At 35.1% G+C, this 72,089-nt stretch overlaps 4 protein-coding genes across 4 annotated transcripts in view; 2 read left to right on the top strand and 2 right to left on the bottom strand.

Moving 5' to 3' along the window:
- Nucleotides 1–20,881: 20,881 nt before the first annotated feature.
- LOC111053769 (mRNA-decapping enzyme 1B) lies at nucleotides 20,882–22,352 on the bottom strand. Its single transcript, XM_039440457.1, has one exon. It carries the CDS (start codon nucleotides 22,216–22,218, stop codon nucleotides 21,106–21,108), a length of 1,113 nt encoding a protein of 370 aa, XP_039296391.1. The 5' UTR covers nucleotides 22,219–22,352; the 3' UTR covers nucleotides 20,882–21,105.
- Nucleotides 22,353–24,332: 1,980 nt separating this feature from the next.
- LOC120354139 (mucin-22-like) lies at nucleotides 24,333–40,367 on the top strand. Its single transcript, XM_039440458.1, has 4 exons — nucleotides 24,333–24,473; nucleotides 29,260–29,471; nucleotides 31,809–32,036; nucleotides 36,088–40,367. The coding sequence occupies exons 1-4, from the start codon at nucleotides 24,427–24,429 to the stop codon at nucleotides 40,362–40,364; spliced, it is 4,764 nt and encodes a 1,587-aa protein (XP_039296392.1). The 5' UTR covers nucleotides 24,333–24,426; the 3' UTR covers nucleotides 40,365–40,367.
- Nucleotides 40,368–41,482: 1,115 nt separating this feature from the next.
- Nucleotides 41,483–50,259, top strand: LOC111053772 (serine-rich adhesin for platelets). The gene is made up of 2 exons (XM_022340699.2): nucleotides 41,483–47,292; nucleotides 49,620–50,259. Exons 1-2 carry the CDS (start codon nucleotides 41,659–41,661, stop codon nucleotides 49,725–49,727), a joined length of 5,742 nt encoding a protein of 1,913 aa, XP_022196391.2. The 5' UTR covers nucleotides 41,483–41,658; the 3' UTR covers nucleotides 49,728–50,259.
- Nucleotides 50,260–64,156: 13,897 nt separating this feature from the next.
- LOC120354254 (5-hydroxytryptamine receptor-like) overlaps nucleotides 64,157–72,089 on the bottom strand; it is a 15,926-nt gene continuing 7,993 nt past the window's right edge. The window contains exons 2-5 of the mRNA XM_039441128.1: nucleotides 69,640–69,793; nucleotides 68,502–68,721; nucleotides 67,243–67,556; nucleotides 64,157–64,426 (exon numbers count right to left, since the gene is read on the bottom strand). Of these exons, the coding sequence (XP_039297062.1) occupies nucleotides 64,157–64,426; nucleotides 67,243–67,556; nucleotides 68,502–68,721; nucleotides 69,640–69,793 (958 nt within the window). The remainder of the gene's footprint in view (nucleotides 64,427–67,242; nucleotides 67,557–68,501; nucleotides 68,722–69,639; nucleotides 69,794–72,089) is intronic.

Raw genomic sequence — 72,089 nt, forward strand, 5'->3', positions numbered from 1 at the left:
CCGAGCTTCGCTCGTTATTTCTATTTATTGATAAACAGAACACAATTCTCTAAAATGATTGTGATTATATTTCACAGCTGGCTATAAGTCAGCTTATGAATTTCGGGGATGCGATATTTTGATTTTCCAACAGAATTACTCGCTCACTTTTTACTATCCACAGACGACGAAAGTCTCAGCTGTTTCAGCCAAGGATGAATTATCCTTTTAATGTCGTTCAGCGAGTTTTCCCAAGGATGAGACCTAGTTCAATCGAATTTTCATATCATAAACATTAGGTTACTGTTTATGATATAACCTACTGTTTATGATATAAAAATTCGATTGAACTAGGTCTCATCCTTGGGAAAACTCGCTGAACGACATTAAAAGGATAATTCATCCTTGGCTGAAACAGCTGAGACTTTCGTCGTCTGTGGATGGTGAAAAGTGAGCGAGTAATTCAGTGGAAAATCAAAATATCGCATCCCCGAAATTCATAAGCTGTGCTACTATGTGCCAAATTTCGTGGAAATCGTTAGAGCCGTTTTCGAGATCAGTTGAACATTAATAACCAGATATAAAAAATATGAACAGATATACAGAAATTGCTCGCTTAATATGATAAAATAAAATAAAATTCAATTGTTGAAACCGTTTTACATCCAACCTTTCTAGTAGAATCATTTTCAAATCGTTGGGTGATATACTGTACAATGAGAAAACAGCTACAAATTCATACCTGTGTGATGCCTATCCCTGATCACGCATTAATTAGATCTTTGAGAGAGAGAGAGAGAGAGAGAAAGAGTGAGTGGGAGAATGACAGAATCAAAGAGAACTGAATAAAAAATTATAAACCACCTGTGTTTGTTGAAGGAAGATTGTACCGATATCAGTCTAGCTATTATAGAAGATGCACATATATGCTACAATAGTTTCCAATCTATATGGGAGTTTCCTCCCTTGCTCACAGGCTTTCTCTTTTCTTTCTCTTTCTCTCTCTCTCTCTCTCTCTCTCTTTTGGTAGAGAGTTAGTGGAGAGGATATTTTTAATATTCTTTCCGAAGAATGAACATTGATATGTCCAAAGCTCCGCCAATTTATGTAGATGCATAACGATATAATTATCTATAGTTATTATATTACAAATTGCTTTTTCATATCATATACAGTTCAATAATTATTTTCTTAGTCTATATTATGTAAATCCATCTATAATTTTGCTGTATTGTAAGCTATTGTATATAAGTGTATAAGCCAGTATATATTGTAATCTACATAAATAAAGTACTCAATCAATCTCTAAGGGTTAATTGGTTGTGTGGCAGAGAGGACCAGGAGTCCTAGCTTCGCCCTAATAAAGGCAAATAGTGTGATGTACGTTAAACTGTCGGCATATGGGAAACATTGAAGTTATTTACATCTCTTGTCTCTCACACTCTCTCTCTCTCTCTAAAATAAATCAATGAATCATTGATGCTGACTCTTCGAAGTGAATTATTTCTCAGCCAGCTTCACATCTTCTCACTCGGTCTCTCTCTCTCTCTCTTTTGGTAGAGAGTTAGTGGGGAGGATATTTTTAATATTCTTTCCGAAGAATGGACATTGATATGTCCAAAGCTCCGCCAATTTATGTAGATGCATTACAATATAATTATTATCTATAGTTATTATATTACAAATTGCTTTTTCATATCATATACAGTTCAATAATTATTTTCTTAGTATATATTATGTGAATTCATCTATAATGTTGCTGTATTGTAAGCTATTGTATATAAGTGTATAAGCCAGTATATATTGTAATCTACTTGAATAAAGTACTCAATCAATCTTCTTCTTCTTCTTCTTCTTCTTCTTCTTCTTCTTCTTCTTCTCCTTCTTCATCTTCAACACCTTCCTTTACATTTCATCCTCCTCCTCCTCCACCTCCTCTTCCTCCTCCTACTTCTTCACCGGAACTTCACTTATCTTTCAATTTTCTTTCTTTTCTCTTTCTTTTCTCTCCTTGTCCGTTTTGGATGTTTTGGTAGAGAGTTAGTGGGGAGGATATTTTTAATATTCTTTCCGAAGAATGGACATTGATATGTCCAAAGCTCCGCCAATTTATGTAGATGCATTACAATATTATCTATAGTTATTCCAAATTATATACAGTTCAATAATTATTTTATTTGTCTATATTATGCAAATTCATCTATAATTTTGCTGTATTGTAAGCTATTGTATATAAGTGTATAAGCCAGTATATATTGTAATCTACATTAATAAAGTACTCAATCAATCTCTCTCTCTCTCAATTCTTTAATTATTGCTATCCTCGGTAATGTGAAAATAAAGCGGAGCTGGAGGAGGAGGAAGACGAATGGGAGGAGAAGGAGAGACAAGAAAGAGAAGATTGAAGTTGTAGTGAGAAAAGGAGGTGGAGGAAGAGTAGGAGAAGGAGATGTTATTGAGATGAAGGAGGATAAAGGTGTTGCAGATGGAAAGAGAAAAGAAGAAAAAGAGAAAGATTTGTAGTGAAGAAGGAGAATGAGGAAAAGTGGAGAAGAGAGAGGAGGAGGAAGAGTGAGAAAATAAGAGGAGGAGAAGGAGATGAAGCAGAAGGTGTTCGAGATGGAGAAAGAGAAGAAGAAAGAAGAGAAAGATTTAGAGGTGGATGAGGTGGAGGAGGAGTGAGAAGGAAAAGAATAGAGTTGAAAGAATAGGAGTAGTTGTAGGAGGAGAAGGAGAGAAAAGCAAGAGAAAAGAAAGAGAATTGAAAGATAAGTGAAGTTCCGGTGAAGAAGTAGGAGGAGGAAGAGGAGGAGGAGGAGGAGGAGGAGGAGGAAATGTAAAGGAAGGTTTTGAAGATGAAGAAGGAGAAGAAGAAGAAGATTGATTGATTGATTGAGTACTTTATTAATGTAGATTACAATATATACTGGCTTATACACTTATATACAATAGCTTACAATACAGCAAAATTATATATGAATTTACAAAATATAGACTAAGAAAATAATTATTGAACTTTATATGATATGAAAAAGCAATTTGTAATATAATAACTATAGATAATAATCATATTGTTATGCATCTACATAAATTGGCGGAGCTTTGGACATATCAATGTCCATTCTTCGGAAAGAATGTTAAAAATATCCTCCCCACTAACTCTCTACCAAAACATCCAAAACGGACAAGGAGAGAAAAGCAAGAGAAAAGAAAGAGAATTGAAAGATAAGTGAAGTTCCGGTGAAGAAGTAGGAGGAGGAAGAGGAGGAGGAGGAGGAGAGGAGGAGGAGGAGGTGGAGGAGGAGGAGGAGGAGGAGGAGGAGGAGGAGGAGGAGGAGGAGGAGGAAATGTAAAGGAAGGTGTTGAAGATGAAGAAGGAGAAGAAGAAGAAGAAGAGAAGAAGAAGAAGAGAAAGATTTGGAGGTGAATGAGGTGGAGGATGAGGAGGAGGAGGAGGAGGAAGAGTAGAAATAGGAGGAGAAGCACGAGAAGAGAGAGAGATAGGATGAGAAAGACGAATATGAGGAGGAGGTGGAGGAGGAGAAACAGTGTCACCTGTGATTACATTACAAACTCACAGAGCAGCCGAAAAAAAAAAGAATTTGAATAGAAGAGAGACAAGAACAAACAAAGAGAGAGAAGAAAGAGAGGAACAATAGGGAGCAGAACAATACGACTCCTAATCATAGGTGCCGCACATATGTGCTCTATGTATGCTCTATGGTGGGGGAGGGGTTATGCTCTCTCTGTCTCTCTCTTTGAGTTAATGTAGCAGTAGGCCTAAGTATGTGAGGGAATGCATATGTGTCACCAGTCCTATGTAAAGTGTACCTTACAACGCTTCAAGATTACTACAAATTTGGTGAGTTTCTTCACTAAATATTACAGAAAACCTCATATTTATCTATAGTTTTCACAGGAAATTTCCCATATTTTGAGGTGTTTGCTCAATTTTTTCATTTTTACCTCAATAACGCAATTTTTTGTGAGTTTTTGAACGCTTTCATGGTTGAGATTTCAACAAATTTTGTGTGATTTTCCACTAAATATCACAGAAAACCTCATATTTATCTAAAGTTTTCACAGGAAATTTCCCATATTTTGAGGTGTTTGCTCAATTTTTTCATTTTTACCTCTATAACGCAATTTTTTGTGAGTTTTTAAACGCTATAATGGCTGGTATTTCAAAAAATTTGTTGAGTTTTTCCACTAAATATCACAGAAAACCTCATATTTATCTATAGATTTCACAGGAAATTTCCCATACTTTGAGATATTTGTTCAAGTTTTTTGATTTTACACTTCAAACCCCTCTATAACTTAATTTTTTGTGAGTTTTTGAAAGCTGTAATGGCTGAGTTTTCAACAAATTTTGTGAGTTTATCCACTAAATATTACAGAAAACCTCATATTTAACGAAAGTTTTCACAGGAAATTCCCGAATTTTGAGATATTTGTTCATATTCAACTGTAATTTAATTTACCTCAATTTAATTTAGATACCTGTCAAACCCCCACAGAGCAATTTTTGTAAGTTTTCCACTAGATATTACAGAAAACATTGCGGTTATGAAACGTTTTCACAGGAGATTTCCAAATTTTAAGATATTTGTTATATTTTTTATTTTCACACATTAAACCGCCGTAACGAGTCTTTTGAGAGTTTTTGAAAGATGTACTGTAATAGCTGAGATTTCAACAAAATTTGTGAGGCTTATCACTAAATATTACAGAAAACCTCATATTTATCGAAAGCTTTAACAGGAAATTCCCAAATTTTGAGGTATTTGTTCATATTCACCTGTAATTTAATTTACCTCAATTTAATTTAGATACCTGTCAAAACCCCACAGAGCAATTTTTGTAAGTTTTCCACTAAATATTACAGAGAACAGCGCCGTAATGAATAGTTTTCACAGGAGATTTCCAAATTTTAAGATATTTGTTATATTTTTTTATTTTCACACATCAAACCGCCGTAACGAATCTTTTGAGAGTTTTTGAAAGCTTTACTGTAATAGCTGAGATTTCAACAAAATTTGTGAGTCTTTTCACTAAATATTACAGAAAATCTCATATTTATCGAAAGCTTTAACAGGAAATTCCCAAATTTTGAGATATTTGTTTAAATTCACCTGTAATATAATTTACCTTAATTCAATTTAGATACCTGTCAAAACCTTACAGCGCAATTTTTATGAGTTTTCCCACTAAATGCTACAGATAACGTCGCAGTTATGAATAGTTTAAACAGGAAATTTACAAATTTTGAGATATTTGTTCAAGTTTTTTGATTTTACACTTCAAACCCCTCTATAACTTAATTTTTTGTAAGTTTTTGAACGGTTTAATAGCTGAGACTCCAACAAATTTGGTGAGATTTTTCACTAAATATCACAGAGATCATTGCGGTTATGAATAGTTTTCACAGGAGATTCCCGAGTTTTGAGATAATTTTATTATTTTTACACATCAAACCCCCGGAAGGCAATTTTTTGTGAGTTTTTGAACGGGTAATAGCTGAGATTCCAACAAGTTTTGTGAGATTTTCCACTAAATATCACAGAAAACATTGCAGTTATGAATAGTTAAAACAGGAGACCCCCAAAATTTGAGATATTTGCTCAAATTTTTCATTTTTACCGCAATTTTTTGTGAGTTTATGAACGCTATACCTGATGGCTGAGATTCCAACAAATTTTGTGAGATTTTCCACTAAATATCACAAAAAAAAAATCGTGGTTATTAATAGTTTTAACAGGAAATCCCCAAATTTTGAAATATTTGTTCAAATTCACCTGTAATTTAATTTACCTCAATCCGATTTAGATACCTGTCGAAATCTCACAGTGCAATTTCTGTGAGTTTTCCACTAAATATTAGAGAAAAATTTCAGTTATGAATGGTTTTCACGGGAAATTTCCAAATTCTGAGATATTTGTTCAAAATTTTTTCATTTTTACACATTGAACCCCCCCCCAACGCAATTTTTTGAGAGTTTTTGAACGTTTTAATAGTTGAGATTTCGTGATTTTGTCCACTGATAGAAGACATCGCAGTTATGATTAGCTCCTACATGAAATTTCAAAATTTTGTGAATTTTTTTCAAATTTGTAGGTACCTACTTGACTAAAGAACCTGAACGTATTTTTGTGACGAATATCACAGAAAATATTTGCGAACAATTTCACTGAAGTTAATATTCAAGGATAATTTAAAAATTTGAAGAAATTCAAACTGTATCATACGGTTTGTGTACCGCACCTAACCTTGTAAAGGCTAATTTTTCATTTAAAAGATTTATTATTTCTTTATTAATATCCAAGAATATTCAATACTGCAATACTCGAATACGGTACCTGTAGAAGTCATATCTTTCTATCTTTTTCCAATCAAAAGTTATCATTGAGTCATCCATCGTCACTAGCAAGTAACCCGTGCTTTGCAAGGGTACAATTAAAATCTCGACAAACTGGATACTTGACCTACTGGAATCTTGGAGAATTTGAAATAAGCCTACAACCATCCTCGGTAAATTGAGAATCTATATTCAAAATATCAAGTTAATGAGTTGAGTAGTTGAGACGTGATGATGCGTCATTCGTGAATTTCCTATCCCCTACGTGTATAAGCCAGTTCTTTCCTCTTATATTATAAATTATTTCAATTTTTTTGAAACTTGAATTATAGAATTATTAGGCTAGTGAAAAATTGGCAACAGATTGTTGAAAACTCAGTTGTCAATAATGGTTGTGATGGCAAAAAATTGCCACATTTTATTGACAACTCTGATTGTGGAAGTATAATCCAATGATTCCATAGTTATTAAATTCTTCAGAATCAAGTAGGCCCATTTATTCAAGCCCCGTTTACACCAAAGTTGTCAACTGAGTTTACAACAAATTGCGGCAATTTGTTGCCAATTTCTCTAAAAGCATGGCAATTTGTTGCCAATTTCTCTAAAAGCACGGCAATATTTTGTCGTCAACTTTTGGAAATCCTTGTTTACAACAACAATTCTGTTTCCCACTCACTGAGAAAATTGCTAACAAAAAGTTTCCCCTTTACAAGTCAACGCCGACTACGTTCTCTGGGCAAAAAGTTGACGACTTTTGTTGATCTACATTTTTTATAAAAGTAGCCTGTTTTTTTTTTAAATTGATAACTTTTCTGAAGAAAACTATTCCTAGTGGAGTGACTTTCAGTCCTAATAGGCCTTAAATGTCGTTCTAAAATAGGCTATAGATAAACAATCAATAAACATAACACAACATATGACAACAAAGATCATCTTTTGAATATTTTTGTTATTGCAAACTCCCAGCAAACATAAAATACTAAGTTAAACATAAATATTACTGTCTATTATCAGTGTGTTGCTGGGAGTGTTGTAAGGCTCAACTGACACTTAGGCGACTCAGGTGGAGAAGAGACTGGACTCTAGTGGAGAGCATGTGTTTTGAAATGGTGACGTCGCGGAGACTAGAATCGACTGTTCTGAGTGTCACCATTTGGAAACACATGCTCTCCACTAGAGTCCAGTCTCTTCTCCACCTCAGTCACCTAAGTGTGAGTTGAGCCTTAAAATATAGAAACTCAATAAATAAATCACCAAATACCCATTATTTGATCACAACACAAAGGCCTGGTTGCTCAAAAGTTGGTTAAATTTTAACCGTGATTCATTCCACGAGAACCAATCAGAGAAGGCCTTTTTGATAAGACGGCTCCTGTGATTGGTTCTCGTGGAATTGATTAATCACGGTTAAAATTTAACTGGCTTTTGTGCAACCGGGATTAACAGAGTTGATATAATCGCCCATCTATGACCATTTTTTGTATTGTATTATGTCCAATATATCCTCACTATATCAGAAGGCCTATCATATTCAAGGATCTTATTCAATTGTATTCTATCAGTATCACCCTCAAACCGATTTCTTGAAACGAAATTCATTTTCGGATCCAGCACCTCTATTCAAATTTGAATTCTCCCGCCAGCTTGCACTTCCAAGATGGCTGCCTCCCTATGCAATCTAATTTGAACTCTCCCGCCATCGCATCCTTCAAGGTGGCCGCCTCCCCACCATTCAAATTTTAAGTTTCCCGCCAGCTTGCCCCACCAAGATGGCTGCCTCCCCACCATTCAAATTTGAATTCTCCCGCCATCACGTCCTTCCAAGATGGCTGCCTCCCCTCCATTCAAATTTGAATTCTCCCGCCACTGCGCCATTCCAAGATGGCCGCCCGCCAGCTGCTCGCCTGTGATTGGCCCAGCGGCGACCTATCAGTGACTTGCGCGTGGTGCCGGCTTATTTCTCAATTTTCAAATAGCTAATCAACAATTGTTTGAACAGTTGTTGATCACTTTTCAAATAGCAGCCGCCAGAGACGCATCTTCTACATTTTTCACTAGATAAGTAGCTCTGTTATGATTTTTTACAAACGTTTTAAAACTTTACTTGGTAATTTTAAGCTTGAGTTGATTATTTTTTACTTAGGCTACTTTGAGATTTTAAACATTTCATCATTTTTATTGATTTTAAGCTTGTAGTTTCTACTTTGTAATTTTCAAGCTTTACTATTCTCATTTTTCAAGTTTTGGTATTTTTTACTTCCAAATTATTCTCACTTAGTAGTTCTCAGCTTTCTATCAATTTTGCTTGATAATTTTCACCTTTAATCATTATTTTTACTTGATGGTTTTCAACTTTCAATCATTTTTGTTTGGAATTTTCTCTGTTCTGCTTTTGATCATATTTGCTTGGCAATTTTCAGCAAATACTTTTTTCTTGGTAGTTTTCAACTTTTAATCATTCTTGCTTACTAATTTTCAGCTTTTAAACATTTTAACTTGATCTTTATCCACTTTGAAAAAATCTCTGGGGCTTCTCAATTTTTAATAATTTGTTCTTGGTAATTTTCACAATTTTTTTAATAGGCTACTTAGTGGTATGTTACTCAGAATTTTAAATAAATTCTTTTTAAATTTTTCTGTACATTAGTATATATATTATATCACATTATATATATATTTCAAATCTACCTTTGCAATTTATTTAATCAATTTCAAAAAAAATAATTAACAACTATGGTATTATTAACTTTTGATAATGTTTTTTGATTTCCCTTTACTATTGTAACTTATATTTTTTCCTAATTATTGAACTTTGGTCAATACAGGTTTTTAATCTCTACATAGTAGAACCAATATTTAAACTTCTATTATTTGACTTGAAATAATTTCTATCATATCTGCCTGAAGTTTGAAATCAACTAATTTTAATTCAAATTTTTGTTTTATATATTATGGGTATTTAAAAGTATTGAATTTTATAATCAATAATTTTTTCACTGCTGAATGCTGAATAGGCTATATTTATTACTTTGTGATTATTAATTTTGTAATATTTATTGTATCATCCAATATCGCTAATCATAACTAAGATATTTTTGTGTTCTATTCCACAAGTTAAAAATATTGTTCAAATTCATTTCTAAGTATTAATTTATCCTATTTCAGTAATGTTTAATCTGTCATGAATCTTTTTCTTTTTTACTGCACTCTATTCATTCATTTCCTTTCTAATAATCTTTATTATTTTTTATTGCATAGTTTTATCAAAGTATTAAATTTTTCTAATTCAATTATATTTTCATGAAGTTTTGTTTTGTTCATTCCTAACACTAGAATAATTGTGTTTTATTATAAACCATATTATATTTTTCTTAAAAGTATTTAGGCTACTCACATTTCATTATTTTTATAATTTGTAATTTCATTAAATCAAAGTTATTCTATTATTTATTTATTTATCTATCTATTAGATAGAGCGAACAATACAATAGTCGGAAAAGAAAAAACAGGCTATTGCCCAAAACTTCTTCAATTTCCTGATTTTGTCACAAATCGTCCAAATGTTATGTAGGTTATGTTCACTTCAATTTCAACACCAAATCTTCAATCTGAAACTATGAATCAGAATAAAACAAAGAATTTCAAATTTAGATAGATTGATAATGAAACTTCCGTTAAAACAAAAACCAAACTTCAAATATTCACAAAATATAGAATAAAATCACTTAAATTTTGAGCTCGAAAATATCACTTTCACCATAGCTACATTTATTTATTTTGTTAATAACTCTGGTGTAAACACAGCTTAAGACCTGTCTCACTAATATATCCTAATATTATGAAATTTGTATTACTAGTCCTTTTAAAACTTAATTTTCACATCAATATAAGCTTCAAAATTATTATTATTAGCTGTAGTTAAGTCGTTAGTTAATAAGTTATTCAACAGTAAGTGATGAAGAAGAAGAAGAAGAAGAAGAAGAAGAAGAAGAAGAAGAAGAAGAAGAAAACGAACACATGGGAGACGAAGGAGAAGAAGAAGAAGAAAAAGAAAGCAAGCTTTATCCCTTGAGCCTTTCGGTCAAGTGTTGAATATTTTTCGCACAAAACGCATTTGTTCGTCAGGCTCAAGTCATGAAGTGAGCAAAAAATCGACTGGAAAATTCGCACCTATCACCTATTCAACAACAACAACAAGAACGCCATCAGACCGTAGCGGAGCACGGGCTACCTAGCTGCTAGTCTATAATAATATAATATTAAGGGAAGAACTGGCTTATACACACGTAGGGGATAGGAAATTCACGAATGACGCATCATCACGTCTCAACTACTGGTCTGTATGTGTGTGTGTGTATGAGTGTATGTGCGTCTGTGTACACGATATCTCATCTCCCAATTAACGGAATGACTTGAAATTTGGAACTTAAAGTCCTTTCACTATAAGGATCCGATACGAACAATTTCGATCTAATGCAATTCAAGATGGCGGCTAAAATGGCGAAAATGTTTTCAAAAACAGGGTTTTTCGTGATTTTCTCGGAAACGGCTCCAACGATTTTGCTCAAATTCATACCTAAAATAGTCATCGATAAGCTCTATCAACTGCCACAAGTCCCATATCTGTAAAAATTTCAGGAGCTCCGCCCCATCAATGCAAAATTCGTTGATTTCAGCTGATCTATATCAGCTAGTGTTTTTATTGGTGTAGGAACCCTACCTGTGCTGACGTCACACGAATGCACTACGGCTTTGTTTACGGAGGTAGTGGCGGGGCCCCCTGGCTAGACGGATATGGCGAGCGAATCGAGCCTGACGGCTAGTAATATAATAAAGGGAAGAGTCGGTTTATACACGTCCAAAATATTAAGTAGGTACCGTATCAAGTTCTTCTTTTAGGCAAGACTTTAATAAATTCTAATGTCTTACTAATATCTTAACAAGATATATTCAATTGAGAGCACTTAATTAATGTATAGTGGTGGTCCACGTTATAATGGTAGTGGGGAAAGATAGAAGAACAATGTTGCCGATCCTCTGTCTTGTCAATGTCTTCTATAGACGGTAGCTGATACAGGTTTATTGATGTGTAATATTAACTGTTCATTCTCGTTTAAAATAATCTATTATATTTTATTAAGCATGAAATTATATTTTTCTATAACTTCATAATGAGTTTTCATAAAATATTTTGTTAATTGATAATTCTACATTGTTAAAAAGACGATCTGGCAACAGAGCAAAGCGAGAAAGAGATAGCACTATCCGCTTTGTTGAATGATAGACAAGGATAGCAATACCATTGCTAATCAAACACTGCCATTATAACCTCACTATAGCAATAATTTATTAGTGTTCGTCATACCGACAATATGATACAGTATCAACACAATATGATACAGTATCATCTCAACTTGATACACAACACCATAATTTGATACAAAAAAGGATAGAGCTATGTGCTTTGTGGAATGATAGACAAGGATAGCAATACCATTGCTTATCAAACACTGCCATTATAACGTGGACTTCACTATATGTAGCCTACTAAAGAACCGTACATTAATAATGAAACTTACTTAATTAACTGATTTTAATAACAGAGAGAAAAGATTACATAATTTTGTGCTATATTTGTGCTTTATTACTATGTAATAAATTAAGTCCGGGTCCATTTGCAAAAGCTGTGATATTTATTTATTTATTTATCACATTGTGTATAAATACTTGAAATGAGGAAAGGCGGCACAACAGGCTCATGCCCAAAACTGTCCCATTTCCAATTTATACTATACTGTCCAAATCAAAATGTTGGTTATGTCACTTTCACTTTTCAAAAAAAAAATTTATGCTCTTCAATACTCAGTGCTGGTTGCACAACAGCCGGTTAAATTTTAACCGTGCCACGAGAACCAATCACAGAAGCCGTCTTTTCAAAAACGTCTTCTCTGATTGGTTCTCGTGGAGTCAATCACGGTTAAAATTTAACTGGCTGTTGTGCAACCGGACCTCAGACTTCAAACGAGCAAATTTTGAATCAAATAGATACTATTAGAGTCTAGAATCAAAAAATCTAGAACAGTAACTTAATAATTATTCAAAAAGTCTAAATTTTGATTGAAACTAAAAATTTTTGAGCTAAAAACCTCACACTTTACAGAAAACCACAGCATTTATAATTGTTATTAAACTAAAATCCCAATTAAATGCTGTAAGTCACCCCGAAGACTTCCGCTTCTGCAAATATTGACAACAGGGTAAACAGCTATAGTGAGGTCCACGTTATAATGGCAGTATTTGATCAACTTTGGTTTTGCTATCCTTGTCTATCATTCGACAAAGCCGGTTGTACTATCCTTTTCTAGGTCCACAACGATGTCAATTATGTTTTTGACAGAGTAGAAATATAATTAATTAATGCAGAGAATCGGCATCGCTATTCTTCTATCTTTATCCACTGCCATTATAACGTGGACCACACTATAGATGCAAATTCGATTCATGTAGCAATGTTCAATATTAGCATTTACTAACCTTATCTAAATTTGGAAGAGGAATAGCACAAGGTAACCTTATTTTTTTCTCTCCCTATCATTTTTGATGATGTACTTATTGTTTGAATCAATAAAGAATAAATTTGCATCTGTGATATAATTATAATTATGCAACTAACAATAAAATTTATTGGACCTTATCTAATTGCTATTTAAATGGTCGCATGTATTCATGTGTTTAAAAAATCTGGTGTGACACACTCACACAACTTTCCTTGCCGTTATGAAAATTGATCACCTGACGCTAGTGTTCCCGCGCATCTCAAGTCTTACTATTCAAAGATTTGAGCCAGCTGGTGACAGGGTAATAACGCTAGATACACACGAGGTCTGCTATCTCTTCATAGTGAATCATTCAATAGAATCAACAGTTGCCAACAGTTTGCAATAATTGGATACCGGTAATCAAATTTTCTCGAATTTCGAGCTTATTTTTAATTTTAGGTGAAAATGTTACTGAGCATTAATTGTAGAGATTCTCATGCTCAATCTTTTCCACTCGAAATTCTTTGTTTAAATTGTATCTGAAGCCTGATAATTGAGAATCTAAAATGAAACTTTGCATAGATGGGGCGGAGCTCCTGAATTTTTTACAGATATGGGACTTGTGGCAGTTGATAGAGCTTATCGATGACTACTCTAGGTATAACTTTAATCAAAATTGTTGGAGCCGTTTTCGAGAAAACCGCGAAAACTCTGTTTTTGACAACATTTTCGCCATTTTAGCCGCCATCTTGAATCGCATTTGATCGAAATTGTTCGTGTCGGATCCTTATAGTGTAAGGACCTTACGTTCCAAATTTCAAGTCATTCCGTTGATTGGGAGATGAGATATTGTGTACACAGACGCACATACACTCATACACATACAGACCAATACCCAAAAACCACTTTTTTGGGCTCAGGGGACCTTGAAACGTATAGAAATTTGAAATTGGGGTACCTTAATTTTTTTCGGAAAGCAATACTTTCCTTACCTATGGTAATAGGGCAAGCAAAGTAAAAAATATATCATGAAGTATTAAAGTTTCTATTCCAGCAAAATTTGAATTAACTTTCAGTTAACCAGATGGTGTACCGTAACAACCGAATCCAGTATCTTGATATTTAAATAAATGTGTGGTCGTAACAACTGAAAACTGTAGAAATCAATCTGAAAAACTACAAAGCCCGGTTGCACAAAAGCCTGTTGAATTTTAATCATAATTAAATCCACAAGAGCCAATCACAGAAAGTTGTTCTGAAAAGGAGGCTTCCCTGACTGGTTCTCTCAGAATTAATCACATTTAAAATTTAACAGACTTAAGTGCAACCGGCACCCAGTCTTTTCATTAAATAATAAATTATATGGTACCTCACCTCGGTTTTGAGTGGTCTCATATTTGTTATAAAAGGAAATAATTGAATGCCTATATCAAATTATTTTATGCAATACATGAATAAATTGGGCCTTATATAACAAATAGTAACTCTGTTTGAATGGTCCCATTCATTCAAGTATTTCACAAAATATTATAAATCAGCTATAAATCTATATTTATGCAACATGTAGATTTAATAATGTAGTGTGGTCCACTTTATAATGGCAGTGGAGAAAGATAGGAGAACAACGTTGCCGATCCTCTGTCTTGTCAATGCCTTCTATAGACGGTAGCTGATACAGATTTATTGATGTAATATTAACTGTTCATTCTCGTTTAAAATAATCATTTATATTTTATTAAGTAGGAAATTATATTTTTCAATAATTTCATAATTGAGATGAAATATTTTGTTAATTCATTATTAATTCTACATTGTAAAAAAGACGATCCGGCAACAGAGCAAAGCGAGAAAGAGATAGCGCTATCGGCTTTGGTGAATGATAGACAAGGATAGCAACACCATTACTAATCAAACACTGCCATTATAACGTGGACCTCATACTTCAGTCGGGACAGACAGTTTAATGTGCCCATCAGAGCACGTTATAATATACCGAGGTAATCAGTGATACAAGAATACAAATACTACATTACATAATATTTTATTATGAAATACATGATACATTAATATCAGGGTAAGGAATATCAAATACATTTTTACATGAAATATATAAATCAATAATGAGTACAGTAACATATCTATAATGATCAACCAAAACATTCATATTTATCATATTTTAATAAACCACTTATGAAGATTGTCATAAGACAGAAAAAGGAAATATTATAATATCTTTATCGATTTGGCAAAATTAAGAGGTACAGGCCCGGTTGCACTAAAGCCGGTTAAATTTTAACGGTGATTAATTCCGCGAGAACCAATCAGAGTAGCCGTTTTATCAAAAACGCATTCTCTGATTGTTTCTCGTGAAGTAATCACGGTTAAAATTTAACCGGCTTTTGTGCAACCGGGTCACAGTATCTGGAATTACAACAATAGAAATGAAAGTATGAAAGTATTAACTTGAAGAAATTGCGATAATTCAAGCTTGACATTTATAATTTTATGACATATAATTTGATCATCCTTAGTTATTTTACAACATTTTTGTTCTGAAACTTGAGTAGAGAAAAAAAATGGAATGTTGATTAGAATTATCCCTCTACAAAACCTTTTACAACATTTTTGTTCTGAAACTTGAGTAGAGGAGAAAAAAAATGGAATTTTGATTAGAATTATCCCTCCACAAAAACCTAAATTTTGGAAATATTGACCATGAATTGCAAGGTAAATTTATGATTACCTTTCAATGGTTAAGTTGGAAAATGATTACCTGTTAAGTTTATGATTTATAATTTTATGAGAACAAAAATTTTGAATACCAGGATTCGAGTTCACAATAATTTTATTATTGTAGAGAACATTCTAAATCGGCCAAAAATATGTTTGAAAACCACTAGGCAAGTAAAGACGACAATATAGAATAATTAGAGTACATACAAATTTTTATACATAGGTTGAAATATTTACCAAAGTATATTTTACACAACTTCTATTGGAAAATAGAACCTGGAAAGATACATACAATAATTACTCAACAGAACATACAACGATATAGAATACAATCATGTAATTATTTTACAAATTTCAGTAGAATGAACTGAAGGAAAATGAAAATTATCTGCTTTTTCCAAAAAAATTGAAAAGTCACTTCATGGGATAGCTACTGTACTTTATTATTACTGTTGTCATAGATAAAAGAATTGTCATACAAAGAATAAAAAATTGTCCATAAAGTGTATCTAACTTAGAAATGCCTTCCTAATTATTTAGATAATTGAAAAATTATAATCTTGATTAATTTTTTAATCAATAATCTTTGAATAATTATAATCTTAATTATTGTTTTGACCAGACAACATTTTTAAATCTGAGGTTACATAATCAATTATTAAGCCCTGCTTTTTAGTAGAATTCTTGTCTACTAGGGAAAAAAACGTACAAGTATTTCTTATGGTAGAGTTCAAACATTTGCAGTAAGTCTATGTGTGAACACTCCCATAACAACCAATGTTAATCTTTTCCTGTCAACCGAAAAAGAATACCATTGATTCTCATGGGAGTGTTCACACATTTGTAGTCATCCTGTGTGAAAACTCCCATAACAACCAATGTTAATCTTTTCCAGTCAAACGAAAAAGAATACCATTGATTCTCATGGAGTGTTCACACATTTGTGGTCATCCTGTGTGAACACTCCCATAACAACCAATGTTAATCTTTTCCAGTCAAACGAAAAAGAATACCATAGATTCTTATGAGAGTATTCACACATTTGTGGTCATCATGTGTGTGAACACTCCTATAAGAAGCAATGTTAATCTTTTCCTGTCAACCGAAAAAGAATACCATTGATTCTCATGGGAGTGTTCACACATTTGTAGTCATCCTGTGTGAACACTCCTATAAGAAGCAATGTTAATCTTTTCCTGTCAACCGAAAAACAAAACCATTGATTCTTATGAGAGTATTCACACATTTGTAGTCATCCTGTGTGAACACTCCTATAACAACAAACAATGCTATAAATTTGTCCCGCATTTAATTTTAAAACAGGGCTCTATCTACACAAAGTCAGTTACTTACAAGGTCAAATAAGAAGTATTTACCAACCAAAAAAGTTAATAAGGGGTATTTACTATGCTCAAATTAGAAGTATTTATTGAAACAAAATTAATTATTTATCAAGACCCCTCTATTTTTTCACGACACAAAACTAGTTTCAACCCTCTAAGATCCCCATTTTCAAGAGTAACCTAAATCTTTCACACTTCAAGTGTAAGCCCCGGTTGCACAAAAGCCCACTTCAATTTTAATCGTAATTAAATACCTCAAGAACCATCCAGAGAAGCCTTCTTTATGAGAAATCCTTATGATTCAGAATGACCACAAATGTGGAATACTCTCATAAGAATCTATGGTATTCTTTTTCGGTTGACAGGAAAAGATTAACATTGGTTGTTATGGAAGTGTTCACACAGGATGACTACAAATGTGTGAACACTTCCATAAGAATTTATGGTATTCTTTCTCGGTTGACAGGAAAAGATTAACATTGGTTGTTATGGGAGTTTTCACACAGGATGACTACAAATGTGTGAACACTTCCATAAGAATTTATGGTATTCTTTCTCGGTTGACAGGAAAAGATTAACATTGGTTGTTATGGGAGTTTTCACACAGGATGACTACAAATGTGTGAACACTTCCATAAGAATTTATGGTATTCTTTCTCGGTTGACAGGAAAAGATTAACATTGATTATTATGGGAGTTTTCACACAGGATGACTAAAAATGTGTGAATTTCTTGATACTTAATCATGATTAAAATCAAACCCGGTTGCACAAAAGCCTGTTGAATTTTAATCTTCATTAAATGCCTCAAGAACCAATTAGAGAAGCCTTCTTTACGAGAAATCCTTCTCTGATTGGCTTTCTTGATACAATACTTAATCATAATTAAAATCGAACAGGCTTTTGTGCGACTGGGTCTAAATCTTCAACAAAATATCAAGTAACTTGAAATGACTCTTGGAGAGTTGAAACTCTTTGTGCCGGTTGCGAAAAAGCCGGTTAAATTTTAACCGTGATTAATTCCACGAGAACCATTCAAAGAAACCGTCTTTTCAAAAACACCTTCTCTGATTTGTTCTTGTGAAGTTAATCACAGTTGAAATTTAACCGGCTGTTGTGCAACCAGGCCTTTGTGTTGTGATCAAATAATGGGTACTTGGTGATTTATTTATTGTGTTTCTATATTTTAAGGCTCAACTGACACTTAGGCGACTGAGGTGGAGAAGAGACTGGACTCTAGTGGAGAGCATGTGTTTCCAAATGGTGACACTCAGACCAGTCGATTCTAGTCTCCGCGACGTCACCATTTGGAAACACATGCTCTCCACTAGAGTCCAGTCTCTTCTCCACCTCAGTCGTGTAAGTGTGAGTTGAGCCTAAGTATCCAACTGTTCAGTGTTGGACTGGGAGTAGCTATATTGACTTAGTTCAGTGTCAAAGTAAATAGAAAATTAAAAGTAAAAGGGAAATTGAGAACCCAAAATATTGTTTTTTTTTATATATATTCACTGTCAAAGTAGAAGTAGCTCATTTACTATGTTCAACGTCAATGGAATAGAAACGTAAAAGTGAAAATAAAATTGAATAAAATATTTACTATGTTCACTGTCAAATCAAATGAGTAGCTTTTACTATGTTCAGTGCCAAATTAAGTGCCGGGTTTCCGAACTTGGGATTTGGCTAAGTTCTAGACTTTAAACAGCTGGAGAAAGAAAATTAGCTTTCCAAAACGGGGCGTAGTCGCAGTCATTGTCATAGTCACGTTAGAATTAAAAGTCGAAAAAACTATAAAATTGAACACAGAATAAAATAAAGAGAGAATAGTGTAAAATATCAGCTGTTTTGAATTATTTAGGTATGTTTAATTTCGTCAATGAAAGGGGCGTAGTCTTAGACATTGTCATAGTCACGTTAGAATTAAATGTCAAAAAACTATAAAATTGAACACAGAATAAAATAAAGGGAAAATAGTGTAAAGTATCAGCTGTTTTGAATTATTTAGGTATGTTTAATTTCGTCAATGAAAGGGGCGTAGTCTTAGACATTGTCATAGTCAGGTTAGAATTAAATTAAAAAAAAAAAAAAAAACTAGAAAATTGAACACAAAATAAAATAAAGAGAGAATAGTGTAAAGTATCAGCAGTTTTGAATTATTTAGGTATGTTTAATTTCGTCAACGAAAATTGTTTCCAATTATAGAAATGAGAAAATGAAAACTGCGACTGACTACTGTCATAAAAACTGCGACTACGCCCCATTTTGGAAAGCTAATTTTCTGACTCCAGCTGTTGAAAGTCTAGAACCAATTAGAGAAGCCATCTTTACGAGAAATCCTTCTCTGATTGGCTTTCTTGATACAATACTTAATCATAATTAAAATCGAACAGGCTTTTGTGCGACTGGGTCTAAATCTTCAACAAAAATATCAAGTAACTTGAAATGACTCTTGGAGAGTTGAAACTCTTTGTGCCGGTTGCGAAAAAGCCGGTTAAATTTTAACCGTGATTAATTCCACGAGAACCATTCAAAGAAACCGTCTTTTCAAAAACACCTTCTCTGATTTGTTCTTGTGAAGTTAATCACAGTTGAAATTTAACCGGCTGTTGTGCAACCAGGCCTTTGTGTTGTGATCAAATAATGGGTACTTGGTGATTTATTTATTGTGTTTCTATATTTTAAGGCTCAACTGACACTTAGGCGACTGAGGTGGAGAAGAGACTGGACTCTAGTGGAGATCATGTGTTTTCAAATGGTGACACTCAGACCAGTCGATTCTAGTCTCCGCGACGTCACCATTTGGAAACACATGCTCTCCACTAGAGTCCAGTCTCTTCTCCACCTCAGTCGTGTAAGTGTGAGTTGAGCCTAAGTATCCAACTGTTCAGTGTTGGACTGGGAGTATATTGACTAAGTTCAGTGTCAAAGTAAATAGAAAATTAAAAGTAAAAAGGAAATTGAGTACCTAGAATATTGTTTTTTTTTATATATTCACTGTCAAATTTGTAGTAGCTCATTTAGCCTACTATGTTCAACATCAAAGGAATAGAAACGTAAAAGTGAAAATAAAATTGAATAAAATATTTACTATGTTCACTGTCAAATCAAATAAGGAGTAGCTTTTACTATGTTCAGTGTCAAATTAAGTGCCGGTTTCCGAGCTTGGGATTTGGCTAAGTTCTAGACTTTAAACAGCTGGAGTCAGAAAATTAGCTTTCCGAAACGGGGCGTAGTCGCAGTCATTGTCATAGTCACGTTAGAATTAAAAGTCGAAAAAACTATAAAATTGAACACAGAATAAAATAAAGAGAGAATAGTGTAAAGTATCAGCTGTTTTGAATTATTCAAGGTATGTTTAATTTCGTCAATGAAAGGGGCGTAGTCTTAGACATTGTCATAGTCACGTTAGAATTAAATGTAAAAAAACTAGAAAATTGAACACAGAATAAAATAAAGAGAAAATAGTGTAAAGTATCAGCTGTTTTGAATTATTTAGGTATGTTTAATTTCGTCAATGAAAGGGGCGTAGTCTTAGACATTGTCATAGTCAGGTTAGAATTAAATTAAAAAAAAAAAAAAAAACTAGAAAATTGAACACAAAATAAAATAAAGAGAGAATAGTGTAAAGTATCAGCAGTTTTGAATTATTTAGGAATGTTTAATTTCGTCAACGAAAATTGTTTCCAATTATAGAAATGAGAAAATGAAAACTGCGACTGACTACTGTCATAAAAACTGCGACTACGCCCCATTTTGGAAAGCTAATTTTCTGACTCCAGCTGTTGAAAGTCTAGAACTTAGCTAAATACCGAGCTCGGAAACCGGCCCGCCACAAAGTAGACCCACGATAATCCACGACAAGCAACCCACGCCGTGGGATGTTTTGTGAAACATTGCTATAGAATGATTAATAATCAATCAGCTGACAAGTGGATTATTATCATTACACAGATGTCTGGAGAAGCCTTGCAATGGTTTACAAAACATCCCACGGCGTGGGTTGCTTTTCGTGGGTCTACTTTGCGGCGGATCTAAGAGGAGCTTATTTACTACGTTCAACGTCAAAGTAAACCAAATTTGAATAAGAGTATTTACTATGTTCAGTGTCAAATTAAGTGTAGCTTATTTACTAACATCAAGGTCAAAATAGGACATATTTACGATGTTTTGCGCGTGAGACTCTTGACATAAGCGGCATGTAGCATTGGAATGAATTCGTCATCGTTGTTCATCAGATACTCGAGGGCTTGAAGCAGCTGCGTCTTGGTCAACGGCTGCATCTCAGATGGAGTCTGGACCTGTGACGTCATCAACGAGTTCGACGGAAACATGGCGGGCTGATTTGGAAACATGGCGGGCTGAGGCATGACCAACTTCCCATCTTCGGCCATCTTTAGATAAGACTTGGTGAGGTTGGAGTTGAAGAAGTTCAGCGTCTGAACCACGTTGCTAGTGGGCGAGACCAGTCCGCCGCCATTTTGTATCGGTTGAGGAGATGTTGTCTTCTGGAGTTTGTTTTCAATGTGTTGCAGTGAGTTCTGCGGATCTAGTAGCAGTTTCTCCAGACTGGGGAACACTGGAGGCTCCTGGGCGGGAATTTGAGTCAACCCTGGTGGCGGAGCAAGCGGGGCTGCAGCCCCCCTAGGGGCAGGAACTACCTCGGGCGGGTTCTGTTGAGCGGACGACCAAGCGGTTGATGATGAAGCTTTCATGAAGAAATCTTTGACACTCTTTGGGGTGTTGTCCTCAGGTTTATTTCCGTTTCCATCCTTGGAAGACGCACTGTTGTACTCTTCTTGAGCCTTGGATAGCATTGAGAATATATCTATGCCTTCCCCTTTCTTCGTCTGAGTTTTGTCTACAGCTGTCGACGATGAATTCAACGTGGTTTCCTTGACAAGTCTGTCTAAAGCTTGTCCAATCCTAGAGCATTCTCGTTTATCATAGAACCACACACAGTAGATAGACCCTTTCGGGGTACGGTAGAGTAGGTAAGGGTCTTCCAGGTGTAGATCTAAGCCTCGGATTACAGGCTCTACGAAATTCTTGCAGTTTAGACGATTCATGATGAGAATATTGTGGAATGGCTCACCAGTACGACTGTAGACAAAGAGTGCGCCTTCTACCTCTGTTTTTTCCCATTCGTTGACGTCTGGGTTGAAGGTGTAGAGAGCTACATGGGCCGCCGTTTCTAGAAGTTCTTTGAGGTAGGGGTCGGCCCGTTTCAGAGCGGCAGTGTTCATACGAGCTTCCGCCGATTGTTCTGCCATTTTTCGAGCAGAAATTCACACAAACTTCACTGATATTTCACTATTTTCACCAAAAAATTGTTGAAATAGGGTACGCTAAATAGTAGCTAACAACGCAAACACAATCATACACAACAGCAAAACACAATCAGATCACTGCCGATTGGATATCAGAGAAGAAAATCAAGATGGCAACCCATACAGACTGCTTTGGAGCGTGAGCTACCTTGACACAATGCTAGTGGAAAATTAAGATTGCTCGAGTTGAAATTAGACGTTTTACTAGTTCATCGAAGAAAATGGTCTATAGTGAGGTCCACGTTATAAAGGAAATGTTTGATTAGCAATTGTATTGCTATGTTTTATTCAACAAAGCAAATAGCGCTATCTCTTTCTCGCTTTGCTCTGTTGCCAGATCGTCTTTCAACAATTTGAAATTGATAAATAATTAACAAAATATAAATATTCAACAAAATATTTCATCCTAATCATGAAAACTTATAGAAAAATATAATTTATTGCTTGATAAAATTTTATTGATTGTTTCAAAAGAGAATGAACAGTTTATATTACATCAATAAATCTGTATCAGCTACCATCTGTAGAAGGCATTGACAATACCAAGGATCGGCAACATTGTTCTGCTATCTTTCTCCACTGCCATTTATAAAGTGGACCTAACGGTATCAATATTTTTGTTGCATTGCATGTAAAAGTGTGAAATTTGCTTTCAAATCTAATTCTTCGAAACCAGAAATTGACTTAAATTTTTACTTTCAAACACAATTTCTTTTATTGCTAAATAGGAATACTGATATGACTTTAATTTTGACATGGTGAAGACTCTACAAACTCATACAAGAAGAAAACCCCAACCAGAAATGATGACTATTCATAAACTCTCAAACTCAATACAGTACCATCTGATCAAACAATACAAATGAACTCAATCTAAAGCAGAAACTCTGAAAATGGTTGACTTGATTGTCATGTTGAGAGGGAAGTGTTTCCCTCGAACCCTCAATTGAACTGAAGCTCCAGTACCAAGAGGCCTGCAACTTTGCAAATTAGAGTCCTTGAAGTGGAGAAGGAGGGGAATTGCAAAGTTTTTTCTTCCATTATCCTTGCATGGAGTTAATGGAAACTCTGTGGAGGGTGTTGTACCATCCCATACGTTCGGAAAGCATCGACCCCTGCACCAAGATCGCCAACATTTTATCACTAGCTATTGACTTTTCTTCATGGCAAATCGACTTCACGAGGATGCTGAGTGCCCGTCGAGAGAGAGCTTCGAATGTAAATGTTTTGTTGAAATCAATGAATAAATAAATGGTAAGAGCGACGTTACAAAGTCAGTGAAAAATAAAGGACATCAGCATTGCCAATTCTCTGCCTCACCACCATCTTTTTTAGAAGAGAGAGCTTAAACAGACTGCCGATTTGTGTTTGAGAGTTGAAGTATGGAAAGTTTTGTAGACTGGTACATGAGAAACTCATCAACTACCTTCTGTACTCACTGAAAGGTGATGAAACCAGTGGACTAGCGGAAAAGTTGGGACTGTTTCATAATTTAAAATTGCAGTCCATCTACAGAGCTATATAAAATGAATTATCTGCAGAAATCTCAAGATATTTGTGTTTTGATTGTTTCAAACTTGACAAAGTCAGCCTGGAAACTGCCATTAAAAGACTGAATATACTGAATTACCGCATGCTCGAGATCAAATATTTATTATTTTTATACATGGTTCTAAAAAAATCTGGCAACGTTGCGAAGCTTGAGAAGGATAGAGCTATTTGCTCTGCCTTATGACAGACAAGTATAACAACATCAAGTGCTGTCTCTATAACGTAGGCTTCATCATAATAATATCCATGAAGGTACGTTTTCGAAAACAATTGGGAACCGCCAAATGCCTTGACGTAGAATCAATCAAGCCTGTTCTTCGTTGATAAACAATTCCGAATGAGCCAATTAGCTAATTCGAAATGAATAAAAGACATTTCGGAAAATTCAGAATGATAAGGATATCAATATTATAATTTTTCCACTTTTTTCAAATTAAAAATTGTTAACTGGATCGAAGATTAGCCTATCACCTAGCGGTCACCGCTGTAACTATTATAGCGTTACAAAATGGCGAGCAGACAAATACAGAATACGTACATAACCTTTTTGTACAAAAATTATCAATAATTATTTTTCAAAACTTCGTGTTTATGAATTAAATGAAAGTCAAGAAGAAGGAAAAAATCAAGAGGAAACAGGAAACCATGTAAGTTGGAAACGATTCCATTCGGAATCTATAAATGTCAATAAATTGTTTGTGTTTTGAAGTACAAACAGTACTCTACTGATCTGTCAGTTCTGGGATTCTACCACTGGTTTTATTGTAAACAGACAATAAAACCACCAAACTCTTTAAAGATTTACTAGTATCATTGTTCCCTTAATATTTTCCCGTCTATTTGCTGTTTTATTCCCCTTAAACCCCGTTTTTAATTGATTAAAATTGAGATCCTACCAATCAAGTACCTACAAAATCAAGTTTGTGGTTATGTCATTTTTGAAGCTGTTTAGCTTCAAATATTACAGGATTCCACGAAAGATTTGGCAGTAATTCATTGTATACTGTACTATATGAAGTTTAACGTATCAATTTGATAATGATGAGGGGTTTTTGACAGTTTTAAGATATAAGAAAACCGCTTTGAATCTTTTTATTCCTCCAAACTGATATCATAGTTCTCTTGTGTTAGGCAGTGCATAGGCTATAAATGCACCATCACATTAATTTACGATTATAGACGCATCTATTATAATATGTTTCATTCGGGGTTCAAACCTCAACAGCTGATGTATCTCAGTTAAAACCAATACGGGCCTATTTCTAGTTTCTAGAACTGACTGATAACTAGCTGTCAGGCTCGCTTCGCTCGCCTGCATTTTACATTTGAGCATGCTTCATTCCATCAGAAAGTCAAAGCTGAAAAAACGCTGGAAAACGCAGATTTTGGGCGTATCTTTGGATATTTTTCCAAATCCGTTCTTGGTGTTCCTCTAAAGGTCCAACTGAACATTCCTACCAAATTTGAACGTTTTTGGTCTGGTCGATTTTTAGTTCTGCGAGTGAGTCAGTCAGTCAATCAGTGAGTGCCATTTCGTTTTTATTATATAGATAATCAGGTTTTTGGTGATATTTGTCATGTTTTAAGATTGAGGGTAGCCTACCAGAAAGTGTCATATTGTCTGACCTCTTTCATACAAATCTATGAGACTTATTAACTTTTTGATAAGGGCTATTCTTATTTATCTGGAAATTAAAATCCAAGTACGGTACCCATTTTTAAAAACTTTCATTCAAAACATGTTTCAACATATCAATGTACTCTTTCCAAGTGAGTGAATGAAATAGATAACTAATACTGTGTAGATAATACCATAGAGAAACAATAGCATAAGTAGACATCCCATGGTATAGGGCGTTTATGTCGCAACTTTTACTGTTATCTCAAGCTGATAGCCCACGTAGTTCGTTCTCTCCTGTGAAGCTTTATGACGCTGGTAGTCTCTCATATTGTGCCGTTCATACACTCTCACCCCAACAAAACAGTAAAATTCGACAATAATCAAGAGTAATCGGCTTGAGATAACAGTAAAAGTTGCGACATAAATTCCCTATACCATGGGATATCTACTTACGCTATTGTTTCTCTATGATAATACTTTTTTCAAATATCTAATGAAAGCTGTATTAATACAACTAAGGTTAGGCCTACCAGAAAGTGTCATATCTCTGTCTGACCTCTTTCATACAAATGTTAAATTAGATAAAGCTGGTTAAATTTTAACCTTGATTAATTCTACGAGAACCAATCAGAGAAGGCGTTTTTGAAAAGGCTATCATAAAGATAATCACGGTTAAAATTTAACCGGCTTTTGTGCAACAGGGCCTATGAGACTTAACTTTTTGTTGAGGGCCTCTCTTATTTATCTGGATGGACTTCTGCTACTGCAAATATTGACCGAACAAATAGATAGCTGAATGAAATTAGAATAATGAAACTGTCAAAAAACTATGGCCCTGACTGGGAATCGAACCCGGATCCTCTCCGTTGCCGGCGGAGCGGCTTTAACCCTTCGGCCAACAGGCACTCTCTGAACAGCTTCATTCAATTATGATGTTATTAGCCATTCTAGCCAGGTATCAAAGATGGAAGATTTATAAGAAATCGCAGTTATTGGGAGATGAGTAAATTCAATCTATTTGTGCTGTAGAGAGACCGTAGCGGAGCACGGGTTACCTGCCAGTTTATAATATAATAAAGGAAAGAACTGGCTTATACACGTAGGGGATAGGATATTCACGAATGACGCATCATCACGTCTCAACTACTCAACTCATTAACTTGACATTTTGCATATACATTCTTAATTTACCGAGGATGGTTATAGGCCTATTTCCAATTCTTCAAGATTTCAATAGGTCAAGTCTCCAATTAGACCCTTGCGGAGCACAGGTTACCTGATAGTAACTTTATGAATCAATAACTCTATTGACAAATAATCCACATACCCCTTTAATAAATAAATATGTGATCAATGGATGATAGAAAATGAAATGAAATATCATGTTTTTTATTTTTCACGGCTGTGTAAAGACTTCCATAGCTATAGTGAGGTCCACGTTATAATGGCAGTGATGAAAGATAGGAGACCAATGTTCCGATCCTCTGTCTTTTCAATGCCTTCTATAGACGGTAGCTGATACAGGATTATTGATGTAATATTAACTGTTCATTCTCGTTTAAAATAATCAATTATATTTTATTAAGAAAGAAATAATATTTTTAAATAATCTTATAATGAATTTTCATAATAAATATGAAATATTTGGTTAATTCCTATTATATTAAGCGAGCAATTTCTGTATATCTGTTTATATTTTTATATCGGGTTATTTATGTTCACCGGATCTCGAAAACAGCTCTAACGATTTCCACGAAGTTTGGAACATAGTAGGTTTATGATATAAAAATTCGATTGCACTAGGTCTCGTCCTTGGGAAAACTCGCTGAACTACATTAAACGGATAATTCATCCTTGGCTGAAACAGCTGAGACTCTCGTCGTCTGTGGATAGTAAAAAGTGAGCGAGTGATTCTGTGGAAAATCAAAATATCGCATCCCCAAAATTCATAAGCCGACATTGTAGAATTCATTCAAGGTTTGGAAGTGTTGTATCAAATTATGGGGTTGTGTATCAAGTTGAGATTATTCTTTGTTGATTCATCAGCACAATATGATACAGTATAATCTTAACTTGATACACAACTGTTGATACAGTATAATCTCAATTTGATACACATCTCCATCTCAACTTGATAGCAATAGCCAGCTGTAAAATATAAACACGATCATTTTAGAGAATTGTGTTCTGTTTATCAATAAATAAACATAACGAGCGAAGCTCGATGCCCCGATATTTATTAATTCTACATTGTTAAAAGACGATCTGGAAAAAGAGCAAATCGAGAAAGAGATAGCGCTATCCGCTTTGTTGAATGATAGACAAGGATAGCAATACCATTGCTAATTGAACACTGCCATTATAACGTGGATCTCCCTATTGAATTCAACTACATAATCACTAGAGTCTCATCGATAAAGTCATAATACTATACTGTTTCGAGTAAACCCAATCAATGAATAAATCACTAACTCATAATTGACCGAGCGAAGTGAGGTCTAAGATTCAAGTCGACGGGTTTGCAATTCTCTTTATGTTAATATTATGTTTAAAATTTCCAAAAACCTTGTATATACATCGACGCGCAATTAAAAAAGGAACATACCTGTCAAATTTCATGAAAATCTATTACCGTGTTTCGCCGTAAATGCGCAACATATAAACATTAAAACATTAGGAGAAATGCGAAGACAATTGGGGTATCTTAGCTCAAAAATAATAAATATCATGCCAAATGCATTGTCAGAATCTCTTTCTAATAGGGGTAGACAGAGGATGGAACAGATAAATAAGTGGGTGATACAAAAATTTGTCTTCGACATCAGTCAAATATTATAATTACTAGTAATTTATTGTTGAACTTCGATTTTTTGTAGCTTTAATTATTAGTAGCTTAAATAAATTTTTATATTGTCTAAACAGCTGATACTCTCACTCAGCGGTCAGGGTTTTGCCCTTGCTGGGTGGTGCCATGTAATTTTAATTTATTTGTAAAATAGCATAATATTATAATCTAGAATATTTCTTTTGTAAGTTTTTATTTTGTATTTTGTTTTTATGGGCAATAAAGATGTTTAAAAAAAAATGCCAAACCTTCGACTTGAATCTTAGATCTCACTTCGCTCGGTCAATAATACTCCCTTTCAAAAACATCGAACATATTATTTCTATCAACGTTGTAGACAGTTGCAGCAAGACCTGATAACAGCGCTCACACTCACATTCCGGGACGACACGTCACGGTACGATAGGACAGAAAGCTCTATGTTTACTTAGGATTTTTTCTAGACATTTTAAATTGATAAATTATTTATTAATTTTTGACAAAACATAACAACAGGTCAATGTAACTTACCGAGCGCGAGTTCTACTGTTCACAGAACTACTAGTATATTTCTTTTTAATTTTTCACAATCATTACATCATAATACGATCATATGCTGATAGTGAATGTTTTTGTGATTTTTCTGGCTTCAAATTTATCAAGCTTTTTAATATTTTTCAATTTATTAATGCATTTTCAAGTGTAATAATAATTTGTTTCATCTTTCTGTTCAACCGAGATACAAATTTTTTAGTATAATGTATATTTGGACTGTAATTTTTTGTGATCTTTATAAAAGTGTTTTCATAACCTCATTTGAACTATTTTTATCAAAATTAGGGAGAGGAACAGTTTTGGGTTTATCCTGTTGATTCTCTCCCAATCATTAATTTGATGTTGTGATTAAGGAATGTAATAATGTTAATTTTTAATTATTAACATTATAAACATTCCATTTTTAATCTCAAATTTTTGTTCAATTTTGCAGCAAGAACAGAGAATGGGAGCGGGAACGACGTGGCAAGCTGAATGTGGCGTTTTGCCAGCTGGATCAGTTGTTGCCAGACTACGACCCGAGTCGGGTCAGGAGCAAGCTGGCCATCCTCATGGCTGCCGTGGGCCACATCACGCACCTCCATCAGCTGATGCACACCCTGTCAGCTGGCAAGGGAGGCGCTACCGAACGGGACACTGTCTTCGGTAAGAGCACTATAGCATAAGAAGATATCCCATGGTTTGTACAATTCATTCAAAGTTTGGAAGTTTTGTATCAAATTATGGGGTTGTGTATCAAATTGAGATGATAGTGTATCATATTGTGGTGATATAGTGAGGTCCACGTTATAATGACAGTATTTGATCAACTTTGGTTTTGCTATCCTTGTCTATCATTCGACAAAGCTGGTGGTGCTATCCTTTTCTAGGTCCACAACGGTGCCAATTATGTTTTTGATAGTGTAGAAATATGATTAATTAATGCAGAGAATCGGCATCGCTATTCTTCTATCTTTATCCACTGTCATTATAACGTGGACCTAACTATAGTATAGAGTAAAGATAGCAAAAAGATAGCATAAGAAGATATGCCATGAGTTGTACAATTCATTCAAAGTTTGCATGTTTTATATCAAATTATGGGGTTGTGTATCAAATTGAGATGATACTGTTTCATATTGTGTTGATACTGTATCATGCGTGGTGAGATAGGTCTCGCTGCAAGGGAGGTGATACCGAACGGGACACTGTCTAGGGTGAGAGTAGTAAGGGGAAAATATATAGCATAGGAAGATATGCCATGGTTTGTAGAATTCATTCAAAGTTTGGAAGTTTTGTATCAAATTTTGGTGTTGTGTATCAAGTTGAGGTGATACTGTATCATGCGTGGTGATACTGTATCATTTATGGTGACAGCACAGACAAAATATAACATAAGAAGATATCCCATGGTTTGTAGAATTCATTCAAAGTTTGCAAGTTTTGTATCAAATTATGGGGATGTGTATCAAATTGAGATGATACTGTATCATATTGTGGTGATAGCATAGAGAAAAGGTAGCATAAGAAGATATCTCATGGTTTGTAGAATTCGTTCAAAGTTTGCAAGTTTTGTATAGAATTATGGTGATGTGTATCAAGTTGAGGTGATACTGTATCATATTGTGTTGATACTGAATCATGTGAGGTGATACTGTATCGACTGTATCATATTGTTTTGATACTGTATTATTTATGGTGATAGCATATAGTGAGGTCCACGTTATAATGATAGTGGATAAAGATAGAAGAATAGCGATGCCGATTCTCTGCATTGATTAATCATATTTCTAAACTGTCAAAAACATAATTGGCACTGTTGTGGACCTAGAAAAGGATAGTACCACCGGCTTTGTTGAATGATAGACAAGGATAGCAAAACCAAAGTTATCAAATACTGTCATTATAACGTGGACCTCACTATAGAAAGATATGCCATGGTTGTAGAATTCATTCAAAGTTTGGAAGTGTTGTATCAAATTATGGGGTTGTGTATCAAGTTGAGATTATTCTTTGTTGATTCATCAGCACAATATGATACAGTATAATCTTAACTTGATACACAACTGTTGATACAGTATAATCTCAATTTGATACACATCTCCATCTCAACTTGATACACAACTGTTGATACATCACAATATGATACAGTGGCCGTAGTCGAGTGGATCAGATGCTGGCTTTATGATTCAGAGGCCCGGGTTCAAATCCCGGCCCGGGCCAAGATATTTATCTCGGGCTACTCCCGTGTCGGATAGACACGTTAAGTCGTCGGTCCCGGCTGCCTAAAAAGCAGTCGTTAGGTGATGTGAGAGGCCCTGAAATTGATCAGTTGCGACCTGAAAACTCTGACACCAGACCTCAGCCAGCCAGGTCACTCGATATTATTATTATTATTATTATGATACAGTATAATCTCAACTTGATACACATCACCATAAGTTGATGTGATACAAAACATCCAAACTTTGAATGTATCATATTGAGTTGATACTGTAGGCCTATGATTTATGGTGATAGAATAAGGAAAGATAGCATAAGAAGATATCCCACGGTACAGGTAGTCTATGTTCCCAATCTCTAGCCGAATTTAATTTTGTTAACTCAAGTCTATTACTGTCAACTACCTACTGTCTAAGCTATGCAAGTTATCTACTATTAAAACATGAATTCAACGAAGAGAACCAACGAAAAAAAAATGAGAATGAAATGTAGAAGTTGAAGAAACGAATAAGAAAGAAGAGAACCGAGCAACTTGGAATGGATCCAGTTCTTGTCAACTAAATTTTCAAAAATTTCTTGAAAAGCACAACATTTTTGCAATCAGAGATGCTGTCTTTTCAAAAACGCCTTCTCTGATTGGTTTTCATGAAATTAATCACGGTTAAAATTTAACCGGCTGTTGTGCAACCGGGCCTTAGAGTTATTCACTGACACTTCGATTGAAATGTGCTTACAGTGTTACAGTGATTTTATTTCTGACTTTTATGAATTATTTTTCAGCTTCAGAGTTGGCACGCCTGCACGACCGCATAGACACACTGCGGCGACGTTGCCAACAGTTGGCACAACTGCTGCAAATGGCCGACATCCCTGTGCCGGCGCCAAGCAACGACAAACTGGCAACACTCCCAACCGGTGGCAAACTGGCAACGTCGCAGCCGCACATCAAGTGGAACGGCAACATTGCACACAAAACCGTTCAGCAGCGAATCATCAATAGTCGCAAAGGTAAGCGATAAAACACAACCTACTATCTATAATATTATATTAACGGAAAGAACTGGCTTATACAGGTAGGGGATAGGAAATTCACGAATGACGCATCATCACGTCTCAACTACTCAACTCATTAACTTGACATTTTGCAGGAAAATCTTGTCATTCGTGTATCGATACGGAAGATGAGTTTGTATCAAAATTAATAAGAAATTGGGTGGTTTTTCGCTATTAGAAAAAACGACTAGCAGTCAGATATTTTACAATAAATGAATTAATCACTCACTGTGACGAGATATTTCAGCAGGTCCGCCATCTTCTTGGTTGTACTCATAGACAAGTAGAAGGATAGGATGGCAATTTTTAGTGCGCTGTTGGTGTCTATTGGATTAGTGTCTGTTGGTGTCTATTGGTGTCTATTGGATTAGTGTCTGTTGGTGTCTATTGGTGTCTATTGGGTTTGTTGTGGCTGAGAAGGTAATCAAAGAGGATGTGGGATTTGAAGTTGGTTTGTTCGTTTAATATACATTGTCGTTTGCTTTTAAATTGGGTGTATATTTCAAATTGATTAATTCATTTATTGTAAAATATCTTACTGATAGTCGTTTTTCCTAATAGCAAAAAGTGATTTAATAATAAGAAGTTCGTGATGGAAAACAACATTGAAAAATTGAGTGGTTTGTATCAAGTTTGAGGGGGATTCGATACGGAAGAGAGTGTTGTTTGTATCGAGTTTGGTGGGGGATTTGATACGGAAGAGAGTGTTGTTTGTATCAAGTTTGGTGGGGGATTTGATACGGAAGGAATCGGCTTATATACAGGTAGGGGATAGGAAATTCACGAATGACGCATCATCGCGTCTCAACTACTCAACTTGACAAGCGGTGATTAACACCCAAACAAACGGTGGGAGTAGAAAATTGTGGATGGGACTACCTATAGTTAGAAGCGCGTTTGGAAGCCAGCATTTACTTGACATTGGTGTTGCTAGCCTTGTCTGTCATCAGGCAAAGCAGATAGCTCTCTCTTTGTCCAACTACTCCGCAACGAAGCCAAATCGTTTGTTGGTTATGAAGAAATATAATCAACTAGCAGAATAGTCAATCTCAAATATGAAGATCCATAACTATTGTAAATAATGAGAAATATTTCCTTTTTGTGTAGTTGAGAAGTTGATATTGTGGTAATTATTCATATTGAATGAAAAAGACTAAGAAATTGTCAAAAAACCAGTGATATATCAGTGGTTTTTTTTGACAATTTCTTAGTCTTTTCCATTCAATAGAAATATTTGCCTTGACTAGTTGTGTAATTCTGAATAATTGAATGAATAAATTGAATATTTTTGAGATAGAATTGATTATCAAATTCTTGGCTGTGTAGGAACGTCATGAACTACCAAAATATATCATCTCAATTTTGAAAATTTATGATCAAGTAATAAAATTTTTCTTTTCTTTGTGTATATACCTACCTGTAATATATTTGAAATATAAATGATCATTTTTAACTACAATTATTGACAATCAGCTGTGATAAGTTCTAAATAGTGTGTTTGTCTTTTCGGTCTCGAAATTTTATAGTTTTTCAAAGTTTAGAATTTTCTAATTAATTGTGATTGATTTAATTTAATTTTAAAGTATTTTTCAATTCAAAAATGGTTCTTGTGTGTTTTGAATTGTAAATTGAGTGTGTAATTGAAGAATGTTAAGTGAGACATAACCTAGCTAAATTTGGACTGTTGTATAAATTAGAATTGGAACCGTTTTGGGCTTATAAGCCTGTGGTACTTTTCTGCAAGTTGTGTAATTCTGAATGGTTAAATAATAAATAATAACAATCAGTATTCATAACAATCTTGTAGTTTCATTGTAAAATGTTGTATAATTAAGGCTGTGCAAAGGCTAAAAATAAACTTTCTACTCGTGATATTTTTCAAAGTTTTTCGATTTGTATATCATCAACCTATCAAAATGAAAACGTTTTCTCAGGAAACATTTTTTTTCGATCATTACTTTTTGAGATATGAGCCTCTAAAGTTTAAATTTTTGGGACAGGACATTTCAAATTTGGTAAGAGATAAATCCATGAGATTTAGAGGATAGATTCTTCATGGTATTGTTGATCTAGTAAATCAAAAAATTTCTGAAAATATCAATTTTGGAGAAAGTTATTCAATTTACTAAAAATGACTAGAAATAACTTTTAGTTGAGTTATATTTGGTCATTTTGGTAAATTGAATAACTTTCTCAAAAATTGATATTTTCAGAAAATTTTTGTTTTATCAGATCAACAATGCCATAAAGAACTATCCTCTAAGTCTCATGGATTTATCTCTCACCGAATTTGAAATGTCCTGTCCCAAAAATTGAAACTTTAGGCGCTCATATCTCAAAAAGTAATGATCAGAAAAAAAAATGTTTTCCTAAGAAAACTTTCTCACTTTGATAGCTTGATGATATACGAATCGAAAAACTTTGAAAAATATCACCAGTAGGAAGTTCATTTTTAGCCTTTGCACAGCCTTAATACAAATTAATATTAAGTTTGTAGTGTTAATGTTGATGTTGTGGAACTTTTCCATAATTGAATAGACTTAGAACGTTGTCAAAAATCCACTTTAATTAATAATAAAAATTAGTATTTTACAGGAGCATGCTTTCGTGTGTGCTCACACATCATCAGCTGTAAGTTACAGTAAAGTTACAGGAAGTAGAAAGATTCCAAATTAACAAAAACAAAAGCAAGAGTCACTTGATCATTCTGACTAATTTTATTATCATTCCTATTTATAATTTATGATTTCAATTTTAATTCTAATTTATATTCTTAATTCTAACAAAATTATTAGAAATTATATGATTTCAGCCTACTTTTTATGAAAAACTTTTTACTTATTATAAAACTAACATAAAGAAAAGCAAGAGCCACTTGATCATTGTAATTGATTGTTAATTCTAATTTTCTTAATTTCAACAAATTATTTGAAATTACATGAATATTTCATATGAAAAAAATTATAAAATAAATAGGTGTAAGGCAGTGGAATAGGTTATCTAAGTTAAAAAGATTTCAGAGTGGAAATTTGTAATAAAATGAAGTAATTGTGAAATATCATCATCACTGTTGGAAATACTTATCAAGAATCCTAGAAAACTACTGAAAATTAGGTTAACAACCTAGTCTAAATTTTTTTCCTTAAATGTTCAATAAACTAATTTTTTTCCAACATGTTTAGATTTGGTTTGGTTTATTCTAGATGGTCTTGAACTAACCTACTTATATTACAGGGGAATATGTTAATATGATCATTAAGGCTTGTTATTGAACTGTCTTTTTATTATTATACGGTCTTTATTCTAGACCATCTAGAATAAACCAAACCAAATCTAAACATGTTGGAAAAAAAATAGTTTATTGAACATTTAAGGAAAAAAAAAAATTAGACTAGGTTGTTAACCCAATTTTCAGTAGTTTTCTAGGATTCTTGTATTTCCAACAGTGATGATGATATTTCACAATTACTTCATTTTATTACAAATTTCCACTCTGAAATTTTTTTAACTTAGATAACCTATTCCACTGCCTTACACCTATTTATTTTATTATAATTTTTTTCATGTGAAATATTCATGTAATTTCAAATAATTTGTTGGAATTAAGAAAATTAGAATTAACAATCAATTACAATGATCAAGTGGCTCTTGCTTTTCTTTATGTTAGTTTTATAAGTAAAAAGTTTTTCATAAAAAGTAGGCTGAAATCATATAATGTCTAATAATTTTGTTAGAATTAAGAATATAAATTAGAATTAAAATTGAAATCATAAATTATAAATAGGAATGATAATTAGTCAGAATGATCAAGTGACTCTTGTTTTTGTTTTTGTTAATTTGGAATCTTTCTACTTCCTGTAACTTTACTGTAACCTACAGCTGATGATGTGTGAGCACACACGAAAGCATGCTCCTGTAAAATATTAATTTTTATTTAATTAAAGTGGATTTTTGACAACGTTCTAAGTCTTTTCAATCACAAATTAATATGTTTCAATTTTCACAGACAAAGCCGAGAAGAAAGAGAACAACCAACTGCTAGAGGTTGGCAGCACTGTAGCTAGCAAAAACCCCCCAAATTCGAAAACATCAAGCATAACTGAAGTGTCAGAAGATGTGGAACAACCTTCAACCCCATCCGATAGCCCTGAATTGTCCCCTATAAAAAAAGTGGTCGACCTCTGCAATACACCTCTAAGGGAACTCACCGGGTTTACCCTGAACAGTGCCTGTGTTTTGGCTTCCTCCTCTACCTCTCCTCCACCTCATACTCATCCCTCTTCTTCTCCCTCCTCCTCAATTTCGTCACCCTCTTCCAGCCTTTCATCCAATTCTCCTCTGTGCCCTGGAGAAATTCTGGAAACTCCAGTTGCCAAGAATGATGGTCAGTGTTTGGTGGGAGATGCAGCAATTGGGGAACCAGGAGAGATGACGTCATATGTTGCTAATGAAACCAGTGATGTGACGTCATCAAGGAATGTAGTTGCTATGGAAACAAATGATATGATGTCATCAAGAAATATGGTTGCTATGGAAACCAGTGATATGACGTCATCAAGGAATGTTGTTGCTATGGAAACGAAAGAAATGACGTCATCAAGGGATGTGGTTGCTATGGAAACTAATGATATGATGTCATCAAGGAATGTAGTTGCTATGGAAACCAGTGATATGACGTCATCAAGGAATGTAGTTGCTGTGGAAACCAGTGATATGACGTCATCAAGGAATGTTGTTGCTATGGAAACCAAGGATATGATGTCATCGAGTACTGAGAATGGTCAAGATCCTAGCAAATACCCAATTGGTTTGGATTCAGGTGGAGGTGGAAAAGTTTGTGACCAATTAGCAACAACTTCCCAATCAGTAACTGGAAATGAAGATTCATCAGAAGTAACAGATAATCCTAAATCATTAGTAGCAGTTACTCCAGGAACGGTAGCAGATACTAGAACAACAGTAGCAGTTACTCCATCAACGGCAGCAGTTACTTCAACATCAATCTCATCTACATCTAGTTTGGAGGCTGCATCAAAATCAATTGAAGTTCCCCTTCAACCTAATTCCAGTCAGAGTAATCCAGCAGTAGCAGTTACTACACCAAAAGTAGCAGCTACTCCATCTTCATCTGGTTTGGCAACATCAAATTCAGTAGAAGTTCCAACTCAACCTAATTCCTCTTCTGGTAATTCAACTGTGACAGAAGTTCAAAACAAGGAAACCTCAAGGGCTAAAAGTGATAATTCTCAAGGTAAACCAGCAACCAGTGCTGGTAACAGTTCTATTCCAAAACCAGTTACTGCTAAAACTGTAACAGTTACCACAGCAGGCAACAGTTCCAATCCAATACCAGCAACAACAAAACCGGTGACTGTTACCACAACAGGCAACACTCCCAACCAAATACCAGTTACTGGAACAGTGCATGTTGTGAATCCCTACCCGAGTATCATGCCAGTAACTGTGACAAACTTTGGCGCTCCAACTGTGAATCAGTCAATCATGATTGTCCTGCCTGATGGGCGAGTAGTAACCGTTCCTCAGCAACAGCCACAGTACGTTATCAATCAATCAGTTCCCCACATGATCAATCAATCGGTTCCTCAAATCATCAACCATCAATCGCCTACAACTATTGTGATTGGAAACAGTGCGCCAGTGATTGAGCCAATTGTGTTCAAAGCAGCCGACAGAATGGCTGTGAACAGGGCTTTTGAAGCAGATGGGACCACTGTGAATCGGGCTGGGAAAAAAGGGCAGCAGAAGAGGGTTCTGCTGTCAAAATGTGCCAACAAAGTCCCGATACCTCTGGTGGGTACACAGTTTGTGGTGAGAAGGACAGTGGAGATGCAGGTGAAAGCGAGTAGAGTGGTTGAGAAGCGTCAGAGGAGCAGAAAAGTGAAGAAAACTGTGGTTTCTGCAGAATCCGCAAAAGTGAAAGATGTTACCAAGGTGGCTGAATTTGTTGAAGTCCCAAAAACAACACAAGTAGAGAATGCAAAGGTTGATAGAGTTGAAGAAGGTTTGAAACCCAGTGATGGTAAGAATACAACAAATATCTGTAGAAATAAAAGTGTGATGAACAAGGTTGGAATGGGTGAACAAGAGACAAACAAAGATAAATCGGTTGTAAAATCTAATGGAAGAATAGAACAGGATAATGGGAAAAAGACAGAGATCTCCAGGAATGAAAGTGTATTAGACAAGGATGGAATGAATAGAAAAATGAACAATGATCAAACACAGTCATTGGAAAAATCTGTTGTGAATAATACTTCTTCAGTTGGAGCATTGGGGAACAACAATAATTCCACAAGTCAAAGATTGGAAAACAAAAGTTCTCCAACTAAAGTATTGGGAGGCAACACCTCTTCAACTGAAGTATTGGAAAACAATACTTCCACAACTAAAGTCTTAGAAAGTTTGAGAGGACCTGAAGCATTGTCTGCTAACCCTGATAACATGATAACTGCTCGAACTGAAACACCAGGGGATTCAATCGAACTGACAGATCAAGACCTGGATATGACAACTTTGACTGATACAGGAACTGGTGTGGAAGGATCAACATCAGACAAAACATCTTCAGTTAGGATTGAAGAAGGGGAAAGTTCAAAAGCTATCAAAGAAATGGATGATTCATCAAGGAATTTGAAGCTGGCATCAGGTTTCAAAACTGTTCAAGGGAAATCAGAAGATGGTGGTTGTAATTCAGTGGTAGTGAGCAGCTCGACAAAGTTGATTGACAAAAATTGTAGTGTTGAGGTATCGATTGGCGATAAGAAAAAACAAGAGGTTGTAGATTCTGTAAAGAAAGTCCAGGAAGATAAAGCCTGCAGTAGTATGAAGGTAGTGGTCAGTGATAGCAGGAAGCAAAAGGTTGTTGAAGATTTTGAAAAGGGAAATGAGAATCAGAACCAAAGTCTGGTCGCAGAACAAGGAACACATCCAGATGTGAACAAACATGATAATGTGTTGAATGTTGGGAACAATGATGATGATGATTGTAATGACCATTTTGGGTTGGATACAATGTCTGATGATAATGATGATACTGAAAATGATGGGCCAATTCCTAGTTTATTAGTGGATATGCCACAAATAAAAAGACCAGCTGATGGTTCAGTAATGCCACCTGCAAAGAAGTTGAAAACATTGGACCAACAAAATCTATCTGATGCTCCTGATAAGGATTCCATGCATGGACATGTATTTCATCAAGATAATAATTCTATCATGGCTTCTGTAGAAGGTCCAGTCAACAACAACATAGAAGATGTACAGATGATCACAGGTTCTACAGATATCCCTCACCAAGAAACTCCGGATCCTTCATGTTCTCAAGTTGAAATTCGAAGGCAATCAAACACAAATATTGGCCAAAAGTTGGAATTGCCCACTAATAGAAATTGTTCTTCAAACTATGGTGTGGAGAAAACAGTGATGTACCCAAATGAGAACAAAGATTGTCCAGTTGTTAACCAGCAACAAGGAATTGCATCATCGGTTTCTAATCCAGTTGAAATGAAACTAGTTGGCAAACGTTGTGAAGAAACAGTTGAATCAACTGTTCTGGGTATTGGGAACACATTAAAGAACCCTGTCAATCATCAACCACATCTAGAAAATGTTGCCAAAAATAAAGAAACATTATCGGACAAGTGTTACACTGGGAACTTGGTTGGCCAAAATATTACAGATAACCAGACTCAGTTACAGAAAACTAATACATCTGCAAGTATGTTGCTTTTACCAGAAGCTGCTTCAGATAAATTACCAGACAGTTACCAAACTGGGAATGTGAGTGAAAACAATACTGTGTTGGATGTTCAAAATTCCAGAATGGAACATTATTTGGGTAGCATAAACCAGAAGGGATCTCAGCTACTTGGTTTCCCTGATAACTCAAGTCATAGAGATGCTATCAAAGACATTACACCTACATCATACCCTTACATTTCCTCAGTAAATCCCACCAATGATAATCTAGCATTGCAAAAAGTGTCAAACTTCAATATATCTTCCACAATCAATACAAATATGTCATACCTGTCCATGACAACAAATAGTGCTAGAGAAACTGTTCAAAGTAAAAATACTGAAGATGATTTTGGTAGAAATCCAAGCTTCTCAGAAAATGGTATGATCCCATCACACGTTGTGAACAAAGTGAGTGGGAGACTTGAAGAAAACAGCACAGTAGCAAAAGAAACTGCAGTAAAGATGCAAACAAGTAATCAAAATGTGAAAAAGAATGGTGATAGTTTTGTGGAACAACATTGAATCAAATTGGAAAATGTAGCTTCATTGAACTCAGTAACAGGCCAGAAAAAATTGCAATTCAAACTCAAACAAGCATTGAGAACAAAATCGATAACAATGATTTCCATTTTCCACAGAATAGTGGCCAGAAAACTATGCTCACCTATACTGAACTACATGGGAAACCTTCGATGGAACACAGCCCTATTATGGGAATTAATTCTAAAAATCAGGATCATTCCAGTTTTGGTGTCAGCAATATTTCAAGCAATTCTGTATCTACAATTGGGTCCACAAGCTACATGGGCGGAGATAAATTTTTGGAAACGCCCAACCTGTTTTGGAATAATAGTGGTGCAGAAGTTGGTGGATCTCCAGTTGTGAACAGTTCACTGCCTGCATTTGCAAATCAAAACTTTTTGAAATCTTCAGAGAACCAGATAGTTGCAAGCTCTTCAATTTGTACATCTTTTTCAACACCAATGGTTACCAGTCTCTCTACAAATCAGAATCAAATGGCTGCTTCTAACCTGAATCTACCTGAATCATCGGGACCTGTTTGTACACCTTCTGGTGTTTTGCCAAATTACTCGCTACCTTCAGTTACCAATTCTGCTGCATATCAAAATGTGATCAATACATCAAACCAATCAGGAAATGTGTACAGAAATTTCTTAAACTATCATACACTTTCATCCACATCTGGTGCTGGTGTGTCATTGTCAACTGCCACCACATCATCTGGAATTTTGCCGAGTTTTGCCAATAAATCTAGTGTTTTGCCTTCTGGGAGTGGTTCGAAAATGTCAATTATAACTGAACAAAGACCTATTGTTTCTTACAAAGTTAATGTCAGCAGACAGAAGACTGTAAACCCTATATTGAATCCTCAGCCACAAAACCAGTGGAACCCCAACATCCCACAACATGGTGAAACTGCAAAACCCAACAAACCAAGTGGAGGAAATAGCAGCGGATTGAACCATTTCCAACTAGGCTATGCATCTGTTGTGAAACAGTGTGACAACTGTTGTGTAAATAAAGTGTCAGAAGTCCATGACTGTCAACAAAAGTTTCCAAAGTCATCACAAAACCAACATGTTGCTGCGAACACATCCAAAACAATGCCGACTGGGGAAGCGATTGCAAAATGTACTAGTGGTGATGTGAAAAATGTCGGTGGTAAGATAAAGAAGGATATGTCAACAAATACAAGTTCCAGTGAAGAAGCACCTCCAAGGTGTTGTATGGTAATCGGAAAGTGTTACCTCAAGATAAATCCACGGTACAGTTGGAGGCTGGTAGGGAAGTTTTGATGACAAACCCAAATAAAAACACCAGAAAAGTTGTGAAGAAAACAGTTTCACAGCAGACAGATGACATCAGTAAGGGACCAATGATTGGTAGCAGTGCTAATGTTGGCAAGACTTGTGTCAGAAAAATGGCCGCCAGTTTCAAAATGAAGAGCACCTCCAGCTGTCAAACTGTAGATTTGGAAACAACTATCAACCCTGTCACCAAATATCCACAGAGTTATGGAAGAGGGGCCATGCAAAATAGGAGGAAAGCTACAAATTTCCAAGTTGGTTACAATGTGGCTCAAAATACCATGAAGGTTGGTAATAGTGGTGGTGTAAGCAACATGGTTCAGAAATCCAACAAGCAAGTTGGTAATATTGGTGTTACAAATACTAAGAAATCTACTGGCACATCAGTGACTGTTGATGGTTCTCTGCTACAAAATAATCAGACCAACATGGATATGATGGCATCAACATCAATCCAGAATGCTTCAGATATGTTCCAACATTCCAAACCTACTGATAATCCTACCACATCAACACAGAATACTCTGGTCCCATTCCAACATTCTAAACCTCCTGAGAATCAAGCCAATCCATTAATGACTCAGGACAGTTTGGTTCCATTTCAACATTCCAAACCTTCTGAGAAGCAGACAGTTTTGTTTCCCTCAAAGAACCATCCACCAAAGAATGACAAGAAACAGGACTTCAAGTCAGTTCAGCAAAAAGAGAAGAACAACACGTTTTTGGATGACATTCGCCTGGTACTGCCAAATAGTGACTTCTCCAATGACATCTTCTCAACATTGCAAGTGCCACCCGGATCTCAACATCATGGCTCCCTGTCACCTACTGCTGCATTCCTGGATGCGTTTCCACTAGTTTCCAACTCCAAAAACTCGGAAATGCTCATAGATGGTGACAACAGCGATGCTGTACATCATGCCACTGATAGTCTACTTCTGGGAGACCCCAATATTCTGGACACAAGTGGCAGACAAAATTGTCTACAAACTTTGAACAACTACAACAGTGTAGAACAGCATTTGGCGATGAATACAGATGAAATGACTAAGAATCCTTGCAACAAGAACATGAACAGTATCCATACTGACCAAAACAAAGCCAATAATGCAATGCCTAACCAACAACAAACTTCTTCTGCCTATTCAATATCAGCATTGAATTCAGCAAAACCTTCAAACAGTTTGGGAGAAAAGTGTGCTGATCATACCAACAAAATTCAGGACTACCAATCACATTACACAAATGTGAACTATGATTATATGTCAGCAAACTCGTTCCAAAACTATAACTACAACAGTGGATACAAGAAAGTGGCACCAAAATTTGTAGATTCCAATTATGGAGGAGATATCAACAATTCGTTTGTGTCCAATCCAAGAGATGTGAACAACAAAATGGCCGCTACAACCTATGGTAGTCAAGATGGTGGATTGGGTTACAATGCCTACAACAACTGGAATCCGAAACCCAGCATGCAGTTACAGAACTTTGACGATTTTCAAACTAACTACATGTCGGGCTACAATCATTTCCCAACTAGCAGTGCATCTAAGAATGTGTTTGCATCTGATCAATCATACTCAACAAGTGCTGGCATGTTTGGGAACTTGTCGAGCTACAAAAGTATGGACACAAGTGACAGCAATTTCGTCTCACAACCGGTTGCAAGTAGTACAAAGCTGGGTAGCAAGAGTGATGCACCAGCAAATTTCATCTACACCCAGGCGTCAACAACTTCAAATCCTATAACAACACGTTCCTATTCCTGTGCTTTCTCCAGTGCAAGTGATTTTCAAGCTATCGGATTCCCACAATCACTGTATTCATCTTCAACAATTGAAGACTCACTCAGTACTGCTCCAAAAGTAACCAGTTCCAAAGATCTGATGGGTGTGGACCAGTGTGGTAGCATAGTCACATCACAAGCTGCTCAAACGAAATCGGTGAATACTTCAAAAAGTAATAACAGCTCCATTGGTAACAAGTTCTATGTGGGAGGGAATCCCATGAACAAAAAGCAACCAGTAATGTTTGATAATGCCTCAATCAAAACTAGCCAGACTGCTGGAATGGATCAAGGTGCTACAAGTAATGCTACCTCATCAAAATCTTCTACTTATTTCCCGGATCTAGGGATGAACCAGAATAACAGTAATTCTGTCATGTCTAAATCATCATCCTATTTCCCCCCATCACTCTCAACAACTTTGAATAACAGCTTCAACAACAGTACAATGCTATTCCCAGCACAGAGTACCTATCAAAACACTAATATCTTTACCACTATAACAAATCAAACAGCTGGTATATTCAGTAGTACCACTGCAACTACTCATGCAAATCAAACTGTTGGAATATTTAGCAGTGGTGCCACAACTCAAGTGAATCAATCTGTTGGAATATTTAGCAGTGGTGCCACAACTCAAGCAAATCAATCTGTTTTCACATTCAGCAGTGGTGCCACCACATCAACAACAACCACACCGGCAAATGGCAAAGTTGGCAGCAGTAGTGAGACTGTGAAGACATCTCAACCACGCATGTCTGTCAACTGGATGACAATGCCAGACCCTAGAACATCCACTCTGGAAGTTGGAAGTTCTTCCACTGCATCAGCACCTTTCATTCCACCAGACAGGATGTTCACACCACACAAAGATGCTCTGGATTTCATTGCGCCAATCATCACTGGTGGTCTACAACCGACATACTCTACAAACTCACAGATGTTCTATGGAATGGATTTCCCAATCTCTGATGCCCAAACCTTGTGTGGCACTGATGGCTCCATCACTAGAACAACTGCAAATCCTCAGGCACAAACATCTTCATCATCAGCACTGCACTACTCATGGCCTACTTCCAAGTCATCACTTTCACTGTTGTCACATCTTGACAACCATGGCTTGGGAATACCTTCCACATTGCCAACATTGGTTGGGGATCTGGCACTAGGCACAAACACTGGTCCTTCAACACCAGGAGTTAACGGTGACTACAGAATGTCTTCAAACACAACTGCAACCATCTTCCAAACCCTTCCAGAAGTTGAAGACAGAAACAATCAGAAATCTTTAAATAATACCACTGATGTATCTCCTGTGAAATCATCAAACTACTGTCAGGATAATATGCAACCAAAATCTGCACTTTTCTCTACAGACATGCCATCTTCAAAATCTGCAAACTACTTGCAAGCACCCTCAAAACCATCAAACATCTTTGATGTGCAATCAAAGCCATCAAACATCTTTGATGTGCAATCTAAATTGCCTGAAACACCAGCAAAATCTTCCAATTTTCATCTGGATATGCCTACAAAATCTTCAAGCTACTCCCTAGATGTACAACCAAAATCCTCAGCACCCTTCTCCACAGAAGTGCCAACTTCAAAGTCATCTAACTTCTTGCAAGCATCATCCAAACCATCAAACATCTTTGATGTACAATCTAAGACAAATACATCAGCAAAACCTTCAAATTTTCATTTCAACATGTCGGGGAAACCTTCAAACTACATGAATGCATCGTCAAAACCTTCAAACATATTTGACATGAATGTAACATCAAAACCATCCAGCACATTTGACTTGAATGTTTCATCAAAGCCATCAAACACATTTGATGTGACTGCTTCATCAAATATCTTTGACATGCATTCCAAGCCATCTTCAAACTTCTTGGACACTCCATCAAAACCTACAAACTTTGCCATGGGCAATCCACAGTCCCATGCTACATCAGCACAGTTTGATGCCAAAAGCTCCAAGAATCCAGCTCCAAATCAAGGACAAAGGTCTGGTGTTGTTGCAGATACCAGCAAAACATCTTCAGGGCCCAATGTGTCTCATCAACAACCTCAAAGTGGAGGCAGTAGCTTTCTGTCAGTCAGTCAACTGGTTGATCAAGTGAAAACTAATAAGAAACAAGATGGCAATAACTACAAGTATGTGCAGAATATTATGGCACCTGACATATACTATCCAGAGATCACTGCTGGCTCAAACAGTGCTAAGCAGGTTGACTACAAATGTAACACTATGCCTATGCCACAGAAAGGTTCTACAACTAACTCCCAGCCCCTGATAAATGCCAAGAATACATACAATCCACAGAATAGAGATGGATATAGTTTGTTGTCAACTGAAGGTAGCCAGAAGCAAAATTTGTTGACATTTGATAGTGCAACATCGAATCAGAAACAGAACCTGCTGAGTTCTGATGGCGCAACCAAAAATCAGAAACAGAACATGTTGCCATTTGATGGCAATGCAACCACAAATCAAAAACCAAAGGATCCATCAGCAATGCAGCAGAAAAGTGTTGCCAACTCAACAACAAGAAAGTGCGAAATAAATTTGCAAAACAACAACTTTAATGATACAGGTCTATCGTTTCTTGCACCTAGCAGTTCAACATTGGTTGCTAAAAACAGTACAATACCATCTGTGGCTAAAAGCAGTACAGGGTCAACTCCAGTTAGTTTGCCAACATCCCTGTGGTCACAAAGTTCAAGTCATAATGTGAATAGTTGTTCAACTGCTACTAAAAAGAATGAAAGGTTCCCTTTGACTAAGTCGTCTTCAACTTTCAAAAGCAGTAACAAGTATAGCGCTGAATCCCTGATCAGCAATGTACAAGATGGTGCTTCTGCAGCAAGTGTTGATCAGTTTTCATCAGTGACATCATTGAACTATGGCACATGCTTTGAAATGGCTGGACATAACTCTAGTGATCTGCCATCATTTGGTGTGTCAACATCAAATCTGTTTGGAGCTACAGAATATCATCATGGCAGTGATTACGGTAGCAATCAACCAATCCCATCCTATCAGAACTATTTTGGACAGACCTTGGATAACCTGCAGCCAACAGGGACAGCATCAACAACTTTTCTTGCTGAGTCAGCTGCTGATTTCCAGATGAATCTGTTCGATTCCACGGCACCACCCTCCTATCTTTTCCCTCCAGCGCTGAATAAGAAATCTGCAAATGTTGAAGCGAAATCTAATGTGAAACCCAACCCAAAACCTGCCAACAATTTAATTCCAACCAGTCTCTATTCATCAACCGTGGTTGATCCAAAACCCAACCAAAAACTGGATAATAGTTTGACACCAGCCAGCACAGCTGTTCTCTATCCTTCAAATACTGAACCAAAACCTAACCTAAAACCAGATAACAATTTGATACCAGCTAGTAAAGGTGTTTTCTATCCTTCAAATGTTGAGGCAAAACCTAACCTAAAACCAGATAACAATTTGATACCAGCTAGTTCAAGGGTTTTCTATCAAACAACAACTATGTCATCCCCTACAACAAACCAAGGGTGTCAGAAATCAAATTCAAACTTCCCGCTAGCTGCAAAATCAAATTCAAATTTCCCGCCAGCTGCAAAATCAAATTCGAATTTCCCGCCAGCTGTAAAATCAAATTCAAATTACCCGCCAGCTGCAAAATCAAATTCGAATTTCCCACCAGCTGCAAAATCAAATTCGAATTTCTTGCCAGCTGCTAACTGTAATAGCAGTGCTGCCAACCTCACTGCATCATCGTCCAGCACCAACAGTCTGGCCAACTTCAATATGAGCACTATTTTCCCGGAAATGAATGACAAGGTAAGACCAATATAATATTACTTTCCTTGCCCTATTACAATAGGTAAGGAAAGTATTGCTTTCCAAAAAAAATAATGTACCCTAATTTCATGTTTTCTATACACGTTTCAAGGTCCCCTGAGTCCAAAAACATGATTTTTGGGTGTTGGTCTGTGTGTGTGTGTGTGTGTGTGTGTGTGTGTGTGTGTGTGTGTGTGTGTGTGTGTGTGTGTGTGTGTGTGTGTGTGTGTGTGTGTGTGTCTGTGAACACGATAACTCCATTCCTAATTAACCGATTGACTTGAAATTTTAAACTTTAGGTCCTTATACCATGAGGATCCAACAATAAGAAATTCAATTAAAAATGGCGGATAATGGCCAAAAAACCATATTTTTCACGGTTTTCTCGTAAACAGCTCTAACGATTTTCTTCAAATTTATACCCTAGATAGCTATATATAAGCCCTATCAACTGACATGAGTCTCATTTCTGGGAAAATTGCAGGAGCTCCGTAATATTCCCGAGAAGAATGATTTTTGTTAAATTTCTATCACGATTTTCTCAAAAATGACGACCGATTTTTTTAAAATTCATACTCTGTATAGTTATATATCAGCTCTATCAACTGGCATGAGTCTTCCCTGAGAAATTAACAGGGGGTTCACCCCATCCTTGAGAAATATACTTTGTAACCTCCTTCTCGTGCGTGAGGTAGGTAGGTAGAACAGTTTATTCAAAAAACACATGTCGATATTTTATTTGTAGAACAGCTGTTTTGACAACTTTTAAAAAATCCTCAAATTTCATAATTCAAACAAAGGAAAATGTACTCTGAACACAATCACAATAGTATAATCGTAGTTTTAATTACGTATTTAGCCGCCAATCGGCATAATGTTATTTCCTAAATTATCCTCGTTAATGAGGTTTATAGATCAATGAGCAAGGAAAGTTGTGTGAGTGTACCACACCAGATTGTTTCATGTTAAACAACATGTTTACGTATTTTCCTCACCTCGTGACATTAATGAACTTAAAACCTGAATATGAGCGGCTGTAGCCTCAGTGACAGAAGACACCTTATGCTCAGTTTGCGATGAATTAAGCCACAGACGTGATGTGGTCCGTGCAGCCAATGAAGCACATATTCAGCATTTATGATGGATTTTTGCAAACTCCAATATTTTGTGAGTATTTAAGTATGCAATTTGATTGTGTTAAGAACTTCTTCCTAATTGACCGAACGAAGTGTGGTCTAAGATTCAAGTCGACGGTTTGGCATTTCTCTTAATGTTTAAATGTTTATGTTGCGCATTTACGGCGAAACGCGGTAATAGATTTTCATGAAATTTGACAGGTATGTTCCTTTTCTAATTGCGTGTCGACGTATATACAAGGTTTTTGGAAATTTTGCAAGTATAATATAAAAGGAAAAAGGAGCCTCCTTCATACGCCAATATTAGAGTAAAAATCAGAGTATAGAACTATTCATCATAAATTGTGTTAAGTGATTACACAGATGTGTGGAGAAGCCAGTCTATTACTGTATTTGTATAAGGTCTATAGTTTCAATCAAATACATTAAAGAGGTATGCATCTTTAAGCTGGGTTTACACCAAATTTATTAACAAAATGGTTATAACTTAATCCTTATAGGGTCTATTAGATTGAACGGAAGTTGACAAACACATATGTTTATCATGCATATGATAAGTCATGTTCAATCTAAAAGGATTGATTTATTAACATTTTTCAAATAAATTTGGTCTAATCGCAGCTTTAAGGTCTTTGGTTTCAATATTTTGTTTTGCAGTCATGGTATTATTATGCGTGCCCATCAGTATCAATATTCTCACATTCGAAAAAACTAATTTAATAGGTGAATAAAAATAAACTAATGAACTAAATAATGCTGGAGAAATTATAATATTTTTGATGCTAGAAAAAATAATTTTCATCAGATAGAAAGATCATCACGGAACTGGATGAATTATATCATATGAAATACAAAATCAAACGTGAACTGAGTTTCTCAACCTTTGAAAACAGTTGACATCTGGTACTTGTGGATGAGAATACTGCGTGAGTATAGACTATAGAATTATTCATCATAAATCAGCTGACAAGTGATTACACAGATGTGTGGAGAAGCCAGTCTATTGCTGTATTTCCATAAAGTCTATAGTTTCAATCAGGTACTTGTGGATGAGAATACTGCGTGAGGTCTACTGTTCACAGAACTACTAGTGAATATAGCTATTCAAAATCGGGTCATTATTTTTTGCACATACTGTATATTATATTTTACATAAATGAAGAACTCTAATCTAATCTAACCTCTGTTCAGGTGGATCCTGCAGTTGCACAACAACATCACATCAATCAACAACAGAAGCAACAGCAAACAACAACCGTCAGTCAACAACAGACGGCGACAACAACAACGAATCGGTGACAGCGTGACGGTGGCCTGACCACGACAACAGCACGGCGACAAAGACAGCGTCAGAGTGGCGCAAAACGACAAACTAACAAAAGTGGTGACAACGCGTTCTGGTGGCCGAAACTGTAATCGGGATGTCACAACAAGATAGAATCGGTGACAGGTTGACGGTGGCCTGAACACGGCGAAAAAGACAGCGTCAAAGTGGCAGACAAAGCCAAACTAACAAAAGTGCTTACAACGCGTTCTGGTGGCCGAAACTGTAATCGGGTTGTCACAAAAAGATAGAATCGGTGATAGGTTGACGGTGGCCTGACCACGACAACAGCACGGCGACAAAGACAGCGTCAGAGTGGCACAAAACGCCAAACTAACAAAAGTGGTGACAACGCGTTCTGGTGGCCGAAACTGTAATCGGGTTGTCACAACAAGTTAGAATCGGTGATAGGTTGACGGTAGCCTGAACACGGCGACAAAGACAGCGTCTTTGTGTTCTCACACATAGCAATGTGGATTAGGTTTTTCCTTAGACGTTTGTAAAATTATGAAATTTCAAGATTTGGTCAGTTTCGATGAGATTTGTACTAAAAAATTATTATCAGCCCTATATATATATATATATATATATATGCATATGCATACATAGGCCAAAATTAGAAAAAAAAACATAATTTTAAACTTAATATTTCAAATACTAATAGAATTTAGAACGTTCTGGAGCCACTGACACGCATCTTCTCCAGCATCATGGAGGGCCGACAGCCCTCCATGATAGGAGTATTGTGGACACTCAGATATAAGGTGGTTCATTGATTGGATTTGTCCACATTGGCACAGAGGATCAGATGTGTATCCCCATGCTGTCATCAGCTCAGCACACCTTCCCACCTGCGTCCTGAACCGGTTAAGGCCACACCACTCTCTACGTCTCAGCTGGGTGCCAGGAACAATGTCATTAGGGTCATCCACAAGGCCTTTGTTCCTGACCTCTCCCTGCAACCATCTCAGTCTCCATAACTCCCTTGCACTTCTAATTTCCTCTTGCTCGTCAAGTCTCAAGTATCTTCTTTACTTGAGGCGCCTTGGTGGAGGGTTAGCCAAATCTCTTGAGACTGGGAGATCCTCATGAATGTTTTGTAACTGGGAAATGAACTTGTTCTTCTTCTCCAACCTTCTGAGATCTGGAGGCATGATGTTACTAAGCACAGGCAACCACTCAGTCTCTGTTGGTCTCAATGTCCCACTAATCTTCCTCATAGTTTCATTGAAAACTGTATCAATTTTCTCAACGTGTCTGCTGCGAGCCCAGACAGAAGAGCAGTACTCCCCTGTGCTGTACAGAAGTGCAAGACTTGATGTTCGAAGGGCATTCATGTCACAACCCCAGGTTGTTCCCGCAAGTTTGCTGATGATTATCAGCCCTATATTTATATGAAATGTTGTTCCGTCTCTTGTAAATATTACCCTTGAATACATGTCAACAGCGTTTACACCAAAGTTATTAACATAATGTTAATTACTTAATCCTTATAGTTTCTATTAGATTGAACATAACTTATCAACACATACACAAACACATACGTGTTTGTCGAGTTCTGTTCAATCCAAAGGTTCGTACAGATATACGCGCCTCCAACACGCTCCGCGCACGCACCGATCGTGAACGTTACGGAAGATGTTAGCTGTTCTCGCGTTCCACTCTTGCTCCCCGGTCGATCATCAATCGATCTGCTCCAGTGTGACGTTCGACTGCGGAGCAGAGCGAAAGTCTGTACGCACCTTTATGGAATCTATAAGGACGGAAAAATAAACATTTTGTTAATAACTTTGGTGTAAACCCAGCTTTGAAGTTCAGCGTTGCTATGAATGTCTCCTTGGCTGGGAAGAAAGAGAATAGCTTTGTTTCTTATGGAAGTGTTCACACTAGTGTGGTAACTGCCATAAGAAACAGTGGTTTACTTTTTTCCCCAGCATAGAAAGATCTAAAAAGAATGTCTTAATAGAAGTCATCAACTCAGAAAGATCTATTATTCCACCTCTTACGATGGTTTTGAACTTTTGAAGATAGATAATCTTGTAATATCCTATTATACAGGGTTATCATAAAACAATGGTGCGGTTTCGAACATTGTTTAAAGAAAAACCAAATTACTTACAGTTAATATTTTTTATTCACCTAATTTGTCGTCTGAAACAGTTTTTTTACATGATTAATAACTTTCAATAAGTGCGCCCTTAGTCGCTCAACAAATGTCCAAACGATAATAAATTTCTCTCTTAACATTCGATAACATTTCTTCGATTATGGTTGTCATTGGTTCTTTAATCCTGTTTTAAAGTGGTTCAGTTCGCGATTTCTTGTGAATAAACAATGTTTTTGATGTAAATTTACAAGAAAAAAACTACCTGAACCACTTAAAACAGGATTAATGAAGCAATGACAACCATAACCAATGAAATGTTAGCGAATGTTTGGAGAGAAATTGATTATCGTTTGGATATTTTGTCGAACGACTAAAGGCTCACATATTTAAATTTATCAATTATGTAAAAAATTGCCTGAGACGACAAATTAGATGAATAAACAACATCAACTGTAAGTAATTTGGTTTTTCTTTAAACCATGTTCGAAACCGCACCATTCTTTTATGATAACTCTGTATTAAGCGAGCAATTTCTGTATTTATATATCTGGTTATTTATGTTTAACGGATCTCGAAAACGGCTCTAACGATTTTCACGAAATTTGGAACATAGTAGGTTTATGATATTATGTTTCGATTGCACTAGGTCTCATCCTTGGGAAAACTCGCTGAACGACATTAAAAGGATAATTCATCCTTGGCTGAAACAGCTGTGGATAGTAAAAAAGTGAGTGAGCGAGTGAGTATGTGAAAAATCAAAATATCGCATACCCGAAATTCATAAGATGACGTATAGCCAGCTGTGAAATATAAACACGATCATTTTAGAGAATTGTGTTCTGTTTATCAATAAATAAAAATAACGAGCGAAGCTCGGTGCCCCCCGATATTATCCCCGTTTAATTGTATAATTTATATTAATTCATGTGTAAAATTTATATGAAATATCTATGTAAATATTTATATTTAAGATTTTTTGTAAAATAAAATTTTAAATTGTCGGAAATTTTGTTTATAGAAATTTCCTATGTGTATAATTTTGTTAAAAAGTTGTCCAAATTTCTAATGATGATATTTTATTTTTATTAATGTATAACAATTGTATACGTTGTTTAAATAATATTGTGAATAGATTGATGTATTTTTACTTGATAATAATATATAATATGTAATCAATAGGAATAATTATTTTGTTTTCAAATAATCAAACTGAATCAAATCAAAGTCATATTTCGAGTTGTGAAAACACGTTTTTAGGTGTCAAATTAAATTGTAAATTATTAAGTTTTGTAAATATGCAATGTATAATAATATCTGTGATAAAGAAGAGATAATTATTCTATCCTAATTAATTTATTATGTAAACTTTGTTGTTGTAAATACTGTAGTTTGAAAGTTGTCTATAATTTATTATAATGTATTCTGAATATCAAATCATTGAATAAACGTTGATATTTTTTATAAAATTGTAAAAATATTTTTGTCTCCACAGTACCCTAAATCGTTGTCATATTTGTCTTATACAATACTGATCATTCTTATTTATTGACTCATACAATAAGTACATCATCAAAAATGATAGGGAGAGAAAAAATAAGGTATCCTTGTGCTATTCCTCTCCCAAATTCCGATAAGGTTACACCATATAGAGTAGATATCCCATGGTATAGGGCGTTTATGTCGCAATTTTTACTGTTATCTCAAGCCGATTACTGTCGATTATTGTCGATTTTTACTGTTTTGTTGGGGTGAGAATGTATGAACGGCGCAATATGAGAGACTACCAGCGTCACACAGCTGCATGGGAAAGAAATACGTGTACTATCGGCTAGAGATAACAGTAAAAGTTGCGACATAAACGCCCTATACCATGGGATATCTACTTATGCTATCGTTTCTCTATGGTTACACATAGTCCGAAATAGGTCAAGTCTTGTAGTTGTTCACTTCACAGAATTTTCAGTTCTTAATTATTTTCACAAAGTAGATTTTCAAATTTAGATGCTTCAAAACCAAACATACTATACCGGTATATCGATAGATGCTATTAAATATTTATCACAATTCTCTAAGTTTCATTGAAACCAATATTATAACACTGGAAGAAGTCGAGAATTGGGAATCAGATAAAAGCTGATGCGCTGTCCACTTGAATCCTCTTGTTAATGCAACTCTCATTTATCAATTAATTATTTTGGCATTTGAATTTGGAAGAAATTCTTACAAAGTATAAATTATTTCCACATGAGTTGGCTAGGAGGAAAGGCTGCAAGCAATTGATGCTTCAAGGACCCTTGTTCAACAAGAAGGTGATTCAAATGCAATACAACATCATAGAGGATGTTTTATATTGAGAGATATATTACTTCAGAACATTTTCAATCAAACAAGACTCAACATACGATTATAATAATTATAAATAATCATAGATCCCCCGTAAAGTTAGTGACTATATCAGTGTAGTATGTTGTCGATATTCCTATTTCAGTGACACATTGACTTATCAATAATTGGTTTGATTTGTTGATGTGTCACTACTGCATCATTCTAAATTTTTTGTTTCATCTTTCAGCTACCGGTATCACCTACATGAAGCAGTTTCTACACTTCAGATAAGTCTTCACTCTCTTTTGCCACTTCACCATTATCATAAGGCCGTAACTTTTAGGAGAATTTAATCTAATCACAGAGAAAAGATAGCATGAGTATAATAGTATCTTATACTATCTTTCCTCTATGGATGGTTTATTAATAGGTCCCATATCATAGAACAAGGAGCAGGAAATATAAGCCCAATTTGAAAGGAAACCTTCTTGAAAGAAGCCCAATTTTGAAAATAATATTGTGAAAAGTATGAGACTTGTAGGCTAGTTTATGATTTCATTTGGTGATGGAAACCTCTCGAGGTAGTTCCACCTGCAGCTGCTTCAATTGGGACACCACGGATCCACAGTTTGGGTGGAGTCCGAAACACCACAATGTCCATCCAATACTTGCAATGAGTAGTGTAATCTCATACTATACTGTATACTCCTGTGGAGGGATACAGTGCTCAATATAATATTGGAGCAGACCCAACAAAAATAATTTAGTTTTTACAGTAATATAGTAGACCTACTGTAAGTGATGCATATTTATTGTTGACTCAGAATTGAGAATATTGAACTCAATCCATATAATGTAATAACTTATTCTCGAAAAATGAACATTTTTTGAGAGAATTCAACTTCGACTGCTGCTGTATTCTCTTGAAAACATGAGACTTCTTCAAGATCAACTTCCATCAAATGATAAAAAAATCATATATACTTATATTATTAGGCTACCTCTTGGAAAATATAGATATCAAGAAAACGTCTATTAATACAGTTACTTCATATTATTATCTCATGACATATTCTTGTCTGAGAGTCTGCAGTCTTCAAGAAGATGAAATTTCCAACAATAAACTTTGAAATCTAGAGATATATTTTTGATTTATTGTAATTTTCATGTCAATGTGTCTAATCAACTCCATTCTCTTACAGCTTAATTTTATTTCAATTAGATATGAGGAATAATGAAATTATTAATACTTACTCGAATACTTGAAGTCGTTGCCAGGGTCTGGGGTCTCCAATTATGTAAGATGTGTTTATTCCAGTGAAGTAATTAAGTTTAATCAATTATGGCTCCTAAAATAATATCCTATATATGGTTAGACGCTCTATTGAAAAACAATTATAGCTGTATATTTGACCAATCATAACTCTGCTGTCTGTAAATCTATTCCACTCATCTACAGTTCAATTTGTGCAAAATTTCAAGCTCCTAAAATAATATCCTATATATCATTAGACGCTCTATTGAAAAACAATTATAGCTGTATATTTGACCAATCATAACTCTGCTGTCTGTAAATCTATCCCACTCATCTACTGTTCAATTTGTGCAAAATTTCAAGCTCCATCTTTCTCATCCTGAACAATTTCCCTGAAAAACTGACCGTTTTCTAGTATAATTAGATAAAATGTTGGAGCACTGACTATTCACAGAAAATATCTTTGATCCATGATAACTGTGTTGTTTATGAACCGATTTTCCTCATTTTTATCCCGAAATTTGCAGAATTTGAAGCTCTATATTTTTTTTCTCTAAGGTTTTCCTGAAAAATCCACCGTTTTCTAGTAAAATTGGAAAAAATGTTGAAGATCCACTGACTATTCACAAGAATATCTTTGATCCATGATAACTCTGTTGTTTATCAACCGATTTTCCTCATTTTTATACCAAATTTTGCAGAATTTCAAGCTCTATCGTTTTTGTTCTCTAAGATTTTCCTGAAAAATTGGCAGTTTTCGAATAAACTTTGAGTTTTAGTAATTGAGACGTGATGATGCGTCCATCTTTTGTGAATTTCCTATCCCCCACATGTATAAGCTAGTTCTTTTCTTTATGATACTATAGATTACAGGTTAAACGCATCATATTGAACTCAAAATTCTCTTCTTAGAATAATATATTACTTTTATTTTCAATACATATTGAAGATTCAACAAAGAATGGACCCGTATTTGAAAACCTTACTTGTCTTCAATAATTTACAATACTCAACATACCTCATCAATAATAATTTATAAAAGACAAACAATATATTATATTACATAATATATGGAGGACATACATAGTATGTAATACATAGACAATATTACAAGGTTTACACCATACAAAGGTATATATTATGTATTTTACAGTAAGGTTATTACATTTATTTATTAAGAATTTATTTATTTATTTGAGAATCGGGAAGTCAGTGTTTAAAGGTTAGGCTCTCATGTCGACAGTAAACTAGAATTTATTTAATTATAGAAAATTACCCTTGTTATATTTTTTTATAAAACAGAAACTATAGTGAGGTCCACGTTATAATGACAGTGGAGAAAGACAGGAGAACCCCGTTGCCGATCCTCTGCCTTGTCACTGCCTTCTATAGAGGATAAGTGATACCGGTATCTCTGATTTAATATTTACTGTTCATTTTTGTTTAAAATAATCAATTAATGGCAGTAGAGAAAGATAGGAGAACAACGTTGCTGACTCTCTGCCTTGTCACTGCCTTCTATAGAGTATACTGATACCGGTATCTCTGATGTAATATTTACTGTTCAATTTTGTTTAAAATAATCATTACAATTAATGACAGTGGAGAAAGACAGGAGAACAACGTTGCTGACTCTCTGCCTTGTCACTACCTTCTATAGAGAATAAGTGATACCGGTATCTCTGATGCAATATTAACTGGTCCTTCTAAAATAATCAATTTTATTTTATTCATCAAGGAAAATATTTTCCAATAGGGGATGTGTGAACACCCCATAAGAAACAATGATATTCTGCCCAGTGGACCAGAAATTTATGAAATTCAGGTGACTCAGAATACCGGGAACTTTTAAAAACGCCATAAAACATTAGTGGGAAGAACAAAAATTATTAATTATTATTATTAAACGAAAATCCAAATTGAATGCTGTAATTCACCCCGAAGACTTCTGCTACTGCAAATATTGACAACAGGGTAAACAGCTAGATGGAAATTTGATTAACGCTACTATTCAAAAATTTTGAATAGTTGCAATATCTCATTAATTTCCATCTGTAAAAATGATTTTATTCAAACTAATGTAAAGTTCAAGACTTGCCATTTGAGAATTATTAATAATGGAGTAAACAATATTGGAGTAAAAATCAGGCTATAGAGTTATTCATCATAAATCAGCTGACAAGTGATTACACAGATGTGTGGAGAAGCCAGTCTGTTGCTGTATTTCCATAAGGTCTATAGTTTCAATCAGGTACTTGTGGATGAGAATACTGCCTGAGGTCTACTGTTCACAGAACTACTAGTTAATAACATCTATCACTTTTTGACAATTACTTCTTTAAGATGGCTTCCTTCTGCACAAATACACTCTTGAAATCTGTGTTGACGATTTCTCATTGATCGCTGCAACATCTGCGTTTCCTGGTCCCATGATCTGTCCACCTGCGATTTTCTGTTTGTGGAGCTATCTCAAATCAAACGTTCTAACAACTTGACCAATAATTGTGGTTGAATCATAACAGACATTTCAAAATGAAATTAACAATATCCCAGCTGAAATGTTGCAGCAATCGTTCAGGAATCTCAACACAGATTTCAAGAGTGTATTCGTGCAGGAGGAAGCCATCTTGAAGAAGTAATTGTCAAAAAGTGATAGATGTTATTAACTAGTAGCTCTGTGAACAGTGGACCTCAGGCAGTATTCTCATCCACAAGTACCTGATTGAAACTGTAGACCTTATGGAAATACAGCAATAGACTGGCTTCTCCACACATCTGTGTAATCACTTGTCAGCTGATTTATGATTAATAATTCTATAGTCTGATTTTTACTCCAATATTGGCGTATGAAGGAGGCTCCTTTTTCCTTTTATAATCATCCCTGAAATGCAAAATTTCCAAAAACCTTGTATATACATTGACACGCAATTAAAAAAGGAACATACATGTCAAAATTCATGAAAATCTATTACGGCGTTTCGCTGTAAATGCGCAACATAAAAACATTTAAACATTAAGAGAAATGCCAAACCGTCGACTTGAATCTTAGACCTCACTTTGCTCGGTCAATAATTCTCAAATGGCAAGTCTTGAACTTTACATTAGTTTGAATAAAATCATTTTTCCCTTCCCACTAATGTTTTTTTTAAATTCCCGTTATTCTGTGTCATTCTGTATAAAATGATAAATTCAATGCAAAAAATTGAATTGAAATTAATTGAAACTTACTTAATTAATTAGGTAATTAAATCTTATTGGAGACCTTGACTCTTATTAGTTTTTTTAGGATGACAGGTTTTCTGATGTTCCACTGCATCTATACAATAACACAATATTTTATGATAAACATCAATAAATAATGATAGTTAAAAAAATTATAATTATTGTTATATTTTGAAGTATACATTTTGTTTTGTATCATTTTTTTAGTGGAACAAATAATTTATTTAATTGAAATAAAAATTGAGAAGTTTCCATTGTCTCATGAAAGCCCATATAGTACTAAAAAGGTATCCTCTATCTTATATTAATAATATCTTTATTATTTTGTAAAATCCATTCTATCCTATTAAGTCAAAATCAGAATATAAGAATACTTGTAGCTTCACCCTACAATCTTTGATTTGATCATAATTTTCACAGAAATTCCAAATAAATTGGAAAAGGGTTCAAAAATACACATGAAATGAAATAGTAGAGAGGGTATTGGAAGCTTGAAACCTATAAAAAATGTTGGTTATAGCATAGAGAAACAAAACAATAGCATAAGTAGATATCCCATGGTATAGGGCGTTTATGTCGCAACTTTTACTGATATCTCAAGCTGATAGTCCACGCAGTTCTCTCCTGTGAAGCTTTATGACGCTGGTAGTCTCTCATATTGTGCCGTTCATACACTCTTACCCTGTCAAAACAGTGAAAATCGACAATAATCGGCTTGAGATAACAGTAAAAGTTGCGACATAAACGCCCTATACCATGGGATATCTACTTAAGCTATTGTTACGCTATGGTTATAGTTTCAAGTTATTGAATAAAATATAATAATTGTTCTTGTTCACAATATAAATGTTTAGATAAATATTTTTCATCTAAAAGTGGGCTAGAAATTTTCATGGGTTAAAAAAAAGGACTTCAAATTTTCATCATGATTTTTTTCATCCAAACATGTATGTCGTGGTCCAGAATTATTATATTCTATCACTCTAATATTACCCCAATGATATAGGTAATATAACTGAATAAAAATATGGTAAAATACTATAGTATTTCTAATTATTATTAAACGAAAATCCCAATTAAATACTGTAAATCACCTCGAAGATTTCTGCTACTGCAAATATTGACAACAGGGTAAACAGCTAGATGGAAATTCGATTCCCGGGCTGACAAAAAATTTTTGAATAGTAGCGCTCATCGAATTTCCATCTAGCTGTTTACCCTGTTGTCAATATTTGCAGTAGCAGAAGTCTTCCCGGTGATTTACAGCATTTAATTTGGATTCTCGTTTAATAATAATTATTAATTCATTAGCATTTGAATAATTGCAATATCTCACTTATTTCCATCTATAGTATTTCCTTAACAAGTAGGGCATGACTTTAGTTCAGGAAGTATTTGAAATTTTAAACGTTCTAAAACTGATTTTCAACTATTATTAGGATTTGAATTGAAAATCTACTGAACAAAAAAAAAACTTGAAAATGATGATCAAACAAACATTAACTGCCTGTACGTCTATTAAATTTAACGGTGGTTGATGTGATGTGTCAATGAATCAATTGCGATGACCTCACTTGACTGCTGTTAAATTTAACTGTCGTACAAGCAACCGGGCTGGAAAGCATTTCAAGTAGGCTTATCCCACTTATTCACAGATCTATCATTTTATATCCTAAGTATATAATCTTATATACAAAGTTTTCTGGTAAACACGTACGTTCATATATAACAACAACGGGGCTGAAATTTTACAAGTTTCATCGAAATTTACAATTTTGTAACTACTATTTACAAGAGACATTTCCTCCAAAATTTACAAGACAAATAATTTCTATAAATAATCAGCTTTTGAGCACAAAACTCACCCATCCACACTTTATTTTGATTTTTAGTTTTAGATTACTGTAGATTCTACTACAAATATTCAGATTGTTTATTGAATTCTACATGTTTATTAAATTAACAATATTATAGTCTATATCATATTATCACTATATAGATTCTTGTTTTAAGATAGAAGGATTTTTGAGAATTTCTAAAAAATGAGACTTTCATTTTCTGAAATCATTGAAAATTGAAGTGTTTTAGAATCACTAGAAGGGAAAATTCTAAAAGACACTAAGGGAATTCTAAAAATTCTAGAAGGGAAATGAAAAATTGTCATCCATTCACAGATTTTCTCATTCTCTGGGAAAAATTATAATTCTTGTTTCAGTGTTTTAGAATCACTATAGATTCTGGTTAATTATATTTGGAAGGAAAATGAATCTATTGAAAAATTGTCATCCATTCACAAATTTTCTCATTATCTGGAAAAAATTCGAACTCTTTCCACTCTCAAAAGCTTACCGTACTAGAGATTGTATACAACGCAGAGGTTTTTATCAAAAATTCAATTATTCAAACTCAATTTGAAAATTATTTTATCAACAGGTGACGATCGACACAGTATTCGCCTCAATTTAGATTTCAAATGTAGACAAAATTTCAAAATTTAGAAAATATTCAAATATATTAATTATTATTGAATAAGGAAATAAATGAATACAGTTTGCCATTAAATTGGTGTTCATTCTTCTCGATAGATATTGAATAACATTTTAAAATTCCATCTCAATATTGTTAAAATTTTAGGAATTACAAAGTGCCGGTTGCACAAAAGCCGATTAAATTTTAATCAAGATTAATTTCACGAGAACCCATCAGAGAAGCCTTCTTTGCTTGGTTCTCCTGAAATTGATCACGATTAAAATTTAACCGGCTTTAAAAAAGAATGCTTCTCTGATTGGTTCTCGTGTAATTAATCACGATTAAAATTTAACCGGCTTAGAAAAAGAAGGCTTCTCTGATTGGTTCTCGTGAAATTAATCACGATTAGAATTTAACCGGCTTTTGTGCAACTGGGTCAAATCATGTAAAATTAAATGATTGAACTATACTGTGTCTAACAAAAATAGTCTTCAGTTATCAAGTATCTTGTTCAATGTTTATTTAAATACTACTGTATTTACTAATTTATACTCTTACTAAAGCTATATTTTCGGGTTTATACCATATATTTATCTCCTATGTTAAGTTATCAACCAACAGACTTACTATTAAATACTAGACTATATTGCTTATGTTTTGATACCAGTAATCATTTTTTATATTGCATTTTTCGTTATGATGTCCAAGTTCTTTCTACTTAGAGCACCGAGTTGGAGGGCTTTTTCTTCTTCTTCTTTTTCATTTTCTTCTTCTTCTTCTTCTTCTTCTTCTTCTTCTTCTTCTTCTTCTTCTTCTTCTTCTCTTCTTCTTCTTTTTCTTCTTCTTCTTCTTCTTCTTCTTCTTTTTATTCTCCTTCTTCTACGTCTTCTCCTTCTTCTCCAACAATAAAAGCAAATTCAACTCTGATTAAAAATGAGTTGAGACTACCTACTGTATCCTCCAGTCAACCAAATATCAGCATAGCCAGATTGTGTGAAGTCACACTAAAAGTGATTCTGATAATTGGAATTTATACCTCAGTTAATCAGAGTTTGAATAAATATTGAAAAAATAAAACAGATAAAACATAAAACTGGAGTTTTTGAGAATGTAAGATGGGACTTGAAGTCAAATTGTGGCTTTGTTTGTTTGCAATCTGAAGTTCCGTTGACAGTTATTGTATTAGCAGTGATCATGCTATTTTGCCCTTGATTGCTACAATTTGATTAGTGAAAATCAAGTTGATTCATGATACTGTATCACTCCAGTGTATGATGCTGTATCGTTCCATATGATACTGTATCATTTCAGCATATACTACTGTATCAATACAGTGTATGATACTACAACCATCAACAGTTGTCAAATCAGCAGTGATCATGTTATTTTACCCCGTCATGATACTGTATCATCCCAGTGTATGGTACTGTATCATTCCATAATGATACAGTATCATCCCAGTGTATGATACTATAGTGCGGTCCACGTTATAATGACAGTATTTGATCAATTTTGGTTTTGCTATCCTTGTCTATCATTCGACAAAGTCGGTGGTACTATCCTTTTCTATGTCCACAATGATGACAATTATGTTTTTGACGGTGTAGAAATATAATTAATTAATGCAGAGGATTGGCATCTCTATTCTTCTATCTTTATCCACTGCCATTATAACGTGGACCACACTATACAACCATCAACAGTTACCAAATCAGCAGGGATCATGTTTTTGCCCTTGCTTGCTACAATTTGATACTGTTTCAGTGTATCATTCCATGTGATACTGTATCATTTAGTACAAGGAGTATCCTTAATTTTTCTCTCCCAATCAGTGCTTCTTTGTGAAAATCATGAATAAATAAACAAATTTCAGTGTTTGATACTGTATCATTCCAGCGTTCGATACTGTATTATATGAGATGATACAGTATCATTGTTTTTGATACTGTATCATTTAGTACAAGGAGTATCCTTAATTTTTCCCTCCCAATCAGTGATTCTTTGTGAAAATCATGAATAAATAAACAAATTTCAGTGTTTGATACTGTATCATTCCAGCGTTTGATACTGTATTATATGAGATGATACAGTATCATTGTTTTTGATACAGTATCATCCTTGAGTATTGTACTGTATCATTCCAGTATACAATATCATATCATCCCAGTGATGATACTATATCACTCCAGCTTATGATACTGTATAATTGTTTTTGATACAGTATCATTCCATATGATTCAGTATCATCCCAGTGTATGATACTATAGTGTGGTCCACGTTATAATGACAGTATTTGATCAACTTTGGTTTTGCTATCCTTGTCTATCATTCGACAAAGTCGGTGGTACTATCCTTTTCTATGTCCACAATGATGACAATTATGTTTTTGACGGTGTAGAAAAATAATTAATTAAAGCAAAGGATTGGAATCTCTATTCTTCTATCTTCATCCACTGTCATTATAACGTGGACCACACTATACAACCATCAACAGTTACCAAATCAGCAGGGATCATGTTTTTGCCCTTGCTTGCTACAATATGTTACTGTTTCAGTGTAAGATATTGTATCATTCCATGTGATACTGTATCATCCCAGTATATGGTACTGTATAAATTTAGTGTTTGATACTGTATCATTCTAGTGTATGATACTGTATCATTTAGTAAAAGGAGTATCCTTATTTTTTCTCTCCCAATCAGTGCTTCTTTGTGAAAATCATGAATAAATAAACAAATTTCAGTGTTTGATACCTAAAAATTCCAGCGTCCGATACTGTATCATCTCTATGCATAATTCCTTATGATACTGTATCATCCCAGCGTAATATACTGTATCATCCCAGTATATTATACTGTATCATCCCGATAGTATAATATTTTCTAAATTTGGGTGAGAAATAGTACAGGAGTATCCTAAGTATTTCTCTCTCCCATTCAGTGCTTTCTTATGAAAAAAATACGCTATCATCCCGTATGATACAGTATCATCCCATATGATACAGTATCACTCCATATGATACAGTATCAGCGCGGGAAATTGTGATGCGCGCCGCGTCTGCGCACAGAAGCCCTTCTGCCACACAGAAGTCGCTTGAAGGCATGCCTGAATTCGGGACTGAACACAGTATAGATGATCGGGTTCAAAGTGCTATTGAAATAACCCAGCCACAAGAAGAAGGCGATCACGTACTGATGGAACATACCACTGTCTCCAGGTAGCAGAATGGCCATAATAAAAAATGGCAACCAGCAAATCACAAATGCTCCCGTGATGATGGCTAGGGTCTTGGCTGCCTGTGAACACAGAGAGAGAAAAAAAATTAGAATAATTTCTGATGTAAACAGTTTATGATACTGTATAATTGCTTTTGATACAGTATCATTCCATATGATACAGTATCACTCCATATGACACTGTTTTTCATGCTTTGAATCTATAGTGAGGTCCACAGAGCCTTCAGAGAATATCGTATATTTCGCACCTAGGGCCGAAAATGACACTTTTCCGGCTCGAAATCGGTTCTCAAGAGCCGAGGCCGTAGGCCGAGGACTAGAAAAGATTGTGGGCCGGAATAGCATATTTCGCACCTAGAGCCGAAAATGAGATTTTTCCGGCTCGAAATTGGTTTTCAAGAGCCGAGGCCGTAGGCCGAGGACTAGAAAAGATTGAGGGCCGGAATAGCATATTTCGCACCTAGAGCTGAAAATGAGACTTTTCTGGCTTGAATCGGTTTTCAAGTCCGAGGACGTAGGCCGAGGACTAGAAAAGATTGAGGGCCGGAATAGCATATTTCGCACCTAGAGCCGAAAATGAGATTTTTCCGGCTTGAAATCGGTTTTCAAGTCCGAGGACTAGAAAAGATTGAGGGCAGGAATAGCATATTTCGCACCTAGAGCAGAAAATGAGATTTTTCCGGTTTGAAATCAGTTTTCAAGTCCGAGGACGTAGGCCGAGGACTAGAAAAGATTGATGGCCGGAATAGCATATTTCGCACCTAGAGCCGAAAATGAGATTTTTCCGGCTTGAAATCGGTTTTCAAGTCCGAGGACTAGAAAAGATTGAGAGCCGGAATATTATATTTCGCACCTAGAGCCGAAAATGAGATTTTTCCAGCTTGAAATCGGTTTTCAAGTCCGAGGACGTAGGCCGAGGACTAGAAAAGATTGAGAGCCGGAAAAACATTTTTTCCCGTGGTGCAAACGTTATTTTTCACCACACACAAAAATAAACAATGTATATATATATATGAGAATAGTGGAAAGCAGAAGTGGAAGGTGATAGCTCTAGCAAATCTGAGGTAATCTGAATATCAGGAAATTGTCCAAGTATTTTTATTTTTTATTCTGATTTGTCTAAATAACCTAAAAGATGATGTTCAGTTATGTGGGAGGTTGAGTTTATACTTTTTCATTCTTTCAAATGACAATAAGATGATATTATTATAAATGTTTCAATTATTGAATAATGAACACAAATAATGAAAAGTTTTTTGATCAGCTGTTTTTTGATCACCTTTCTTAGTTCCATGTTAGCGGCTGGAAGGGGTACTCTTTCCGGCCTAGGCCGGAAAGAAACCTGTTCTGACTGACGTCAGACGAGAGTCGTCTGCAAACAATGTCTTTCAGATCTATATAGGGACTGGAAAACAGCTGCTTTCTGTGCAGTGTGGCGAAAAATAATTTTTGTTGTACACACTCAATTCCAGTAATTTTCCATGCTTTGAATCTATAGTGAGGTCCACAGAGGTTTTAGAGAATAAAGATATTTTGTTACTTCACTAAAAATATGTAAATTATTAAATTACTCTACTGATTTGGTAATTTTACAAAATGAGGTAGCAACGAATTTGAACAAAGGAAGTGAGACTCTCTAGATTAAATAGGTTGAGGTTATTTCAATTCTATGTTCTATCCTATTCTAGAATGACTACTCTATTACTCTATCTCATCTATTGTTACTAGTATATTCCATACTAATCTGTTTCAGTGTCTAGTGTTCTGCGAATTTCCACATGCAATTGAAAAAAAAATGGAGTTGGGGAACGAGGTGAAGGAAGATAAGAAAATGGAGAGGGAGAAGACAGCAAGAAGAACATGATGGTAGAAAAAATAGATGGAGGGGAAAGGAGCATATAAAAAGATAAGGAAGAAAACAGAAAAAGGAATGTGAGAAGATGTCATGATGGAGGATGAGGATCAGAAGAAGATGAAGAGAGAGAAGAAGAAAAAGAAGAAGAAGAAGAAGAAGATGATGAAGGAGAGAAAGAGGATGAGGAGGTAGGACGAAGTAGGACAAAGGATTAGATGATGGAGCAGAAGTAGCTGGAGAAGAAGAAGAAGAAGAAGATCATGACAACCGGAAAAGAAGAAGAAGAAGAAGGAGAAGAAGAAGTTGAAGAAGAAGAAGACAGGAGAAGTGGAAAAAGAGGTGGGAGTCAAAGGGAAAGTAGTAGAAAAAGAAGAAGTATATGTAGAAAGAAAAGAAGTGAAAGGAAAATAATTGGAAGGAAAAGAAATAGAAGAAGAAGAAGAAGAAGAAGAAGGAAAAGTAGAGGAAGATTGGGATGAGGAAATGATGTGTTTTGTGTAGTTGATGAATCAGTGTATGCTGTTGCTTCAGTTGGAAACATGCAAACCTCTATCTAGTCTAGTCAACTAAATCGGTTCTATATTATCCATGTCCAATCTATATCAACTTCTAAATCAGTTATCTATATTATCATATCCACCTCTAATAAAAGACCCTGGTCTAGAATAAATATCCATGGTCTACAATATTGCAATATCAGCTGGTATTTTTTAAAATCTTTCTAACCAATAATGTATTAGATTCTAGACCTACACTGGGACATTGCAATATTGTAGGCCAGGGCCTTGTATTAGAGGTGGCTATTATATTATCCATGTCTAATCTACACTGTTAGATGTATATTTTGAGTAGTTAATGTATGTTGTTTCCCCAGTCAGAAACATGCACTTCTCTCTAGTCTACCTTTCTATCCCCAATCTATCAACTTCTAAACGGTTATCTACATTGGATGATTCTAATCTACACTGCTGGTGTATGGTGTCGCATATTTTGCTCATCATCTCCTTGCCTTGTGGTTTACCTTCCGCTCGCGCTTGGTCTCGGCGCTCTCTTTGGGCTGCTTGCGCTGCTTGAGGGGCGGCGGTTGGCTGTAATTGGCGCCGGCGGTGGGACCAATAGAACTCATCGGATCGCAGGTGGGCGGGTCTGCTTCGAGACCATTGCCGAAGCTGCCCTTCTCGGGTGATGTATTGGCCGAGCTCACGTTGGTGAAGGCTGTTGTTGTGGTTGTTGTTGTTGTCGCTTCAGAGATGGTGGGGAGAGGGCGGCCGATTACGCCGACTACAGCTGCTGCTATACCGCCGCTACCGCCTGCCGCTCCTGCAGCGCAGAGACCTGTAAATCAAAATTTATTAAATAAAATTTATTGAATCAATGTCATTACAGCTGTTGTCTTGGTGAACGTGAGATTTTCGAGCTCAAAATTTATGTGTTTTTATAGAATTATTTTGTGAATTTGAAGTTTGTTTTATGATTTCATGGAAGTTATATTATTAATCTATCTGGATTTTACATTGTTTGTTTTATTCTGATTTGTATATTCAGATTGATAATTTGGTGTATAAATTGAAATGGACATAACCTACAAAATATTTGGACAATTTAAGACAAAATTGGGAAATTGAAGAAGTTTTGGACAATGGCCTGTTTTTTCTTTCCTGACTACAGTATTGTCTACTCTATCCAATAAATAAATAAATAGATACAAGCTGGCAACCCATCCATTTTAAAACTTGACATTATGAAATCTTGAAGAATTGAAAATAGGCCTATAAGCATCCTCAGTTAATTAAGAATCCATATATGCAAAATTTCAATTTAATGAGTTGAGTAGTGAGACATGATGATACATGAAACATAATTTTCCTATCCCCTACATGTATAAGCCAGTTTAAGCCATTTATTTCCTCAGTATATATTATATTGTGGAGCTTCTCCTCAATTTTTAAACACAGTTCCATCTGTCAACCCTTCTACTCTATTATTTTGTGACACAGAGACCTGAAAGAACAATATGCTCAATGGAATAAATAGCTAATTTAGCCAAATAAGTAGGTATAATTCATATACTGACATTTTCCTCAAGTGTTAAGTGTTATTGATTCATATTGTGCACGACCCTCCTCACACACAGACATGTACTAGGTGAGGAGTACTATTCTTTAAAATTATTGTGATGTTTACATTTCAAATGCTATCAAGATTTTGCTTTTTGAGAATAAAATCGTTTTCATTCATTCATTCAAAATACTGGATATGTACAGTTGTAACTCCACCTACCAGCAATAACCCCGCCCCTAGGCTGAGGCCCGCCCTTGACTCCTCCCCCTTTTGCCGAAGTGGGTGGAGTAGCCACAGTGACTCGCCGTCTGATTCGCTTACGCGCCGTCTGGAAGATCCGCCAATACAGGAAGAGTATCACAAGCAGGGGCAGATAGAACGAGGCTAGCGTTGCGAATATCTGGTAGCCTATGTCCTGTGAGACTAGGCACATGCGTTCCTGTACAAAACATTAATTAAATTAGTTGTGACATCTGTATTTGTGAAATCATAATTTAATATTGAGTTTAGAAATATACATGTATATTATTCATCTGGAAATTTGACAAACAAAGTTTCATTTTTCAAACTTAGGACATGCTTTAACAGAGACGAACTTTAAACCCTTGAAAACCATCCTTAGAGTTAAAATATTGCCAAAAGATTTCTTAGTGCGCCTCTAAAGGGCCAACTGAACAGGGCCATTTGTATTTGTGAAATCATAATTTAATATTGAGTTTAGAAATATACATTTGTATATTATTCATCTGGAAATTTGATAAACAAAGTTTCATTTTTCAAACTTAGGACATGCTTTAACAGAGACGAACTTTAAACCCTTGAAAACCACCCTTGGAGTTAAAATATTGTCAAAAGATTTCTTAGTGCGCCTCTAAAGGGCCAACTGAACAGGGCCATTTGTATTTGTGAAATCATAATTTAATATTGAGTTTAGAAATATACATGTATATTATTCATCTGGAAATTTGATAAACAAAGCTTCATTTTTCAAACTTAGGACATGCTCTTACAAAGACGAACTTTAAACCCTTGAAAACCACCCTTAGAGTTAAAATATTGCTAAAAGATTTCTTAGTGCGCCTCTAAAGGGCCAACTGAACATACCTAACAAATTTGAACGTTTTTGGTCTGGTAGATTTTTAGTTCTGCAAGTGAATGAGTGAGTGAGTCAGTCAGTGAGTGAGTGCCATGTCGCTTTTATATTATATATATAGATGTAAATGTGCCAAAATCCGTCTCAGCAGGATCTCATGAGAACACTACTTCTTAACTGTTAAGGTTGTTATGGCAGCGTTCACACATAGGCTGTCTGAATTGGTGTGAACACCGCCATAAGAAGCAATGTTATTCAACTGACCTGAGACACACGATGCTCCCATCCGGGGTCCTTCCAGCCCAGAAGTGGGGCAATGCACACGAGGAAGGAGACGCACCAGATAACCAGAATCATCAGGCCGATTCTTTTGCCTGTACGTTGGTGTATATAGTCGATATTAGTCACTGCCCAGTACCTGGAACATACAAATAAATAACCTTAATTTGGTACAAAACAGGATAGAGCTATCTGCTTTGTGGAGTGATAGACAAGGATAGCAACATCGATGTTGATCAAATACTGTCATTATAACGTGGACTTCACTATAGAACAAGAAACAACCACAACTTGATACAGTATTAACACAACACTATAGAACAAGAACAACCAAAACATGATACAGTATCATCTCAACTTGATACACAACACCATAATTTGATACAAAACTGGACAGAGCTATCTGCTTTGTGGAATGATAGACAAGGATAGCAACATCAATGTTAATCAAATACTGCCATTATAACGTGGACCTATTATTATTATAACTTAACCATTTTGGACTATGTGTAACCTTATCTAAATTTGGGAGAGGAATAGCACAAGGTTACCTTATTTTTTCTCTCCCTATCATTTTTATGATGCACTTATTATATAAATCAACTAGGAATTAAATCAATTCTTATAGAAAAATCTGGTATGGGTACACTCACACAACTTTCCTTGCTCATTGAACTGTAAGCCTCATTCTCAAACGAGAATAATTTAGGGGAATAACATAATGACGATTGGCGGCAACATATTTGAAACTATGATCAGACTACTGTATATGTGTGTATATAAAATTGTTTTCAGAGTACTTTTTCCTTTGTGTAAATTGTGAAATTCGATGATTTTTCAAAGTCGTCAAAACAGCTGTTCCACAGATGAAATATCTCGACTATGAGTTCTTTTTATAAACTGCTCTACCTACCTACCTCATGCACGAGAAGGAGTTCACAAAGTCCATTTCGCTAGGATGGGGTGGACCCCCCATTAGTTTCCCAGAAAGGAGACCCATGCCAGTTGATAGAGCTGATAAATGACTATACAGGGTATGAATTTGAAATAAATCGGTCAAGTCATTTTTGAGAAAATCGTGAAAAACATGGTTTTTTACTAATTATCCGCCATTTTTCTCAAGAATATTACGGTGCTCCTGAAATTTTCCCAGAAATGATACTCATGTCAGTTGATAGGGCTTATAAATAGCTATCCATGGTATAAATTTGAAGAAAATCGTTAGAGCCGTTTTTGAGAAAAACGTGAAAAACATGGATTTTTAGTAATTATCCGCCATTTTTTCCGCCATTTTGAATTGAGTTTTATTGAATTTCTTATTCTCGGATCCTCAATGTATAAGGACCTTAAGTTTAAAATTTCAAGTCAATCGGTTAATTAGGAATGGAGTTATCGTGTTCACAGACAGACATACACACACACACACACATACACACACACAGACTAACACCCAAAAATCATGTTTTTGGACTCAGGGGACCTTGAAACGTAAAACTTGAAGTGGGGGTAACTTAATTTTTTTTTGGAAAGCAATACTTTCCTTACCTATGGTAATAGGGCAAGGAAAGTAAAAATAGATAAATTCCTCTGAATTTATTATTAGTAGGGCTATACTCCCAGATTAATTTTCTCTCTCTGAGTTTAAGTTTTTATTTTTTGTGTCATGTGTACTGTATTGTATTGTTTTCTATTCTCTCTTTGCTTACAAAAGGAATTGCATATGCTACAAATGAATTACATTATGTTACTAAATGGATTACATATGTACAGTGAATTGTAGATTAATAATTACATGAATCATCTCTTTTTCTTTTGAGTTTTTAAATTATTATGAATTCATTCTAGTTTTTCTGCTCTCTTAGTATTTCACTCTTAGTACTTCTTCTTTTCTGATTAAAATTTTATTTTTTTTCTAGTTTTTCATACATTCCATAGTTTCTTTTTTTTTATTATATTTTTTCTATTTTCGACTGAATCTCAAGCCCTAATTATAGCCGACTGATTACTCGGCCATCGCTCAAACTACTTAGTTTTGCTGGTAACGCCAATGATAATATTATAATCTATTTTAAATAAAAAATATTTTAAGGTTTTGTAATGTATTGTATATGAAAATTTTATATTTTTCACATTTGTAAAGTTTGTTTAATGATTTTGGCAATAAATATTTCTTTCTTTCTTTCTTTTTTTTTTAGATAGTGTACTATAGTGAGGTCCACCATAGAGGAAAGATAGTATAAGAATATATATCCTGTGATAGGAGAAGATATTTTTCCATATTTTCTGGACATAAGGAGATTGAATTTATACACAACAAAATTTCCCCCGATGCAAAGCACGGGTTATCTGCTTGTCTCATATAATATTAACTATTGTTTACTCTTATCAATAAAGATCAATTACATTCTTATTTGTCATGAGAAAATATTCTAAGA

This window comes from Nilaparvata lugens, chromosome 14 (assembly GCF_014356525.2).
Source record: "Nilaparvata lugens isolate BPH chromosome 14, ASM1435652v1, whole genome shotgun sequence".
NCBI lineage: Eukaryota > Metazoa > Arthropoda > Insecta > Hemiptera > Delphacidae > Nilaparvata > Nilaparvata lugens.

Bases quoted from the DNA above. Each gene is read 5' to 3' on its own strand.
- LOC111053769 (XM_039440457.1), bottom strand. From the start codon at position 22,218: ATGGCAGAACAATCGGCGGAAGCTCGTATGAACACTGCCGCTCTGAAA.
- LOC111053772 (XM_022340699.2), top strand. From the start codon at position 41,659: ATGACAAACCCAAATAAAAACACCAGAAAAGTTGTGAAGAAAACAGTT. The intron at 47,293-49,619 runs GTAAGACCAATA...ACCTCTGTTCAG, and splicing joins TCCCGGAAATGAATGACAAG to GTGGATCCTGCAGTTGCACA.
- LOC120354139 (XM_039440458.1), top strand. From the start codon at position 24,427: ATGAAAGTCAAGAAGAAGGAAAAAATCAAGAGGAAACAGGAAACCAT. The intron at 24,474-29,259 runs GTAAGTTGGAAA...TCAATTTTGCAG, and splicing joins AAGAGGAAACAGGAAACCAT to CAAGAACAGAGAATGGGAGC. The intron at 29,472-31,808 runs GTAAGAGCACTA...ATTATTTTTCAG, and splicing joins CGAACGGGACACTGTCTTCG to CTTCAGAGTTGGCACGCCTG.